We start from the raw sequence: 68,409 nt of genomic DNA on the forward strand, positions 1-68,409 counted from the left end.
CTTTAAATCTTCATATTGTGTCAGCTTTCCCAGTTGCTTCTCTTCCATCCTGCTGTCACCTGGGATTGCAACACTTATGATCCATACTTTATTTCTTAACACGATCGTGAGGTCAAAACGAGTAGGGTAACGCTCCCCACGGCCCTTCCTCCCTCTTCCTCCGCAGGACATGGCGGGTGTCCTGAAGCCGCAGGCGGCCACGCTGCTGGTGGGGGCCCTGCGGGAGCGCTTCCCCAACTTGCCGCTCCACATCCACACTCACGACACCTCCGGGGCCGGAGTGGCCTCCATGCTGGCCTGCGCCGCCGCCGGGGCCGACATCGTGGACGTCGCTGTGGATGCCATGTCGGGGATGACCTCCCAGCCCAGTATGGGCGCCATGGTGGCTTGCACCCGTGGGACGCAGCACGACACAGGTGACTGGGTGGGGGGGGGGGGATGTGTCAATGATATCAATCAATCAATCAGTGTGTCTATGGGGTGTGTCTCCCCATCGGCTCACAGGACCCTCCCCTAATTCCCTCCCCGCCAGGCATCCAGATGGAGCGGGTCTTTGATTACAGCGACTACTGGGAGATGGCCCGGGGCCTCTACGCCGCCTTCGACTGCACGGCCACCATGAAGTCCGGCAACGCCGACGTCTACGAGAACGAGATCCCCGGCGGGCAGTACACCAACCTGCACTTCCAGGCCCACAGCATGGGGCTGGGCAGCAAGTTCAAGCAGGTCAAGAAGGCCTACGTGGAGGCCAACAAGCTCCTGGGGGACCTCATCAAGGTGGGCCGTTATTACGACCGTAACCATTTCACAACGTTGCTCCCAGCAACTACTCACTTCAGCCTCCAGCTCTTGATGCCACTTCCCCAAGTGCTCTGAGCCTTCCTTTGCCTTTGGCTCGTCCTCCCTGCTGCTCCCTACTGACCACTCCCCCAATTCTCTTCCTACAGGTGACCCCCTCCTCGAAGATTGTGGGCGACTTGGCCCAGTTCATGGTCCAGAACAACTTGAGCCGGGAGGAAGTGGAGGCCCAGGCGGATGAGCTCTCCTTCCCGGTTTCTGTGGTGGAGTTCCTGCAGGGATACATTGGCATCCCCCACGGAGGGTTCCCGGAGCCTTTCCGCTCCAAGGTGGGCTCTGCATGGGTGGAGGGGCCGAGGGAGGGAGGGGGGAGGGAGGAGGAGCCTGGCACTGACCCCTTCGGACCCCTTCCATCCATCCATCCATCCATCAATCCGTCCTTTGTCCCGCCTCCCAGCAGCCTCAGGAAGTAGGGACACAGAGTTAGTGCAGGATAATAATATAATAATACCTCATCCATACCTCACAACCTCTGAGGATGCCTGCCATAGATGTGGGCGAAACATTAGGAGAGAATACTTCTGGAACATGGCCAGACAGCCATGATCCCGGCCATGAAAGCCTTCAACAACACATAATAATACTTAATTTTTCTATACCGCCACCCCCGAAGGGACTCAGGGCGGCTAACATGGGGCTGAGCCCAAAACGTAACAGAGTAAAACAATTAATCAGGAGCTCCAGGAAGCAGACCCGGAGGAAACAGTCCAACAAAGGCAAAGAATACAAAGAGACCAGAGTTCTTTTTTTCCCAAGGGTCAAAACCAAGCAATATCATCAACTCAAGTCGTTACCAAGGTCCAATTGGATAGTTCACTGACAGAGATTTGGGCTGTAAAAATTTCACTTCGGCTTCCAGCTCTTTATGCCACTTTCCCCAAGGGTTCTGGGCCCATCAGTTACATCTCCTCAGCCAGCAGTTCTCAATTGCAGCTATTATTATTATTATTATTATTATTATTATTATTATTATTATTATTATTATTATATTTAAAATATTATTTATTTATTTATTTCAATTATTTATACCCCGCCCTTCTCACCCGAGGAGACTCAGGGCGGCTTACAAGTGGCAATTGATGCCGTTACACTGATATACAATAAACTAAAACGATTAAAACAGTTAAAACAGTCATAAAATAGAATATACAAGTTTAAAACAATGCAAAGTGCTTATGCCATTCATCCACCAAATATGCTACAAGGTGTCAAAGACCTGTCCACATAATCTCAAACTGTAGTCCAATCACCAAGGTCCAAATCAGCAGAGAATCTCAGCAGAGATTTCACGACGTTGCTCCCAGCAAACTGCTAGCTCCAGCCTCCAGCTATTTATGCCACTTCCCCAGGTGCGTTCACCTGTTGCATAGAGAACAGCAGCCCCTCCTTCCTCCAGATTGACAGGCCCTTGGCCCTGCCCCCCTCCCTCCTCGCATGCATGGAGGGCCAACTGGGGCCCCCGTTGCTGCCGTTGGATTTATTCTATATATTACCAAAGTTAAGGCCGGCATCTGGAGCCATTTCACGATGTTGCTTCCAGCAACGACACCTCCAGCTTCCAGCTCTTTATGCCACTTTGCCCACCAGTTAGATCTCTTCCGCTGGATGCCACGAGTCCTTAACTGCAGCCTTAAGAGCTGGAATACTTGAGCCACCAAAGTCAGATATTTGGGCAGTAGCAATTCCACGACGTTGCTCACAGCAACTGCCCACCCCAGTTTCCAGCTCTTACTCACCTGTTGCCTAGAGAAGAGCAGCCCCTCCCTCCTCCTGATTGACAGGTCCTGTTGCCCCGCCCCGCCTCCCCTTCCCAGGTGCTGAAGGACCTCCCGCGGGTGGAGGGCCGTCCGGGGGCCTCGCTGCCGCCGCTGGACTTTGCTGCCTTGGAGCGCGAGCTGTGCGAGCGGCACAAGGAGGAGGAGATCACCCCCGAGGACGTGGTCTCGGCCGCCATGTATCCCAAGGTCTTCCACGAGTTCAAGGACTTCACCGCCAACTTCGGCCCCGTCGAGTGCCTCAACACCCGCCTCTTCCTGCAGGGGCCCAACATCGCGGAGGAGTTCGAGGTGAGACCCCGACCAAAGCGGGAAAAGCAGTCAAAGCCCATTCGGCAGATCGGGAGCCCTTGAGCCCAACAGCCGAGCAAGTCAACTTAAACTCATGATACCAAAAATTGTGTTACGTAATGTCATGATATTATTATAATATTCATTATGATGATATTATTATTATTATTATATCGTGTGACGTATTGTTAAAGGAGAAGAGTCAAGCAAGTTACAAACGACTTGATTGAAAGAATGCCATTTCTTGATATTATTGACTAATATTATCAACTATTAGAATACCTTTATTTTATATTGTATTTTGGTTTTATCTTGTTATATTGTGAATAGTATGTATGTTGTTTTTATCTGATTATGCTGCCCCATGTAAGTCGCCTCGAGTCCCCATGGGGAGATGGTGGCAGGGTATAAAGTTTTATTATTATTATTATTTTATTATGACACAGCAAACAAGATAGATATGCTGGATCATAATAAAATAATAAATCCAGCATATCTATCTTGTTTGCTGTTAATAATAATAATAGCAAACAAGATAGATATGCTGGATTTATTATTATTATTATGACCCAGCAAACAGATATGCTGGATTTCGTTTCACAAAACCACAAGTCGAACACTTCCCAAGTGTCTAGGACTGTGGGATGTATTTTCGGATGATGCTGCAGATCCCGGTCGGGTGGCCTTTTGTAGTTGGCAGATGGTGATTTTGTCAATGTCTATTGTTTCCAAATGCCGGCTGAGATCTTTTGATACGGCACCCAGTGTGCCCATCACCACCGGGACCACCAGCACTGGTTTCTTCCAGAGTCTTTGCAGTTCAATCTTGAGGTCCTGAGAGCAGCTGAGTTTTTCCTGTTGTTTTTCGTCAATGCAACTGTCACCTGGGATGTTGTTGTTATTATTTCTAGAGAGGAAAGTGAGGTCCTATCTAGAGAGAGAGGGGGGGGGATCTCAGTTCTGCCTCTGTGTCTCCTCGCTGAGGACTCTCAACCTCGCCTGTCGAGTCCTTCCCCTGAGGCTCCGTGTGTTGCAGGTGGAGCTGGAGCGCGGGAAGACCCTGCACATCAAGGCGCTGGCGCTGGGCGACCTGAACCGGGCCGGGCAGCGCGAGGTCTTCTTTGAGCTCAACGGGCAGCTGCGCTCCATCCTGGTCAAGGACACCCAGGCCATGAAGGTAGGTACCCTTGGCGACCCCTCCGGCCAGGGCGGGGGTCAAGCGCTGCCTCCCCCCACTCACCGCCCCGCTCTCCTTCCTTCCTTCCTTCCTTCCTTCCTCTGCAGGAGATGCACTTCCACCCCAAAGCGCTGAAGGACGTGAAGGGCCAGGTGGGGGCCCCGATGCCGGGCAAGGTGGTGGAGGTGCGTGTGGCGGAGGGGGCGGCCGTGGAGAAGGGCCAGCCGCTCTGCGTCCTGAGCGCCATGAAGATGGAGACCGTGGTCAACTCCCCCCTCAGCGGGACCGTCAAGAAGATCCACATCAAGGTCGATGCCAGCCTGGAGGGGGACGACCTCCTCATGGAGATCGAGTAGCCCGGCCGGGGGCCACTCCACCCCAACTGCTTCCTTCCTCGCGGGGTGCCTGGGGGGGGGCCACTTCACCCCTCCCCGTTCCATTGGGACAGAGGGCCGCTTCACCCCTCCTTCCCACAGGGCGGAAAGGGAGCACCTGAAAGGCCACTTCACCCCATCCTTCTCCCCATAGGGCTGAAGAACTTCACCCTGCTCCTTCCCCATGGGGATGAAAGGGAGTAGCTCACAGGCCACTCCACCCCATGGGGGTAGAAAGGGAGGAGCCAAAGGGCCACCTCACCCCTCCTCCCCACGGGGCGGAAAGGGAGCACTCGAAGGGCCACTTCATCCCATCCTTCTCCCCATAGGGTGAAAGGTCAATTCATCCACCAGACTTCCCCCATGGGCTGAAGGACTTCACCCTGTTCCCCATGGGGACGAAAGGGAGTAGCTCACAGGCCACTCCACCCCCATGGGGGTAGAAAGGGAGGAGCCAAAGGGCCACCTCACCCCTCCTCCCCATGGGCTGACAGGTTGCTTCACCCCCTCCCTCCCCACGGGGCAGAAAGGAATAGCTGAAGGGCCACTTCACCCCCCGTGACGGGAGGGAGGGTGTTGCCGTGGCAGCCTCCCTTCCTGGGACCAATGTTGCAAGTGCTTCCTTCCTTCCTTCCTCTTGCGCTTCGCTTTCCCTTCCCGGTCAGGAATTCCAGGCTTTGCACAACCTTCTTTCTGTTGGAGGAAAGAGGCTTTTCCCCTTCCTTCCCCCAGTTCAAGTTGCCAAATGTCTCATTTGTAGCGAAGGAAGAGGCCTCTGTGGAGGCTGCAAAAGGAAAGCAAGTGAGCAAGTGCACACCCCTTTCAAGTGCCGTTTACAGGTTGTTTGCCGACTTCTCGGCGAGGGAGCAAAACTGAAACCCGCCCGTTTCCCCTGCTGCAAAATGAGCCCGGAAGGAGGGAGGGAGGAGGACTCTCTACGGAGACTTTCATGGACAATAATCAAAACCAGAACACGCCAGGGGAGGGGAGGCACCGCAGCCCCCTCCTCCCTCTCGGCCGCCTTCCATTTACGCTGAATGTACAGACGGGGTTCTTTCCCATAAAGGAATCCCTGACAAACACTCCAGCTGCTGCTTCTCTCTCTCTCTCTCTCTTTGGGGCCCGGAGGAGGGGGCTGTTGGCTGGGAGGGAGAAGACCGGGGGGGACTCAAACCTTTTAAGTGGGGGGCTGACTCACCGTCCCTCAGACTAGGACGAAATAGTCCAAAATTAGGATTGTTGTTGTTGTTGTGTGCCTTCAAGTCATTTCAGACTTAGGTCAACTCTAACATAAGATCATAGGTAAACAAAGAGACCTCCAAAGAACATCGAGGTGGACTCACAAGACTATCGGTAAAGAAAGGGACCCTCAAAGGCCATCCAGGTGATCTCATCAGGCCATCAGAAGACCATAGATAAAAAAGGGACCCTCAAAGATCACCTAGATTGTCTCATAGGACTACAGGTAAGGAAAGAGACCTCCAAAGGCCATCTAGGTAAGGAAAAGGACCTCCAAAAGCCATCTAGATGGTCTCACAAGGCCGTAGCTAAGCAAAGAGACCTTCAAAGACCATCTAAACAATCTCCTAAGACCATAGGTAAGCAAAGAGGCCCCCAAAGACCAGGTAGACTGAGGTCAACCTTAAGTCTAAAGTTTAGGACAGTCAATGACCTAGGAGAGCCAGATCCAGCCCATGGGCCTGTTTGGGGACCCCTGGATTAGGTAGTGTTGTTCCTGCATAATGGAAAAAGAAGGGCTGGCAGAGGTCCCCTCCAACTCTAGGAGTATAATAATAATATATTATTATCAGTATTGCTTTTAATATAACAGCAGTTCCATCTTCCTCCTTGACAGGTCCCTTCCAACTCCAAGTCTAATAATAATAGAAATGGCCGGGGTGGTCTCTGGAGGTCCCTTCTAATTCTATAATAATATTGACGATGATAATAACAACAACAATAACAACAATATAGTATACCTGTCTTCCTGCCTGGCAGAAGGGTGGGTGGCTTCTGCTGGTTCCTTTTAACTCTTTGAGTCTAATAATAATAATCTTAATAATTATTATTGTTCATGTGGCGATTACTACGGCAAGAGTCGTATTTGAAAAGTCTTTATATGAAAACCCGATACAGAAGTTTGTCCAGACGGAAACCCTGGACCAGAACCGGGAATTGGCATTTTCCTTTTTGGCGCATCCGAGTCGCTCTCTTCTCGACAATCACGATTCCAGATTCTGCAAAAGCTTTCCTTTTGCAGGAATAAAAAAAAAAAAAAGACAAGCCCAAAATGCCTTTCCAGCACCTGCACTTGGCAAATTGGGTGAGAAGACAGGCAGCTTGGTTTTGGGAAAAGGCGTTTGTTTCTCCAGAGAAAAGCTCTTGGGTCCCAGCCGTGAAGGTTGGCTTCGTCCTTCATCGGGACTGGAAGCGGGTCTCAAAGGGGGTCCCTCCTTCGCCCATTCCAGGCACTTCCTGTCATTGCTTCCCATTCAGGGCAGGAAGGAAGGGAGGAAGAAGGGAAGGAGGGAAGGGCAGGAAGGAAGGAGGGAAAGGAAAGAAAGGAAGGAGGGAAGAAAGGAAGGAAAGAAGGAAGAGAAGGAAAGGGAGGGAGGGATGGAGGAAGGAAAGAGGGAAGGGAAGGAAGACTGCAGGAAAGAAGGGAGGGAGGGAAGGAAGGAAGAAGGGAAGGAAGGAAGGAAGGAAGGAAGGAAGGAAGGAAGGAGGAGGGAAGGAAGGAAAGAAGGGAAGTAAATGAAGGAAGGGAAGTGGGAAGGAATGAGGTGGAAGGGAAAGGAAGGGATGGAAGAAAGAAAGGAGAAGGGAAGGGAATGAAGGAGAAAAGAAAGAAGGAAGGGAAGAATGAGGGAAGGAGAAAGGAATGAGGGAGAAAAGAAGGAGGAAGGAAAGGAGAGAAAGAAAAGTGGGAAAGAATGAAGGAGAAGAGCAAACGAAGGGAGGGGGAAAGGCAAGGCTGCTGCCCGGAGGGTCTCCAAGCAGGAAGGCCTCTCCCTCCGTCCCTCCCTCCGTCCCTCCCTGGGCTGGAGCCAAGGCGGCCTGCAGAATATTCCCAAGCGAGTGGGGCAAGTGCTCAGAAGACGTATGGTTGGGCGGCCTTGAGGGAGGGCATGGCCTCCTCCACGTTCTGGTCCAGGCGCCGGTAGCCCTGCCCCTTCGAGCCCTGGAGGCCCTCCTGCCACCGCCAGCCCTGCACCAGCACCAAGATCTGCAGCAAGAGGAGAGAGAGCAGGAGGAGCACAATGTATCAATAATAATAATAATAATAACCATTCAGGTATTACCTGCCTCTACTTTTGGCTTGGAGTAGGCCAAGATAATAATAATAATAATAATAATAATAATAATAATAATAATAATAATAATATACATCACACAGTCCTAGACACTTGGGAAGTGTTCAACTTGTGGTTTTGTGATACGAAATCCAGCATGTCTATCTTGTTTGCTGTGTTATACAATAATAGTAATAATAATAATAATAATAACGATGTATTATCTATACTTTTGGATTGAGGTGGGGCACATTAATAATAATAATGTATGTATTACCTGCCTCTCCTTTCAGCTTGAGGTGGAGCACAACATGAATAATAATAATAATAATAATAACAATAATATACATCACACAGTCCTAGACACTTGGGAAGTGTTCGACTTGTGGTTTTGTGATATGAAATCCAGCATGTCTATCTTGTTTGCTGTGTTATACAATAATAATAATAATAATAATAATAACAATAATGTATTATCTATACTTTTGGATTGAGGTGGGGCACATTAATAATAATAACTAATGTATTACCTGCCTCTCCTTTCAGCTTAAGGTGGAGCACAACATTAATAATAATAATAATAATAAAATAAATAATAATAATAATAATAATAATAATAATAATAATAATAAATCACGATCTGCCAACTGCAAAAGGCCACCATACTGGGATCTGCACGCATCATCCGAAAATACATCATACAGTCCTAGACACTTGGGAAGTGTCTGACTTGTGATTTTGTGAAACGAAACCCAGCATGTCCATCTTGTTTGCTGTGTCATACAATAATAATAATAATACATTATTATATATTATATATTATTATTATTATCTATACTTTTGGATTGAGGTGGGGCACATTAGTAATAATAATGTATGTATTACCTGCCTCTCCTTTCAGCTTAAGGTGGAGCACAACATGAATAATAATAATTTATAATAATAATAATAATTTGGATGCCTGTGATGTACATGATGTGAACTGACCTTGCGCTTGTTGTGGTACGCGACGTAGGCCACGGCCACCAGGAAGGCCACGGCCACCAAGTGGAGGAAGAAGTGCCCCCCGCCCTGCTGAGGAGGCGCCTCCGGATGCGGCAGCCACGCAGAGACCATCGTCCTCTCCACGGAAGAAGCGGCAGCAGCAGAGAGTGGCCCTTTGCCCTCCGAGCCCTGCGCCTTGGCCACTAAGTCTTCTTCCTCCCCTTCGTCATTGTCGTTGTCCTCCTCGTCGTCGTCGTCCTCTCCTCGGGGCCCCTCGGGCTCCTCAAAGGCGTCGTAGTCGTCGTCAGGGGTCCCGGCTTCCCTCGGAGACGGAGAGGCGGGAGGCAGACCCTGGCCCGGGCCCCCCTCAAGGGCAGCCCCCTCTGAAGCCTCCGCATCTGCCTCTGCTTTGGGGGAAGCGGTGCTCCCGTCCTTTGTGTGTTTCGTGGCAAAAGACGAGGAGGCAGTCGGAGCCGAAGGGGAGGAAGGCACTCGGTCCTGGTGGAGGCGGCCTGCAGCAAGACAGAAGAGGAGAACTTTGTATTGTCATTGTATTATGATTATACAGTAGAGTCTCACTTATCCAAGCCTTGCTTATCCAACGTTCTGGATTATCCAAGCCATTTTTGTAGTCAATGTTTTCAATATATCGTGATATTTTGGTGCTAAATTTGTAAATACAGTCATGACTACATAACATTACTGCGTATTGAACTACTTTTTCTGTCAAATTTGTTGTATAACATGATATCTTTGTGCTTAATTTGTAAAGTCATAACCTAATTTGATGTTTAATAGGCTTTTCCTTAATCTCTCCTTATTATCCAACATATTTGCTTATCCAACATTCTGCCGGCCCGTTTACGTTGGATAAGTGAGACTCTACTGTATTAGCATCAATTACATTACCAGGCCTGGGCCAGCTTGGGCCCTGCTTCCAGGTGTTTTGGACTACAACTCCCAGAATTCCTCACAGCCTCAGGCCCTTTCCTTTTCCCCCTCGGCCGCTTAAGCGGCCGAGGGGGAAAAGGAAGGGGCCTGAGGCTGTGAGGAATTCTGGGAGTTGTAGTCCAAAACACCTGAAACAGTTGGGTTCCCTCCGTCCCTCCTCACCGGCGTCCGCTTCCTCTTCCGCCTTTACCGGAAGAGAGGCGAGGAGTACGAGGAGGAGGCCTAGAGCGCCGCTCCGGAGCCCCGGAGGCCTTTCCCTCGCCATCCTCTCGCTTCCGCCGCGGCCTCTCTTCCGGGAAGGGCGCCCCGCCCCCCTGTGACGTCAGCGCGCAGTCACGTCAGCGCGCCAGGTCCGCTCTAGGCCTCTGGCTCTCTCCTGCCCCCCAGTGGCCGATCCTATAATCCCCAATGACATTAAGAAAACCCAATCAAAGGGTTGTTGTCTGTCTTTCGGGCTGTGTGGCCATGTTCCAGAAGCATTCTCTCCTGACGTTTCGCCCACATCCATGGCAGGCATCCTCAGAGGTTGTGAGGTGTGTTGTCGAAGGCTTTCATGGCCGGGATCACAGGGTTGTTGTATGTCTTTCGGGCTGTGTGGCCATGTTCCAGAAGCATTCTCTCCTGACGTTTCGCCCACATCTATGGCAGGCATCCTCAGAGGTTGTGAGGTATGGAGAAAACTAAGTAAAGAGGTTAATATATATCTGTGGGAAGTCTAGGGTGAGAGAGGTCAGTGTGAATGTTGTGTAGTTAATCACTTTAATTAGCATTGAAAAGCTTATCTGCTGTCTTCTTCCTGCCTCTGGGGCATCCTTTGTTTAGAGTCGTTAACTGCCCTTGGTTGATTCATGTCTGGAAATCCTCTGTTTTCAGAGTATTGCTTTTTATTTACTGTTCTGATTTTTGAGTTTTTTAATACTGGTAGCCAGATTTTGTTCATTTTCATGGTTTCTTCCTTTCTGTTGAAGTTGTCCATACCTCACAACCTCTGAGGATGCCTGCCATAGATGTGGGCGAAACGTCAGGAGAGAATGCTTCTGGAACATGGCCACACAGCCCGAAAGACATACAACAACCCTGTGATCCCGGCCATGAAAGCCTTCGACAACCCAATCAAAGTCTTCCCGACAGATGGCCATACAGCCTCTGCTTAAAAAATCTCCAGGCAAGGAGAATCCACCAGAATATTTTACTGCTCTGATAAACTTGAATCCAGATCCTGAAAAGATATTGTCTGGAGGAGGAGGAGGTTTATTTTATTTATTTATTTACTAGCTGTGCCACGCGTTGCTGTGGCGAAGTATGGTGGTATCGGTTAAAACTTGTTGTGGAATTTTTATTTGACGTTATTTGTATTTTTTTAAATTAATGTTATTGTCACTTATCTTTTTTATTTATTATATTTTATTATTTTGTATTATTTTTAGTCATTTTTATAGTATTTTATTGTATTAATTATTTTAGTGTTTTTTATAATTTTTTATTGTATTATTTGTATTTATTTTTTATCATTATTTTATTAACACTGGGCTGAGTGGGTTGCTAGGAGACCAAGTGGGTGGAGCTTAGCCTTGTAACTGGCAGCAATTGGATAAAAACTATTATTCCTCTCCCTCTAATTAGGAATTTATTTTTCTTTTCTTTTTGTTGTATCAACCTAGAGGCATGGATGAGGGGTTGTGATGTCAATTTTCGAGGTTGTGGGGTGTTTTGTTGTTTTGTCCGCTGCCCTGATGCCATCACTCTTTTATATATATAGATTTATATTAATTTATATTAATTTATATCCTGCCCTTCACACCCCGAAGGGGACTCAGAGTAGATTACAAATTAAATTTACATATAATATTACTAGCATAGCACACTACTGGCAATAAATTACTATATTGTACTATATCAGTATATTGTAATATTATTATTAATATTACATGGAATATATAATATATAATTAACATTATTATATTATTAGTATTATACTGTATTACAAAATAATATTATTAATATTATATTCATATACAATATATTATATATTATATATTATAAAGGCTTCCCCTGAAAGCCCTGCAGAATATTAATTACCATATATACTCAAAGATAAGCCGAGTTTTTCAACATACAATATATATTATTAGTATAGCACAATATAAGCATTACATATGCATTATATATCATTATATTGTACTATACAACTATATTGCAATATTATTAGTAATATTGCATGTAATATAAACATACAATTATAATAGCGTATTATTATTATTACATTGTATTACATCATAATACTATTAATATTATATGTATATACAATATATTACTGTATATACTCCAAGACAATCCGAGTTTTTTGGCCCTTTTTTTGAGCTGAAAAAGCCTTCCCTGGCTTATAATGGGGTCAAGGTCAAGGCTGGGCAACAGAACCTGGAGGCCATGGCTTGCAATAGATTACATTTAATATATAATATATAATTAATATTATTATATAGGATCTATTCCTCTCTTACCCTCCCTTATCAGTGTGTTTTCCAAAGCCTCCCTTTCTCTTAAACAAGGGAATGTTTTGAAAAGGGAAAGACGCCCTTGCAAGCCATGAAGAAGAAAAATATATATCCATCAATCTTATGAAATTTTATATTTCCCCTGAAATATTTGTCAAACTCTCCTACAGATATATAGGCATTAACCCCCTGCATGCATTTGCAATTCCTATGCAAGATAAACGGGCCGGCAGAACCTTGGATAAGCGAATATGTTGGATAATAAGGAGAGATTAAGGAAAAGCCTATTACACATCAAATTAGGTTATGATTTTACAAATTAAGCACCAAAACATCATGTTTAACAACAAATTGGACAGAAAAAGTAGTTCAATACACAGTAATGCTATGTAGTAATTACTGTATTTATGTATTTAGCACCAAAATATCACAATGTATTGAAAACACTGACTACAAAAATGCGTTGGATAATCCAGAACGTTGGATAAGCAAGGCTTGGATAAGTGAGACTCTACTGTATTATTAGTATTATACTGTATTACAAAATAATATTATTAATATTATATGCATATACAATATATTATAATATTATATATTATATATTATTAAGGCTTCCCCTGAAAGCCCTGCAGAATATTAATTACCATATACAGTAGAGTCTCACTCATCCAACATAAACGGGCCGGCAGAACGTTGGATAAGCGAATATGTTATCAGTTATGAGAAGGCACCTGTGAACATCCAAGTTTTCAGATGTATATGTAAGATACTTTTGCATTGTTTATCCCATATGATACCATAGGACTGGGCACCGATATAGTGAATGAAATATGTATATGATGCTCTAATATACATATTGTTTACATCATATGTTTTGAACCATTATTGTGCATTATATATCTTGTCACATTGTTTAGAATAATAATAATAATAATAATAATAATAATAATAATAATAATAATAATAATAATAATAATAAACAACTTTATGTTTATATCCCGCCCCATCTCCCCGAAGGGACTCAGGGCGGCTCACAACAGGGACAAACCCAACAACGACGCAATGTATTTGACAAAAACGTAAAACATTTAGACATCTGTGTTTATGTATTAGTATTTCAGACCCTAAACCTGGTGTCCACATCCCCTTGAGAGCAAACCAGTCCTGGCAGGCTCACAAAGGGAGTTAATCCCTAACGTGGTTGTGTGAATAATACACCCAAACACGTGGCAAAGGGTCACGAAGGACCACGTCTCTCCGTCTGAGGCTGACCTCTGGGCCCAGAGAGGCTCCCGGTGTTCACTTTCACCCCTTTTGCGCCCTTAATGCGGTCACACTTTAACCAATTGTGGACTTTATATACACCGGGAGCCCCATCCCGACCTCTTCTGGATCTTCTTACGGGACAGAGAAAAAGCCACACTGATGTTGAGCAAGATGGCCAAGCGATGATGTTCTGGTTTCACGGTGGACAACAAGACTCATGTTAGTGGCGAAACCATCATCATCATTATTGGTCTTTTCTTGATAGAGCTTGGTCTTTCTTGAAGGCCACGTCTTTCTTGAAGGCCACCATGAGCTTTGCAGAGCTTTTGGAGCACGTGGGGAGCATGGGGCGCTTCCAGGTGGTCTACGTGACGTTGTTGTCGCTCCCGGTGTTGCTGATGGCCAGCCACATGATGCTGCAGAACTTCACGGCGGCCCTGGGCGACCACCGCTGCGTGGTCCGCTACGAGGACGGCCCCGGGAACCGGAGCCTGGGAGAAGAGGAGCTCCTCGCCGTGGCCATCCCGCGGGACGAACGGAGACGCCCCGAGCAGTGTCGCCGCTTCGTCCGGCACCAGTGGTGGCTCCTGAACGCCAGCATCCTCAACGGGACCCACGGCGGGGCTCACAATGTGACCCACCTGGAAACGGAGCCGTGCCGAGACGGATGGGTTTACGACCGCAGCACCTTCTCCAATACCTTCGTCATGGAGGTGAGTGAGGCCACGCTTCTCCCGCCTCGTTTTGCCCACCTGATCCTGGATTTCGTGCCGCTTCCACTTACAGTAGAGTCTCACTTATCCAACATAAACGGGTCGGCAGAATGTTGGATAAGCGAATATGTTGGATAATAAGGAGGCATTAAGGAAAAGCCTATTACACATCAAATTAGGTTATGATTTTACAAATGAAGCACCAAAACATCATGTTAGACAACAAATTTGGCAGAAAAAGTAGTTCAATACGCAGTAATGCTATGTAGTAATTACTGTATTTATGAATTTAGCACCAAAATATCATGTTATATTGAAAACATTGACTACAAAAATGTGTTGGATAATCCAGAACGTTGGATAAGCGAGTGTTGAATAAGTGAGACTCTACTGTATTTTATTTACTTATTTACAGCATTTATATTCTGCCCTTCTCACCCCGAAGGGGACTCAGGGCGGATTACATTACACATATAGGCAAACATTCAATGCCTTTTAACATAGAACAAAGACAAGACAAACATAGGCTCCGAGCGGGCCTCGAACTCATGACCTCCTGGTCAGAGTGATTCATTGCAGTTAACTGTAGTTGGCTTGCTTTCCTGCCTGCGCCACAGCCCGGGCACTTCACTCTATGTCCACTTTAATGTGGCCTAGGGGATAAAAGCCTCGTGACTTGAAGGTTGGGTTGCTGACCTGAAGGCTGCCAGGTGCGAATCCCACCCGGGGAGAAGGTGGATGAGCTCCCTCTGTCAGCTCCAGCTCCAGGCAGGGATATGAGAGAAGCCTCCCACAAGGATAGTAAAAACATCAAAACATCTGGGCAATGTCCCCTGGGCAACATCCTTGCAGACGGCCAATTCTCTCACTCCAGAAGCAACTCCGGTTGCTCCTGACACGAAAAAAAAAAATGTACAGCCAGCCCCCAAGTTAGGAACAAGATAGGTTCTGTAGTTTTCCAGCCAAATATATGTGTGTAGGTATGTACCGTATATACTCAAGTATAAGCCAATCCGAATATAAGCCGAGGCACCTAATTTTACCACAAAAAAACTGGGAAAACATTGACTCCAGTATAAGCCGAGAGACCAATAAAATTACATTACCATATATACTTGAGTATAAGCCGGCCCGAGTATAAGCCGAGGCACCTAATTTTACCACAAAAAAACTGGGAAAACATTGACTCCAGTATAAGCCGAGGGTGGCAAATTTCAGAAATAAAAACAGATACCAGTAAAATTACATTAATTGAGGCATCGGTAGGTTAAATGTTTTTGAATATTTACATCAAGCTCAAATTGAAGATAAGACTGTCCAACTCTGATCAAATTCAAATGTGGGCAGACCAGGTATGCATGCAAGTTGGGTCCAGATCCATCACGTATGGCCAAACCCTTCTAGTCCATGGAGGTCTTCACAGTTGGACAACTTCTCTCCTCTCCATCCTTTTGCAGTGGGACCTTGTTTGCTCTTCAAGGACCTTGAAAGAAATGGCCCAGTCGATCTACATGGCTGGCGTCTTGGTTGGAGGCGTCATCTTTGGTGGCCTTTCAGACAAGTAAGTGGATACGGAGATCGACTGGTCTTTATGGCAACCCCAGGTGACCCTCTCTCAGGGTTTTCCGAGGCTGAGAGTGTTGATATTCGTTGTAATTGCGTTATTCTGTTTTGTTTTGGGCATCGCCCCATGTTAGCCGCCCCGAGTCCCTTCGGGTAGATGGTGGCAGGATGGAAAAATAAAGTATTATTATTATTATTTTATTATGACACAGCAAACTAGATAGATATGCTGGATTTCATACCACAAAATCACAAGTTGAACACTTTCCAAGTGTCTAGGACTGTGTGATGTATTATTATTATATTTTATTATGACACAGCAAACAAGATAGATGTGCTGGATTTCATACCACAAAATCACAAGTCGAACACTTCCCAAGTGTCTAGGACTGTGTGATTTATTATTATTATTATTATTATTATTATTATTATTATTATATTTTATTATGACACAGCAAACAAGATAGATGTGCTGAATTTCGTATCACAAAATCACAAGTCGAACACTTCCCAAGTGTCTAGGACTGTGCGATGTATTATTATTATTATTATTATTATTATTATTATTATTATTATTATTATTATTATATTTTATTATGACACAGCAAAGAAGATAGATGTGCTGGATTTCATACCACAAAATCACAAGTCGAACACTTCCCAAGTGTCTAGGACTGTGCGATGTATTATTATTATTATTATTATATTTATATTTTATTATGACACAGCAAACAAGATAGACGTGCTGGATTTCATACCACAAAATCACAAGTCGAACACTTCCCAAGTGTCTAGGACTGTGCGATGTATTATTATTATTATTATTATTATTATTATTATTATTATTATTATTATTATTATTATTATATTATGACACAGCAAACAAGATAGATATGCTGGATTCCCTTTGTTGGGAGGTGTTAGCTAGCTCTGTCTGGGATTTCATGGAAAACACACAAGTCAGTGATTCCGGCCATGAAGTCCTTCAACGACACAATCCTATGGATGTTTCTCCACGTCGAAAGGCTTTTGATCCTTTTCTCTTCCGCAGGTTTGGACGCCGGTTGATCCTGATCTGGTCTTACCTGCAGCTGGCCGTCTCTGGGACCGTGACCGCCTTCTCCCCCAATTTCAGTGTCTATTGCGTCTTCCGCTTCCTGACGGGGATGGCCTATTCGGGGGTGGTCCTCAACTGCGTCTCTATGAGTGAGCAGCCCCGGCCGTTCTCTTCCATGGGGGCTGGGGGTTTTTAGAGAGAGACTGCATGGCCATCTGTCGGGAATGGTTTGTCTTCCTGTCTGGCAGAAGGAGGTTGGACTGGTTGGACCTGGGGCTTTCACCCAGCTTTAGGATTCAATAAATAATCATCATCATCATCTTTTATAATAATATTGACAATGATGATGGAATATCCTTTTCTGGAGATCTTTAAACCGATGCTAGCTGGTCATCTGTCAGAAGTGGTTTGATGGTGTCTTCCCATCTGGCAGTAGGGGTTGAACTGGATGACCCTGGGGTTTTCTCCCAGTTATAGGATTCAATAATAATAATAATATTTGGAAACAATAGGCATTGACAAAATCACGATCTGCCAACTGCAAAAGGCCACCCTACTGGGATCTGCGCGCATCATCCGAAAATACATCACACAGTCCTAGACACTTGGGAAGTGTTCAACTTGTGGTTTTGTGATACGAAATCCAGCATATCTATCTCGTTTGCTGTGTCATAATAAAATAATAATAATAATAAATTACGATCTGCCAACTGCAAAAGGCCACCCTACTGGCATCTGCACGCATCATCCGAAAATACATCACACAGTCCTAGACACTTGGGAAGTGTTCGACTTGTGATTTTATGATACAAAATCCAGCATATCTATCTCGTTTGCTGTGTCATAATAAAATAATAATAATAATAATAATAATAATAATAATAATAATAATAATAATAATAATAATAATAAATTATGATCTGCCATCTGCAAAAGGTCACCCTACTGGGATCTGCACACATCATCCGAAAATACATCACACAGTCCTAGACACTTGGGAAGTGTTCAACTTGTGGTTTTGTGCTACGAAATCCAGCATGTCTATCTTGTTTGCTGTGTCATAATAAAATAATAATAATAATAATAATACATCACACAGTCCTAGACACTTGGGAAGTGTTCAACTTGTGGTTTTGTGCTACGAAATCCAGCATGTCTATCTTGTTTGCTGTGACATAATAAAATAATAATAATTTATAATAATATTAATGATGATGGAATATGTGGAGGTCTTCCAGCAGAGGCTGGATGACCATCTGTCAGGAGTGGTTTGATGGTATCTTCCTGCAAGGAAGAATGGGGTTGAACTGGATGGCCCTTGGGCTCTTTTCCAACTCTAGGATGCAATAATAATAATAATAATAATAATAATAATAATAATAATAATAATAATAATAATAATTATTATTATTATTATTATTTATAATAATGATGCTGAAGCTGATGGACTCTCCTTCTCCAGAGATCATTTAGCAGAGGCTGTATGGCCATCTGTCCAGAATGGTTTGATGGTGTCCTTTCTGGAAGAATGGGATTGATTGGATGGCTCTTGGGGTTTCTTCCAACTCTAGGAGTCAATCCTCCTTCTCCTTCTCATCTTTATTATTATTATTATTATTATTATTATTATTATTATTATTATTATTATTATTATTATCAAGATTGAATTTAAAAGACTCTGGCAGAAAACAGTGGAGGTGGTCCCGGTGGTGACGGGCACACTGGGTGCTGTGCCAAAAGATCTCAGCCAGCATTTGGAAACAATAGACATTGACAAAATCACGATCTGTCAACTGCAAAATCACGATTTGTCAACTGCTGGGATCTGCACGCTGGCCCTTGTAGTGTCTTCTGTGATTCCTGCCATAACCCAACGTGTGACTCCCAACAGGCGTGGAATGGACAGCGACCAGGACGCGGCCCATCCTGGGGGCCCTGACCGGCTACTCCTACACCACGGGGCAGATCCTCTTGGCGGGTCTGGCCTACCTCATTCCAGAATGGCGTCACTTGCAACTGGCCGTCTCTTTGCCGTATTTTCTCTTCTTCTTCTACTCCTGGTAAAGCCCTTGATGACCCAATTATCACATGACTTGTGCAAGGACACAGAGGGCAGGCTTGACGGCTGGCCATCTGTTGGGAGGGCTTGGATGGTGCCTTCCTGAATGGCAGAAGGGGGTTGGACTGGATGGCCCTCAGGGATCTCTTCCAACTCTAGGATTCTAGGGTTCTTTTCTCGCCCATTTGGCTCTTGCAGGTGGTTTGCCGAATCGGCCCGCTGGCTGGTGACCGCTTGCAAGCTAGACTGGGCCACCAAGGAGCTGAAGAGGGTGGCCCGGATCAACGGGAAGCCTGAAGTGGCCGACAAGCTGACCATTGAGGTGAGATTGGCTAGAGCCTCAACATTGACAAAATCTGGCTACCAGTATTAAAAAACTCAAAAATCAGAACACATATTTCATTCACTAAATCGGTGCCCAGTCCTATGGTATCATACCACGTTCTGGTTTGCTTTCAAGGGGATGTGGACACCAAGTTTAGGGTCTGAAATACAGTAGAGTCTCACTTATCCAAGCCTCGCTTATCCAAGCCTCTGGATTATCCAAGCCATTTTTGTAGTCAATGTTTTCAATATATCGTGATATTTTGGTGCTAAATTCGTAAATACAATAATTACTACATAGCATTACTGCATCTTGAACTACTTTTTCTGTCAAATTTGTTGTATAACATGATGTTTTGGTGCTTAATTTGTAAAATCATAACCTAATTTGATGTTTAATAGGCTTTTCCTTAATCCATCCTTATTATCCAAGATATTCGCTTATCCAAGCTTTTGCCGGCCCGTTTAGCTTGGATAAGTGAGACTCTACTGTACTAATAGATAAACACAGGTATCTATTCTAAACAATGCGACAAGATATATAAAAGCACAAAAGATATGATGTAAACAATATGTATATTAGAGCATCATATACATATTTCATTCACATATTTCATTCACTAAATCGGTGCCCAGTCCTATGGTATCATACCACGTTCTGGTTTGCTCTCAAGGGAATGTGGACACCAAGTTTAGGGTCTGAAATACTAATAGATACACACAAATGTCTATTCTAAACAATGTGACAAGATATATAACGCACAATAATGGTTCAAAACATATGATGTAAACAATATGTATATTAGAGCATCATATACGTATTTCATTCACTATATCGGTGCCCAGTCCTATGGTATCATATGGGATAAACAATGCAAAAGTATCTTACATCTAAGATGAAAATGAACAAAATCTGGCTACCAGTATTAAAAAACTCAAAAATCAGAACAGTAGATGGGAAGCAACACTCTGAGGGCAGAGGAGCTCCAGGGACGGCTAATGACTCTGAACAAAGGATGCCCCCAGGCAAGAGACAAACCTTTCCAATGCTAATTAGGGTGATTAGGGTGATAGCCACAGAGTTCACCCCAGTTTAAGGTTCTCCCCATGATCTTATAGCACCTTAACTTCCTTCATGTTTACAAATTTCACTCAATGCACTTTGCCAAGTCCATTTTATGATTTTATTGCTGTGTTTTATCATGTGTTTTATAATGATTGTGATTTTATTTTATGCCTTTTAATTTTATTTGTGTGTGTTTTTTGTATTTGATACCACTGTGTGCTTGTTTTATATCTGTGAGCCACCCCAAGTCCCTCTGGGGAGATGGTGGCGGGGTATAAAAATAAAATAATAATAATAATAATAATAATAATAATAATAATAATTATAACTACAACATTCACGTGACTTCCAACTGAACTCTTCTCACACCCTGGACTTCACACAGATATATATTTTTTCCTTCCTTGCCTAGTTTCTCCATGCCTCACAACCTCTGAGGAGGCCTGACATAGATGTGGGCGAAACGTCAGGAGAGAATGCTTCTAGAACATGGCCATACAGCCCGGAATATATACAACAACCTATTGACATCAGGCATGGGCAATCTCTGGCCATCCTGGTGTTTTGGGCTTCAGTTCCCACAATGTTTAACAGAGGAGGGAGGGAGGGAGGGAGGGAGGGAGGGAGGGAGGGAGGGAGGGAGGGAGGAAGGAAGGAAGGAAGGAAGGAAGGAAGGAAGGAAGGAAGGAAGGAAGGAAGGAAGGAAGGAAAGCTAAATCTCCGCTTGCCATAATTTTTTCTGCTTCCCACTCTCTCCAGTTCTTGAGGTCTCACATGAAAGAAGAAATGGCTTCTTTGAAAGCAAGCCATTCCATTTTGGACCTGGTGCGGACGCGCACCATGCGCCGCATTTCCTGCTGCTTATCCTTTGTGTGGTGAGTTACGGAGTATTATTTATTTAATACATTTATATCCCGCCCTTCTCACCCCGAAGGGGACTCAGAGCGGCTTACAAATTAAATTTACATACAATATTATATTATTAGCTTAGCACAATACTGGCAATAAATTACTATATTGTACTATATCAATATATTGTAATATTATTATTAATATTACATGTAATCTATATATATAAATGAATGATGGCATCACGGCGACCCACAAAACAAAAAAACTACAGGCCGCCCAACCTCGAAATTTGACAACACAACCCATCATCCACGCCTCTAGGTTGATACAACAAAAAGAAAAGAAAAATAAAGTCCTAATTAGAGGGAAAGAAATAATTGTTTTTATCCAATTACTGCCAGTTTAGAGGGTTAATCTCTGCCCACTTGGGCTCCTAGCAACCAACTCAGCCCAGGGACAGGCAGACTCAGGCCTCACTTAGGTCTCTTCCACAGATTATCTAATTTGCACTGGATTATATGGCAGTGTAGACTCAAGGCCCTTCCACACAGCTATATAACCCATTTAGAATCTTATATTATCTGCTTTGAACTGGATTATCTTGACTCCACACTGCCATATAATCCACTTCAGTGTGCATACTAAACATAAAGACAACCATACAACAGACATTTAATACCACCACTACCTCAACAATTTCTCACCAACACCATCAGACAATGCCATAGCAACGCGTGGCCGGGCACAGCTAGTAATAATAATAATAATAATAATACAGTAGAGTCTCACTTATCCAACATAAACGGGCCAGCAGAATGTTGGACAAGCGAATATGTTGGATATGTGGGATTTCATCTGTATGTGGGTCCAGTTTCTAACGCTGCCCTGATGGAGTCATGCCAGAAGACCCAGAAGGTCTTGGAAAGAAGTTCTAGGTCTCCCAATGCAAATGCTTCTTCTAGCCCTCCTCCGCTTCCCTCCCAGGTTCTCCACCAGCTTCGCTTACTACGGACTGGTCATGGACCTGCAGAACTTTGGTACTAACATCTACTTGACCCTCCTCATTTTTGGAGCCGTGGACTTCCCCGCCAAATTGGTCTCGGTGTTCGGCATCAGTTACGTCGGGCGCCGGCCGACCCAAGCGGCTTGCCTGATCTTGGCTGGACTCACCATCTTGGCCAATATCTTCATCCCTCAAGGTGAGGTGGCCCCTTCTGTGCTGGCAGGAGGCACCCGTGACCATGAGTAAAACCCACTGGGAAGAGGTTATGGGTGGGACAAGCCATGCGGGAGAGGAAGGACAGGCATTCGAGATCAAGGTCTTCAGGACCTTGGACAGGTCACTTAAGACACCAGAGCCCATTCACAGCCAGGACTCGAATGCGTCCAGTTATTCTAGCATTTTATTATATTTATATTTAAATATATATATTGGGCCACTTCTAGCAGCAGAGGGTCACTTCACCCAGAAACAGCCTTGGTAGTATAAAAATACGTCCGTATGTCTGTCCATCTATCTATCCATCCATCTATCTATCTACCTACCTATCTATAAACTGGACCACGTCACCTAACAACAGAGGGTCACTTCACCCAGAAACAGCCTTGGTAGTATAAAATACGTACATCTGTCTGTCTGTCTGTCTGTCTATCTATCTATCTATCTATCTATAAATAAATTGGACCACTTCACCTAGCAAAAGAGGGTCACTTCACCCAGGAACAGCTTTGGTAGTACAAAAATACATCTGTCTGTCTGTCCATCTATCCATCTATTTATCTATCTGTCTGTCTGTCTGTCCGTCCGTCCGTCTATAAATTGAACCACTTCACCTAGTAACAGAGGGTCACTTCACCCAGAAACAGCCTTGGTAGTACAAAAATACATCCGTCTATCTATCTATCTATCTATCTATCTATCTATCTATCTATCTATCTACCTACCTACCTACCTACATACCTACCTATCTATCTATCTATCTATCTATCTATCTATCTATCTATAAATTGGACCACTTCACCTAGCAACAGAGGGTCACTTAATAATAATAATAACAATAACAATAATAATAATAATAATAAGAAGAAGAAGAAGAAGAAGTATATTTATGTCCTGCCTCCATCTTCCCCGAATGGGACTCGGGGCGGCTTACAGCAAAATCAAATACAAAGCAATAATAAAATATGAAAAATCAAAGAACAAAAACCAAAACAAAATACACACACAAAATATACACTTCACCCAGAAACAGCCTTGATAGTATAAAAATACGTCCGTCCAACTGTCCATCTATCTATCTATCTATCTATCTATCTATCTATCTATCTATCTATCTATCTATCTCTCTATCTATCTATCTAGCCATCTATCTATCTATAAATTGAACCACTTCACCTAGCAACAGAGGGTCACTTCACCCAGAAACAGCCTTGGTAGTACAAAAATACATCCGTCTGTCTGTCTGTCTGTCTGTCTATCTATCTATCTATCTATCTATCCATCCATCCATCCATCTATAAATTGGACCACTTCACCTAGCAACAGAGGGTCACTTTACCTAGAAACAGCCTTGGTAGTACAAAAAGACATCTATCTATCTATCTATCTATCTATCTATCTATCTATCTATCTATCTGTGAGATGATGATGATGATGATTATTATTTCAGAGATGCCAACCGTGAGGACTGCCCTTGCCGTCTTTGGGAAAGGCTGCTTGTCTGCCTCATTCAACTGCGTCTACTTATACACCGGAGAACTTTACCCAACGGTGCTCAGGTGAGGCTGGGAAAAGAGTTGTAGTTCTGTGAGGCATTTAGTGCGATCCAGTGCCATCGCAAACTACAAATCCCATTGGTGCAAAACTGCGTTGATTCTACAGCGTAGACACACCCCTGGAGGATGAGGAGGAGGAGGAGGAGGATAGAAATCTGCAATGCCATACTTGGTGCCGCCACAAACTACAAATCCCAGGATCCCGGGGCAGTTCAAATGGTGCCAAATTGCATCGATTCTAGTGTAGACGCACCCCTGGAGAAGGACAGAAATCTCACTCTGCAATGCTATATTTTGATAGGTAATAACGGCACAAAACCACTCTTTTGCTTGGACTTCCAGGCAGACCGGCATGGGACTGGGCAACACGATGGCCCGCCTGGGGGGAATGGTAGCCCCCTTGGTGAAGTTGTCCGGCGAGTTCATCCCTTTCCTGCCCCCCTTGATCTACGGAGCGGCCCCCATTGTCTCTGGGGTCGCCGCAGCCTTCCTACCAGAGACACGCAACGTCCCTCTGCCGGAAACAATAGAAGAGGTGGAGAGCAAGTGAGTATATAAAGGGAGACGAGATTGCCACTCTTGAGTCTCAAAATTTATTTTATTTATTTATTACTGACATTGATATCCCGCCCTTCCCACCCCAAAGGGGACTCAGGGTGGCTCACAAGTCATATGTACGTACAATATATTATATAATTCGCATAGCACAATATAAACATTAAATATTACTATATTGTATTATTATTATTATTATTATTATTATTAGCGACATTTATATCCTGCCCTTCTCACCCCGAAGGGGACTCAGGGCAGCTCACAAGTCATATGTACATACAATATATTATATTATTCGTATAGCACAATATAAGCGTTATATATTACTATATTGTACTATAACCCTATATTGTAATATTATTAGTAATATTACATGTAATATAAATATACCATTATCAGAGTGTATTATTATTATTATTATTATTATGGGCCCCTGATGGCACAGTGGGGTTGACCTGATGACCGGTGGGGTTGGGGGGAACGGACCTTCCTTTCTGGGAATTGTAGTTCACCCACAACCAGGGAAACTGTGACCTCCACCAATGATGGACCTGGTCCAATTGGCATACAGAACTCCCAAGCTAACTCAATGTACTGGAGAGGTTTGAGGGGACTGATTCACCATTGTGGGAGTTGTAGTTTACCCTACAGTCAGCCAGAGAGTACACTGAACTCCAATTTGCCCAACATAATGAACGTTAAGTACTGATGGATTTCTTGGGGTTGACCTGGCATGGTGTGAGTTGTAGTTAATCCACAACCTTATGCATTTTGTACAATTTAAAAACTGACCTTTTCAAATTAAGTGCGCAACGCTGGGTACCAAAGCTTATACACACATACACACATATACATATACATATACAGTAGAGTCTCACTTATCCAACATAAATGGGCGGCAGAATGTTGGATAAGCGAATATGTTGGATAATAAGGAGGCATTAAGGAAAAGCCTATTAAACATCAAATTAGGTTATGATTTTACAAATGAAGCACAAAAACATCATGTTAGACAACAAATTTGGCAGAAAAAGTAGTTCAGTACGCAGTAATGCTATGTAGTAATTACTGTATTTATGAATTTAGCACCAAAATATCACAATATATTGAAAACATTGACTACAAAAATGTGTTGGATAATCCAGAACGTTGGATAAGCGAGTGTTGGATAAGTGAGACTCTACTGTACATATGCAAATGTTTATGTTGAATGGATGCTTTCTCCTTTTCAGATCCCTGCAGCAGAAGGACAAGACGCAGCAAGAACCTCTCAACCATCAAATGCAGGCTCTGCTCCAGTCCACTAAACCCGAAACATAACAAATTCGCCATCGAAAGGCAGAAGTAGCAAGCTGATATACCACGCTAATGAGCCAAAGTTTTGAGTCCAGGGCTTTAGGCGCTACCAGCTGAAAGATATGGATGGATTACTGTGGATTTAACTGGGAGAGGAAAAGCATCAACACAGATGGATGCTAATCAGAGGACAATGATATTTGCTGTCTCTGTGCCCTTGGGCTTTACAAACTTTGCCTGGAAGGGATGGTTGCATTCAAATAATAATAATAATAATAATAATAATAATAATAATAATAATAATAATAATAATAATAATAAGGCCACCTTATTGGGATCTGCACGCATTATTTGCCGATACATTACACAGCCCTAGACACTTGGAAAGTGTCCGACGTGTGATCCAATACAACATCTAGCAGAGTGTCTGCTGTGGACTCATCTTGTTGTTTTTCAAATAATAATATCAATAATAATAATAATAATAATAATAATAATAATAATAATAATAATAATAATAGACACTTGGGAAGAGTCTGGCGTGTGATCCAATACAACAGCCAGCAGAGTGTCTGCTGTGGACTCAAGACCTGGCTCTTTACTAGAGCTTTTAATCTATGTTAATTTTATTAATATTTGTATGTATGTATTTTTATCCTTTACAGTTTTATCTTGTAAATCGCCTAGAGCATCATGGATGGAGGGCGATTAATAAGTAATTAAATGATGATGATGATGATGATGATCTTGTTGTGCTTCAAATAATAATAATAATAATAACAACAACTACTACTGCTACTACTTTATTCTTGCATCCTGCTCTGTCTCCCTGAAGGGACTCGGGGCGGCTCACATGGGGACCAAGCCCAGTAATATATATACATATATATATATACACACACACACACACACACACCGTGTGTGTGTGTGTGTGTGTGTGTATGTATGTATGTATGTATGTATGTGTGTGTGTGTGTGTGTGTGTGTGTGTGTGTATATATATATATATATATATATATATATATATATATATATACACACGTTTGTAGGACTGAGTAAACAACAAAACCACCAAACCAAATCACACCAAATTTGGCCACAATACACCAACACATCCAAGGTATGTCCTTCATTCAACCCGCCCCCCCCCCCCAAAAAAAAACCAAAAACAGATTGGCTTAGGTATAACACAGCCAGGCATTGAAGCTGCAAGGCTATTCAGTGCAATTTAACCAGACCAACAAAGGATTAACCTTGGTAGAAAGTGGCCAGGCTTTGAAACAGCAATACAACTCTGTACTATTGAAGCTGGCCAATTAAAGATTCCCCTAGGCAGCAAGCAGCTAGGCTTTGAAGCAGCAAGGCTATTCATTGCAGCTCTCGCAGCCCAGAAAACCATTCCCCTAGAACGCAAGCCTTCCAAGCAGCAAGCCTATTCCGTTGCATTCTAACTCACCAAACAAGGATTCCCAGAAGAAGAAAACGGCCAGGCTTTGAGGCTGCAAGGCTATTCACTGCTCTTCCAACAAAGGATTCCCATAAGCCACAGCAACGCGTGGCCGGGCACAATAAAATACATCAACATAGGTACAGACTCTACTGTACTTGCCATTGCCTTTTAGCTATTAAAGACTATTACCATGAGATGTATTACGTACCAAGTAGCTCTTTCTCGGGAGGTTTTCAAGCTGTGGCTGGATGGCCATCTGTCGGGAGGGCTTTGAAGGTGTCTTCGTGCCTGGCAGAAGAGGGTTGGCCTGGATAGCCCTGAAGGCCTCTTCCAGTTCACTTTTTCTAAGTGTTGGCAGAACATGAAGACGAGACTAAAACACAAAAATAAACACCAAAAAGTTCATCATCTATTAAACTTACTATCGGATGGTTATAGCCCTTGTTAGTCTACTCCCTTTCAATGATATTTTTTAGTCACACCCCTACCTTTAATGACACTTTTCTAATTACAGTAGAGTCTCACTTATCCAAGCTAAACGGGCCGGCAGAACGTTGGATAAGGGAATATGTTGGATAATAAGGAGAGATTAAGGAGAAGCCTATTAGACATCAAATTAGGTTATGATTTTACAAATTAAGCACCAAAACAACACATTTAATAATAATAATAATAATAATAATAATAATAATAATAATAATAATAAAACTTTATTTATATCCCGCCACCATCTCCCCACGGGGACTCGGGGCGGCTTACATGGGGCAGTGGCCCAAACAACATAAGAACAAAATATAAGCAACACAATAAATCACAATATAAAAAGATAAAACAATAATACAATATATCAATATAAACAACAATACAAGATAAAAATTTCATTTACATTTGACAGAAAAGGTAGTTCAATACGCAGTAATGCAATGTAGTAATTACTATATTTACGAATTTAGCACCAAAATATCATGATGTATTGAAAACATGGACTACAAAAATGCGTTGGATAATCCAGAACATTGGATAAGCGGATGTTGGATAAGTGGGACTCTAGTGTAATTGACAAATTGATGTTGCTATTAGAACAATGGAATACAACGGATGTGACAAAGCAATCATGAAGAAGAGATTGCCTCTGAACATGTGCAGAGAGCAACATTCCGTTGTCCATCAGCAACCCCAATGGAGAAATTCCAGACTCATGAAGGGAAGCAAGAGGGAGTCACCCATGTACATCATCCAATTTGGAAGGGAAACGGCTGATTCTTCATTTTCCACATTTCAACATCTCGGCCGCTGATCCATAAAGGATGCATGCGGCCCCGTTGCGCATGAAGGGCTGAGTGGAGACGGAGCCAAAGGGTTACATACATGCGCTGCCATCTGCCCAGGCCCGGCTATTGGACAACTGAACTTTGCCTGCGGTTGTTGGGAAGAGAAATGATCAACCAGTTCTCAGAAAAATTCCCGAAAGCTTCGAAAGTTTGGATGTGGAACAAAGCTGATTCATAGTTGTACCAGCACTTTGTGAAGCAACAACTCCCATGATTCCAGAGCATTGAGCCATGAAAGTGGTGTCACTCCACATTCATTCCACAGTGTAGATACGCCCAAGGACAATGGGAGTTAGACCCATGGGTGTTTTCCTCTGTCAAAGGTCAGAGGAGTTTATCGTCTGGGACAGGCATAGACAAACTTCGGTCCTCCAGGTAACAGGCTCTGGCCCCTTCCTTTCCCCCCTCAGCCACTTTAAGCACCGTTTCTTACCAAACTAGAACTCCCAGGCTCCCATAACACTGAGCCATGGCAGTTCAACTGGTGTCAAACTGCATGCATTCTATATATGGATGCATCCTTGTTTGCAGCCAACTGAGACAATAATAATAATAATAATAATAATAATAATAATAATAATAATAATATGATGGGCACACTGGGTGCCACGCCAAAAGATCTCAGCCGGCATTTGGAAACAATAGACATTGACAAAATCACGATCTGTCAACTGCAAAAGGCCACCCGACTGGGATCTGCGGCATCATCCAAAAATACATCACACAGTCCTAGACACTTGGGAAGAGTTCGACTTGTGATTTTGTGAAACGAAATCCAGCATATCTGTCATGTTTGCTGTGTCATATAATAATAATAATAATAATAATAATAATAATAATAATAATAATAATAATATGCATCATCCGAAAATACATCACACAGTCCTAGACACTTGGGAAGTGTTCGACTTGTGATTTTGTGATAGAAAATCCAGCATATCTATCTTGTTTGCTGTGTCATATAATAATAATAATAATAATAATAATAATAATAATAATAATAATAATAATAATACGCATCATCCGAAAATACATCACACAGTCCTAGACACTTGGGAAGTGTTCGACTTGTGATTTTGTGATACGAAATCCAGCATGTCTATCTTGTTTGCTGTGTCGTATTATAATAATAATAATAATAATAATAATAATAATACGCATCATCCAAAAATACATCACACAGTCCTAGACACTTGGGAAGTGTTCGACTTGTGATTTTGTGATAGAAAATCCAGCATATCTATCTTGTTTGCTGTGTCATACAATAAAATAATAATAATTATTATTATTATTTTATTTTTATACCCCGCCTCTATGTGCCCAAAGGGGACTCAGGGCGACTTACATGGGGCCAAGCCCGAATAAAAACAATAGCAATATAAAACACAACAATAGACATGCACAATTATAAAAATTTAAACATTACCCAATAAAAACAAATGACAAGAACTAATAAGAACATGGATTAAAATGGAGAGGTTGTAAAAGTAGACTGGGTAAGGTGCACCCTATAAATATTGTAAACACGAGGTGACTGATAAAGTGCTGCAAATTCTTGGAAGTGCAGATTGGGATGGGAGTAGTAGACCCTGAGATCAGTTCTATTGTGTTTTAGCGTATTGTTATTGCTTGTGGTTTATACTGTTTTAATTGTTATTAATTTGCCTTTTGTTTTGTATTGTTATATTGTGTGTTGAGGCCTTGGCCTTTGTAAGCCGCATCGAGTCCTTCGGGAGATGCTAGCGGGGTACAAATAAAGTTTAATAATAAAAATAATAATAATAATCAGGTGATTTGCCCACTGAGACCACTGATTTGGTGCCGAGAATAAACAAAGTTTATTACTATTCATTGGGAAGGAAGAGATGTCATTTCACTTAGACTGAAAATGTTCCCAAACTGGTCCAATTTGTGGCGCAAGGCAAGGTTCAATGGTTCTGCTTTCCTGCCCCTTTCCCCACATCCTCTGAGCATCTTTTGATGACATTCCAACCACCACCGCCCCCCAGAAGGCATGGCTCTTTAGGTAACAATTAAACTTGTTTAGAAGCATTATATAAAGTTGTCGTGCCAAACGGGAAGGGCCTCAAACCAAGGGCAGCAGAAGTAGTGAGTGAAGTGAAGGAGACCAAGACTTTGGGTGAGAAGAGGACATCAGGAGCAAAGCCTAGGAAGGGCAACGTGATTGTCCAAGTTGTTCACCATGACATTTGCGGATATTCTGGATAACTTAGGGGGCATGGGCCGCTTCCAGAGGCTCATGGTGGCCTTCCTCGCCCTCCCCTTGACCATGTTGGCCAGCCATAACCTTCTCCAGAACTTCACGGCAGGGATCCCTGTGCATCACTGCCAGGTCCGCATCATGGCCAACTACACACGCCATGCCAACAACGTCACCAAGGAAATGGGTGCCGAAGGACTTCTGCGAATCTCCATCCCGATGGGCAAGGACCAGAAAGCGGAGAAGTGTCGTCGGTTCGTCACGACTCAATGGCGGCTTCTCGACCCCAACGCAACGCTACCCAACGACACCATGGTGGACACCGAGCCATGCGCCGATGGGTGGACCTATGACCGGAGCATGTTTCCCAGCACCATTGTCAGTGAGGTGAGCTGAGGATTTATTTTATTTATTTAGTTACAGTATTTATATTCCGCCCTTCTTTCTCACCCCGAAGGGAACTTAGGGCGGATCACATTATATACATATAGGGCAATGATGGGCAACCTTTTGCGCTTGGTGTGACAAAATTCACTAAAAAACCTAGCATGATTTGGGTGGTGTGTCAGTTCAAGAAAAAAAACCATAATTTCGCAATGTGTATAGTTTAAATAACAAAAATATATAATTGTAATATATAACTGTATTTAATAAACTATTTATTACCATTATTTCCACGCACAACAATCAATGGTACCTCTTGCAGTTTCCACGCTGATTTCTCTCTATTCTAGTTTCAATGTAGTCATGAATAATGAATAATATAATAATAATATAATAGTAATAAAATGATAATATATAAATGTAATGTGCATAATTCCCATGGAGTAAACAACAAAACCACTGGACCAAATCACACCACATTTCACCACAAAAGACATAGTCATCCAATCAATCTGCATGTGGCAGCAAAAATGGCTAGGTGTGCCAGTGCTGACACACGTGTCATAGGTTGGCCATCACTGATATAGGGCAAACATTCAATGCCCATATAAACATAGAACCGAGACAGAGACAGACACAGAGGCAATTTAACCTTCTCCTGAGGGGATGTTCGATTCTGGCCACAGGGGGGAGCAGCTGCTTCATCATCCACTGTGACGGCACTTCCTCATTCCAACATCGTAAATGAGTTACATTTGCCTCCCCACTTTATAAGTGGTACCTTATTTCCTACTTGATAGATGCAACTATCTTTCGGGTTAGCAGGAGCTATTTGTTATTTTTTAATTGATGGGTGCTCACCTCGAGCTGGCCTCGAACTCATGACCTCATGGTCAGAGTGATTTATTGCAGCAGGCTGCTCACCAGCCTGCGCCACAGCCCGGATTCTAACCTGCAAGCTATAAGATGTTACCCAAGCAGCTAGAGCAGTGGCTCCCAACTTTTTTTTTTTTAACCAGGGACCACTTGACCACTTTAACCAGGGATCACTCTCCAACATCAGTACCAAAAGGGCTACGAATCAGTTTTTGGTCAGTTTTAGATTCAATTTGGTTATTTGGGATGCTGGTTCAGAAAACTGCATTGGATAGACCACATCAGCTCTAGTTTCTGATACAGAACCTATGCCATCCTGTAGTTGCCATCTGCTCGCTCATAAAAACCATTCTTAATAACAACAACAACAACAACAACAACAACAACAACAGGGGTTATTTGGGGTGCTGATTCAGGAAATTGCACTGGATAGACCACATCAGCTCTAGTTTCGGATACAGATTAATTAATTATTTTAATGTATTTTATAATTCTCTTTCAACGTTGACTTGAATTGTACACTGTTTTTAATGCATCAAATAGTTTGGACTGTCATTGGACAACTCTATTATTGTGGACTTTGTTTTGAGTTCACAGAGCATCAAACTGAGGGATTCGTATGCTTAAGCATGCCAACTGCACAACCTGGCAAATCAATTTAATAATAGGTGCGCCTATGCTGTAGAATGAATGCCGTTCGACACCAGGTTAACTGCCATGGCTCAATGTTGTACTTTTTTACAAAGTAGACTTGCAATCAACAAATCCCACAAGACCATAGCATTAATCCAGTTAGAGTAGTGTCAATCTGCAATTATTCTTTAGTAAAGAATGGATGCACACGATAAGGTTTTTCTGAAATTTGCCAGGCTGCATACAATCATAGAATTCTAGAGTTGGAAGGAACCATCCAGACCAACCTAATGAAAGGCAGGAAGGCATAATTAGAGCCCTCCCGACAGATGGCCATTTAGCTCCTGTACATCCTTTGACCTTCCTATTTCTCGGCAGTGGGATTTAGTGTGTGATGCCCGGACCCTGCGGCAAATGGCTCAGTCCCTCTACATGGCCGGAGTGCTGATCGGATCCTTGATCATTGGTTTCCTCTCAGACAGGTGAGATAATAATAATAATAGTAATAATAATAGTAATAATAATAATAGTAATAATACTAAATATCTGCTTGGAGTCTTTCGGGAGAGATAAACCAGGGTATAAATAATAATAATAATAATAATAATAATAATAATAATAATAATAATAATAGATACATAGCTGCTTGGAGTCTCCTTCGGGATAGATAAAGCAGGCTTTTCCTTAATCCTTCCTTATTAATAAATAATAATAAAACTTTATACCGCCAATTTCTGGGCCTGAATATATTGCACAAGATTTCCCTAGCCTAAAATGATACATTTTAATATTTATTTGTTTATTTATTTATTTTTCAAACTTATATGCCGCCACTCCCCTAGGGCTCGGAGCGGCTTACAAGCTCGGAGCGGCTTATACTTTGCTTAATAATGTGTTATTATGTTGTTATGTAATGTTTGTGTTGTTTTTATGATTGGAAACCGCCCTGAGTCCCATCCGGGAGATAGGGCGGTATATAAATAAAGTTTTATTATATTATTATTATTATTATTATTATTATTATTATTATTATTATTATTTATATACCGCCCTATCTCCCGGATGGGACTCAGGGTGGTTTCCAATCATAAAAACAACACAAATATTACATAACAACATAATAACACATTATTAAACAAAGTAAAATAATACAATTATAGCAATAAATAACATATGACCCAATCAAGGGGATGGGAACCATAAACCCAATATATTAAAATGTATCATTTTCGGCTAGATAAATCTTGGGCAATACATTCAATATAAATGGCTTCAATGGGGCGCATGTGGCCCCTGGGCCTTAGTTTGGGGAGGTTTTAAATTATTTTAAATTATTTTATTGATTATTTGACACACACAATCCAATGTACAATAAGAAAATATACACTCGAAAACAATGGGACGTGTCCAGATCCATACTCAAATGGCAACCTGAACCGAATAAATAAGTACAGTAGAGTCTCACTTATCCAAGCCTCTGGATAATCCAAGCCATTTTTGTAGTCAATGTTTTCAATATATCGTGATATTTTGGTGCTAAATTCGTAAATACAGTAATTACTACATAACATTACTGCGTATTGAACTACTTTTTCTGTCAAATATGTTATATAACATGATGTTTTGGTGCTTAATTTGTCAAATCATCACCTAATTTGATGTTTAATAGGCTTCTCCTTAATCTCTCCTTATTATCCAACATATTCGCTTATCCACTGTTCTGCCGACCCATTTATGTTGGATAAGCGAGACTCTACTGTATATTAAAGTGTATCATTTTAGGCTAAATAAATCTTGTGCAATACATTCAATATAAATGGCTTCAATGGGCTGCATGTGGCCCCTGGGCCTTAGTTTGGGGAAGTTTTAAATTATTTTAAATTATTTTATTGATTATTTGACACACACAATCCAATGTACAATAAGAAAATATACATTCAAAAACAATGAGACGTGTCCAGATCCGTACTCAAATGGCAACCTGAACCGAATAAATAAGTACAGTAGAGTCTCACTTATCCAAGCCTCTGGATTATCCAAGCCATTTTTGTAGTCAATGTTTTCAATATATTGTGATATTTTGGTGCTAAATTCGTAAATACAGTACAGTAGAATCTCACTTATCCAACATAAATGGGCCGGCAGAACGTTGGATAAGCAAATATGTTGGATAATACGGAGAGATTAAGGAAAAGCTTATTAAACATCAAATTAGGTTATGATTTTACAAATTAAGCACCAAAACATCATGTTATACAACAAATTTGACAGAAAAAGTAGTTCAATAGGCAGTAATGCTATGTAGTAATTACTGTATTTATGAATTTAGCACCAAAATATCACAATGTATTGAAAACATTGACTACAAAATTGCGCTGGATAATCTAGAACGTTGGATAAGCGAATGTTGGATAAGTGAGACTCTACTGTAAGTATAACATACTCTACCATCCCAAAACTCCAAAACATTTTCCAAAGCAAAACCACCAGCCACTTTTCCACATCATATGCAGAAATCTTAATGTAATTTTTAAAAATTTAAAAAGGACTTTTCTTTCAAACAGACTTACCTCAGACTGACGTTCACCTCACACTGACTGAGGAGTTCCCTCACTGAGGCAAAAGACTACGACCACACAGGCTTCGGCCTAGTCAGTCTCCTCAAAGCGAGGCTGGCTTTGGCCTACTACTTCCAACAGGCTTCGGCCTACACTTTTGTCATCAAAATACCCAGTTAATATGTAATATTTCTTATAATTAAAATAGTTTTTTAAACAATAAAAGCCACCTTAGACAACTGGGGGGAAGTATGAGAGCGAAGGAAGGATGGGGCTTTTTTGTTTATATTATTTATATTGTTGATATTGTTCTTGTTGTGTGTGTCTACAACTGACACATCTACTTCCTTTTTTAAAAATAGTTTTTATTGAATTTAAATTTTTTTCCCCTTCCAGTTAAGGGCATAATAACAATATTCTAACTTTTTCTTTATTCATCCAATCCTTTACCGGTGTCCAATAATAATAGGGTGAAATAATAAATGTAATAATACCGATAATAATAGAGAAGAATATTAACTAATATTAAACTAATAAATGCAATAATAATAAGATCAGAGTGAAATAATAAATGTTATAATAATAATAATAATAATAATAATAATACAGGAAAATAATACAGGAAAATAATACAAGTAATAATAGAGTAAAATAATAAATGCAATAATAATAAGATCAGAGTGAAATAATAAATGTAATAATAATAATAATAAATACAGGAAAATAATACAAGTAATAATAAATAGAGTAGAATAATAAATGCAATAATAATAATAAGATCAGAGTGAAATAATAAATGTAATAATAATAATAATAATAATAATAATAATAATAATAATAAATACAGGAAAATAATACAAGTAATAATAGAGTAAAATAATAAATGCAATAATAATAAGATCAGAGTGAAATAATAAATGTAATAATAATAATAATAATAAATACAGGAAAATAATACAAGTAATAATAAATAGAGTAAAATAATAAATGCAATAATAATAATAATATCAGAGTGAAATTATAAATGTATTATTAATAATAATAAAAATAGAGTAAAATAAATGTCATAGTAGCAACAATAATAGAGAAAAATAATAAATGTAACAATACCAATAATAATATGGAAAAATAATAAATGTACCATATATTCTCGAGTATAAGCTGACCCAAATATAAGCCAACCAGGACCCTCACCCGAGGCTTATACTCGAGTATATACAGTAAATGTGCTTATGTATCCTTTTAATAATAATAGAGTAAAATAATACATGTAATAATAATAATAATAAATACAGGGAAAATAATACATGTAATAGTAAATAGAGTAAAATAATAAATGCAATAAGAATAATAATAAGATCAGAGTGAAATAATAAATGTATTATTAATAATAATAAACATAGAGTAAAATAAATGTCATAGTAGCAACAATAACAGAGAAAAATAATAAATGCAATAATAATAATAATAATAAGATCAGAGTGAAATAACATGTATTATTAATAATAATAAACATAGAGTAAAATAAATGTAATAGTAGCAACAATAATAGAGAAAAATAATAAATGCAATAATAATAATAATAAGATCAGAGTGAAATAATAGAGTAAAATAATAAAAAACTAGGCTTGTACTCGTGTATATACAGTAATAATGATTAACTGAGTAAAAGAATAAATGTAACAATACCAATAATAATAGAGAAAAATAATAAATGTAATAATAATAGAGTAAAATAATAAATGTAATAATAATAGAGGAAAATAATAAATGTAATAATAATAATAGAGTAAAATAATAAATGCAATTATAATAGAGTAAAATAATAAGTGTAATAATAATAGAGGAAAATAATAAATGTAATAATGCAATAATAATAGAGCAAAATAATAAATGTAATAATAATAATAGAGTAAAATAATAAATGCAATAATAATAGAGTAAAATAATAAATGCAATAATAATAGAGTAAAATAATAAATGTAATAATAATAGAGGAACATAATAAATGTAATAATGCAATAATATTAGCGAAAAATAATAAATGTAATAATAATAGAGGAAAATAATAAATGTAATAATAGAGTAAAATAATAAATGTAAAAATAACAGAGTAAAATAATAAATGTAATAATACAAATAATAATGGAGTAAAATAATAAATGTAATAATAATAGAGGAAAATAATAAATGTAATAATAATAGAGGAAAATAATAAATGTAATAATAATAGAAAAAATAATAAATGTAATAATACCAATAATAATAGAGAAAAATAATAAATGTACCATATGTTCTCGAGTATAAGCTGACCCAAATATAAGCCAACCAGGACCCTCACCCGAGTACAAGCCGAGGGGGGATTTTTCAGTCTTAAAAAAAGGGCTGAAAAACTAGGCTTATACTCGAGTATATACAGTAATATTTTTGACATACGCAAAGAAGGGAACCTTGGGGCGAATAGGGACACCTTTGTGTTGCGCATTAAACATGTATGATCCCGTCTGCCGTGTAGGTTCGGGAGGAAGTCGCTCATCGTGTGGTGCTACCTGCAGATGGGGGTCGCGGGGGCCGGCACGGCTTTCGCCCCGAACTTCACCGCATACTGCGCCCTTCGCTTCCTGTGCGGAATGGCCATGTCGGGAATCTCGCTCAACTCCGTCTCGCTCTGTGAGTCAACATACCGTTTTCCTTGCTTCGGCAAAAGGATCCAGAACTCGGACTTCCTTTATATACATCAGCGATTCCCAAATTGGGTGCTACCGCCCCCTGGTGGGCGCAGCAGCGATCCAGGGGGGCGGTGATGGCCACAGGTGCATTTGGGGGCGGGGCCAGGGGAGGGGAGGGGCCTCGTCCCAAGTGCTGGAGACAGGGCTGAGCACCTAAGGCGCCTGTTAGGACACAGGGGGCGGAGCTAGGGAAGGAGGCGGGGCCTCCTTCCAAGAGCCTGAGACAGGGCTGAGCCTCTATATTTCTCCTGAGGAGCTTGTTGGGACACAGAGGGCGGAGCTAGGGAAGGGGGCGGGGCCTCCTTCCAAGAGCCCGAGACAGGGCTGAGCCTCTATACCTCCCCTTTCCAGGGGGCGCTGAGTCATATTTTTTCTGGAAAGTTTAGGAACCACTGATATACATATATATCAGTATATATCGAGTATATACAGTCCATGTTTTCTCTGTCTCATCCCAGGCATGGAATGGATCCCAACGAAATACCGTGCCATTGTCGGCACCATCAATGGCTACTGCTACACCACGGGGCAATTCATCCTGGCCGGCGTGGCCTACGTCATCCCCGACTGGCGGTGGCTGCAACTGGCCGTCTCCTTGCCGTTCTTCGTCTTTTTCCTCTACTCCTGGTAAGTCACCGCCTGGCAGAGCTTTCAAAGTGACGTTGGCATCATGGAGTCGGAAGAGACGAGTGGCCGTGTCTCTCTTTCCTTGCCTTTGGACTCCAGGCTGTTTGTGGAGTCCGCACGGTGGCTGGCCATTTCCGGGAAAGAGGAGCGGGCAGTGAAAGGCCTAAAGACCGCCGCCTGGGTCAACGGGAGGAAGCAGGAAGGAGACAAACTCAGCCTGGAGGTAGGAGGCTGTTAGGACACACAGGGGGCGGAGCTAGAGGAGTGGGCGTGGCTTCTTCCCTAGAGCCTGAGATAGGGCTGAGCATCTATATCTCTCCTGAGGTGCTTGTTGGGACACAGAGGGCGGAGCTATACGAGTGGGTGTGGCTTCTTCCCCAGAGCCTGAGACGGGGCTGAGCATCTATACCTCTCCTGAGGCTCTTGTTGGGACACAGAGGGCGGAGCTAGAGTAGTGGGCGTGGCTTCTTCCCAAGAGACTGAGATAGGGCTGAGCATCTATACTTCTTCTGTTGGGACACATAGGGCGGAGCTATACGAGTGGGCGTGGCTTCTTCCCAAGAGCCCGAGACAGGACTGAGCATCTATACCTCTCCTGAGGCGCTTTTTGGGACACAGAGGGTGGAGCTAGAGGAGTGGGTGTGGCTTCTTCCCTAGAGCCTGAGATAGGGCTGAGCATCTATATCTCTCCTGAGGCGCTTGTTGGGACACAGAGGGCGGAGCTATCCGAGTGGGTGTGGCTTCTTCCCAAGAGCCCGAGACAGGGCTGAGCATCTATACCTCTCCTGAGGCGCTTGTTGGGACACAGAGGGCGGAGCTAGAGGAGTGGGTGTGGCTTCTTCCCCAGAGCCCGAGACAGGGCTGAGCATCTATGCCTCTCCTGAGGCGCTTTTTGGGACACAGAGGGCGGAGCTAGAGGAGTGGGCGTGGCTTCTTCCCTAGAGCCTGAGATAGGGCTGAGCCTCTATATGCCTCTTGAGAGGCCTTTTAGGACTGAAGGGCGGGGCTAGGGGCGGGGCTAGGGGTGGGGCCTCTTCCCAAGAGTCTCTGTAGACCTCCCCTGAGGCACTCGTTAGAACACAGGGGCGGGGTATAGAGGCCCCGCCCCCTCCTCTAGCCCCGCCCCCTGTGTCCAGGACAGGGATAGAAGCTCAGCCCTGACTCAGAGCTCGTAACTCCGTCCAGATCAGTCCTGGCTGCCCCTTTGTGCCTAGAAAGGCATTTGACAGTGACTTCCTCTGAGGCCGATGCAACACCACCTCAGCTTGGACCCAGTTTTGCTTTGTTCTCTCCCAGGTCCTGAAGTCCAGCATGCAGAAGGAGATGTCCTCCAACAAGTCCAGTCACACTATGGCTGACCTGGTGCGGACACCCGCTGTCCGCAAAATCTCCTGCGGGGTGTCCTTTCTCTGGTAAGTCATCCCCATGGTTGTTAGAACACGGGGGCTGGGTATAGAGGCCCCGCCCCCTCCTCTAGCCATGCCCTCTGTGTCCTGGCAGGTACCACAGGACAGGGATAGATGCTCAGCCCTGCCTCAGAGCTTTAGTCCTAAAAGGCCTCTCAGGAGAAATATAGAGGCTCAGCCCTGTCTCAGGCTCTTGGAAGGAGGCCCCGCCCCCTTCCCTAGCCCCGCCCTTTAGTCCTAAAAGGCCTCTCAGGAGAAATATAGAGGCTCAGCCCTGTCTCAGGCTCTTGGAAGGAGGCCCCGCCCCCTTCCCTAGCCCCGCCCTTTAGTCCTAAAAGGCCTCTCAGAAGAGATATAGGGGCTCAGCCCTGTCTCAGGCTCTTGGAAGGAGGCCCCGCCCCCTTCCCTAGCCCCGCCCTTTAGTCCTAAAAGGCCTCTCAGGAGAAATATAGAGGCTCAGCCCTGTCTCAGGCTCTTGGAAGGAGGCCCCGCCCCCTTCCCTAGCCCCGCCCTTTAGTCCTAAAAGGCCTCTCAGGAGAAATATAGAGGCTCAGCCCTTTCTCAGGCTCTTGGAAGGAGGCCCCGCCCCCTTCCCTAGCTCCGCAAGGCAGGGCTTGATGGCGGGGGCCCCCATTCCAACCCATTCCAACCCACCCTCTCCCACTCCAGGTTTGCGACCAGCTTCTCTTACTACGGCCTGGCCATGGACCTGCAGAACTTTGGCTTCGACATCTACCTGACCCAGCTGGCGTTTGGGGCTGTCGACATCCCAGCCAAGTTCATTTCGGTGATGACCATCACTTTTGTGGGCCGGCGGTTCTCCCAGTCCGCTTCTCTGATCCTGGCCGGGTTGTGCATCTTGGCCAACATTTTCGTGCCGCAAGGTGAGGAGGGTCCCATTGGGGGGTGTAATGAAGTACGAATTTTTGGTTTACAGATGTTATGTTTAATTGTGTGTTTGTGTTTTAAAAGGGTAAGTATTACAGTTATTGCATCTCAGCACTCAGAGGCTGGTTGCCATGGAGAAGTGGGCGGAGTTTAAAAAAGGGACTCAGTCTGTGCTCTGATGAGGCACAGGGAAGATTGAAGAGTGGTTTCTTTTTTCCTTCCCCAGACCTGAGCAACCTACGCATGGCCTTTGCGGTGACCGGGAAAGGCTCCTTGGCCGCCTCCTTCAACTGCGCCTATATTTTCTCCGGTGAACTTTTCCCAACGGTGATCAGGTAAGTCAAGGAAGGTGGCCTCACCTTGTGCTCACTGGCAAAACAATACAGGCCGTGGGGGAGAGGTCAGCTATGGGGAGAAAAACTGAATTTATTGTCAACAACTGAAGCTACGGCTAATTGACTGCATTGACATCCTGAGGAGTCCTATAGAACTGCTCCAAGATTACAGAGACTTTGATTTGTTTTGACTCCAAGCCAGGTTTGAGCCAAATTATTTATTTATTTATTTATTTACATCATTTATATTCCACCCTTCTTTCTCACCCCAAAGGGGACTCAGGGCGGATCACATTACACATATTAGGCAAACATTCAATGCCTTTTTAACACAGGACAAACAAACATAGCTCCGAGCGGGCCTCGAACTTATGACCTCCTGGTCAGTGACTCATTGCTCTCCTGTCTGCGCCATAGACCCGGGCCAATTTGATTTGTACACTGATATATTTAGTTTTTACAGCATATTACATGCCATTTTGGAGAGACTGAATGTACACATACTGTGTCGCTAACAAACTTTAGTTGGAGTCTTGTTGATGTATGTCTGATATATGTTTTATACTGAAAACTGCTCTGTGTAGCATTTAAATCTGGATGATTGCAGTCTATAAATCTTTGTAAGTTACGACTGTCTCCCACTACAGCTGACAGAATTTGGTCATCAGTTGTATTATTATTTGCATTATTGTTAACATTATTATGTATATGATGCTCTAATATACATATTGTGTTCTATGCTTTGAACCTTTATCGTGGTGCATATTTTTCAGATATTGTTTAGAATAGACAGCTGTGTTTAGTGATGATTAGCTATGGGGAGAAGCCCGAGACCTCTCAGGGAAGGTCTGACTCGGCCGTGTCTCCTTCCAGGCAGTCGGGGATGGGCCTGGGGGGCACGATGGCCCGCGTGGGCAGCATGATTGCCCCTCTGGTCAAGATGACCGGGGAATTTTACCCGCCGTTGCCCCTCATCATCTACGGAGCCGCGCCGATCATTTCGGGCACCGTCACCTGCTTCCTTCCGGAGACTCGGAACGTCCCTTTGCCGGAGACCATCGAACAAGTGGAGAGACAGTGAGTGACAATACAGTCCTCTTTCTAGAGCAGGGGTCCCCAAACCAGGGCCCGGGGGCCGGATGCAGCCCTCCAAGGTCATCAACCTGGCCCCCGCCCTCAGTTTTATAATATAATATTTTATATCAGTTTTAATAATATAATATATTGTATATACATATAATATTGATAATAATATTATAATGTTATACAATATAATACTAATAGTAATACCATATACTAATATTAATTATATGTTATATATTACATATTATATAATAGTATAGTGGTATAATTCAATATAGTAATACAGTAGAGTCTCACTTATCCAACACTCGCTTATCCAACGTTCTGGATTATCCAACGCATTTTTGTAGACAATGTTTTCAATACATCGTGATATTTTGGTGCTAAATTTGTAAATACAGTAATTACTACATAGCATTACGGAGTACTGAACTACTTTTTCTGTCCAATTTGTTGTATAACATGATGTTTTGGTGCTTCATTTGTAAAATCATAACCTAATTTGAAGTTTAATAGGCTTTTCCTTAATCTCTCCTTATTATCCAACATATTCGCTTATCCAACATTCTGCCGGCCCGTTTATGTTGGATAAGTGAGACTCTACTGTATATATATATATATATATAGCTAGCTAATATTGTGTTATGCTAATAATATAATATATTGTATGTACATACAGCTGCTTTGAGTCCCCTTCGGAATGGGATATAAATGTAGTAAATAAATGCAGCAAATAAATAATTAATTTTAGACTTGGGCTCAGCCAAAGTCTGAAATGACTTGAAGGCACACAACAACAACAACAATCCTAATTAACTTGACTATCTCATTGGCCAGTAGCAAGCCCACACTTTCCATTGAAATCCTGATAGGTTTATGTTGGTTAAAATTGTTATCATTTTAAAATATTGTATTGTTTTTGTTGTTGTTGTTGTTGTTGTTGCACTACAAATAAGACATTTGCAGTATGCATAGGAATTTGTTTTGTTTTTTTCAAATGATAATCCGGCCCCTCAACAGTCTGAAGGGTTGTGGACCGGCCCTCGGCTTCAAAAGTTTGAGGACCCCTGCACTATAGCATTATTATTATTATTATTATTATTATTATTATTATTATTATTATTATTATTAAGATGGCCCTTGTGGTCTTGTCCAATTCTATGATATTATTATTATTATTAGGATGGCCCTTGTGGTTTCTTCCAACTCTGATTATGTTGTTGTTGTTGTTGTTGGGATGGCTGTTGTGGTCTTATCCAGCTCTATGATATTATTATAATTATTATTAAGCTGGCCCTTGTGGTCTTGTCCAATTCTATGATATAATAATAATAATAATAATAATAATAATAATAATAATAATAATAATAACAACTTTATTCTTATACTCCGCCCCATCTCCCTAAAGGGACTCGGGGCGGCTTACATGGGGCCATGCCCAACAACAACAATAAAACAACAACAGCAAAACAATAAAACAAATATCTCAACAATAAAACATCAGCATCAATAAAACAGTCATAAAAGTCAATATATAATATAAAATATTAAAAACAGAAGTCGAATGCGCGGATCTGGGCCAAAGTGCAGAATATTTCAGAATCGGGGAGAGGTAGTTTCGCAGCTAAGATAGTCAATAAAGTGCTTAAATAATTCTGAGAAGGCATCCTTTGATTTCAACATACTGGCCAATGGGGATTCCTTCCATAATGACGATTGCTCTTGAATGATTCTTTTCCAGGTCGAGGCCCAGTCGAGAGGACGAGCAGCAGATGAAGGTGCTCCTTGACCCCCCAAAGCCGGACCCCAGCCCAAAAAACAGCTGAAACACAGGCGGAAACACAGCTTTTGGGGTCCCTTCGAACTCGGCCCATTCACTGAACTCCCTTCAGGCTTAATCAGCTCCTTCTCCAAAGTCACAAACAGGATGTCACTCCAAAAGAAGACCACTGATTGTGCTGCTTCGCCGGAAACTTGCCAATACTAATTTATTTCAATTAGCAGAGGAAATCTTAGAGGGAGGCCAAGGAATTGCTGAAGTTGGCAAAAAGTTATATGCACATTTGTTATTATTCTATGGCCATGCTGTTTACAACCCATTGTATGTTTTTGTTGTACTTTGCCAATAAAGTTTAACGTTCTATGGAATCTATATATATAAAAGGGTAGTGACGTTTCGGCCTAGGACAAAACAACAAAACTACACATCCCAGAAACACTAAACTTGGCAGCACAACCCCTCATCCATGCCTCTACGTTCATACAACAAAAAGAAAAGAAAAATAAAGTCCTAATTAGAGGGAGAGGAATAATTGTTTTTATCCAATTGCTGCCAGTTAGAAGGCTAATCTCTGCCCACTTGGTCTCCTAGAAACCCACTCAGGGGACAGGCAGAGTTAGGCCTCACTTAGGCCTCTTTCACACTGCCTATAAAATACAGATTATCAGATTTGAACTGGATTATCTGGACTCCACACTGCCATATAATCCACTTCAGTGTGCATTTTATACAGCTGTGAAGAAAGGGCCTCATATAATCCAGTTCTAAGCACATAATATAAGATTATAAATATAATATGTAATAATTACTGTGATATAATAATACAGAACAATATAATCTCTAAAATCAGGATAGTAAATAAAGAGCAACACTCTAAAAGCATAAGCCACAGCAACGCGTGGCCGGGCAAAGCTAGTCTATATATATAAAAGGATAATGGTGTCGCGCCACCGGGCAAAACAACAAAACTAAAGGCCCTCCAACGTAGAAAATTGACAACACAACCCCTCATCCACGTCTCTACGTTCTTATGCTCAACAAAGGATTCTCTCCCCCCTCTCAAACAGGGAAACACCCACTCTTTGAAGGTCCAAACCCATTCGGTACTCATCACTCTTTCATCTCAAAACACAAAATAAAGAGCAACACTCTGAAAACAAAGGAATTCCATCCAGGAAACAATCAGGCCCACCTAACACCTCCCAACAAAGGACCCCCCCCCCCCCCCCCTAAGACATGGAACCACCTAAAAAAAGCCGGGCACAGCTAGTATCTTAATAAATGCATTAGACTACGAGGCACTTGGTGGTTTCTGTTTCAACAGACATGAAGGCTGCCATATTATTTTAATGAATTGGTTCGTTTTGAAGATGCCACTGGTCCCTTTGCGGTGGAGAATTAATCATGCAACTAACAGAGATACAGTAGAGTCTCATTTATCCAAGCTTTCAACTTCATACGGTAAATGTTTTCTCCTATACTTTGTTCATTTTTAATTCCAAAACGTAACCTACTTTCTGGATAGCCTTCGTATAAGTGAGGGCAGGTTTGGGCACCAAAAATATGGATTTCCCCCATTATATTAATGCATTTATAATTATATTGTTATTATTATTATTATTATTATTATTATTATTATTATTATTATTTCCCCCAATCTAACCATGTATTTATTATATTTAATACCAGCAATCTATATCGCTACAAAATAATATATACAGTAGAGTCTCACTTATCCAACACTCGCTTATCCAACGTTCTGGATTATCCAACACATTTTTGTAGTCAATGTTTTCAATATATTGTGATATTTTGGTGCTAAATTCGTAAATACAGTAATTACAGTAGAGTCTCACTTATCCAAGCCTCGCTTATCCAACGTTCTGGATTATCCAACACATTTTTGTAGTCAATGTTTTCAATATATCGTGATATTTTGGTGCTAAATTCGTAAATACAGTAATTACAGTAGAGGCTCACTTATCCAAGCCTCGCTTATCCAACGTTCTGGATTATCCAAGGCATTTTTGTAGTCAATGTTTTCAATATATCGTGATATTTTGGTGCTAAATTCATAAATACAGCAATTACAACATAACATTACTGTGAATTGAACTACTTTTTCTGTCAAATTTGTTGTCTAACATGATGTTTTGGTGCTTGATTTGTAAAATCATAACCTAATTTGATGTGTAATAGGCTTTTCCTTAATCCCTCCGTATTATCCAACATTTTCGCTTATCCAATGTTCTGCCGGCCCGTTTATTTTGGATAAATGAGACTCTACTGTATATAAACTGCACTTGTCTAGTTTCCACCAACCTCACAACCTGCCATAGATGTGGGTGAAACATCAGGAGAGAATGCTTCGGGAACACGGCAATTCAGGCCAGAAAACTCAGCAACACAGTGATTCCAGCCATGAAAGCCTTTGACAAGATGGAAAAAAAACCATTGAGAATTAATTCAGGACAATTGGGGGGAAAGAAACCTCTTTCTAAACATCGCAAAAAATCATCCCCACCACCAACTTTGTTGAAACACTTACAGTAGAGTCTCGCTTATCCAACATTCTGGATTATCCAAGCCATTTTTGTAGTCAATGTTTTCAATACATAGTGATACTTTGGTGCTAAATTCGTAAATACAGTAATTACAACATAACATTACTGTGTATTGAACTACTTTTTCTATCAAATTTGTTGTCTAACATGATGTTTTGGTGCTTGATTTGTAAAATCATAACCTAATTTGATGTGTAATAGGCTTTTCCTTAATGCCTCCTTATTATCCAAGATATTCGCTTATCCAAGCTTCTGCTGGCCCCTTAAGCTTGGATAAGTGAGACTCTACTGTACTTTTTCAGTCAAATTTGTTGTATAACATGATGTTTTGGTGCTTAATTTGTAAAACCATAACCTAATTTGATGTTTAATAGGCTTTTCCTTAATCCCTCCTTATTATCCAAGATATTCGCTTATCCAAGTTTCTGTCGGCCCATTTAGCTTGGATAAGTGAGACTCTACTGTACTTTTTCTATCAAATTTGTTGTATAACATGATGTTTTGGTGCTTGATTTGTAAAATCATAACCTAATTTAATGTGTAATAGGCTTTTCCTTAATGCCTCCAAGATATTCGCTTATCCAAGGTTCTGCCGGCCCATTTAGCTTGGATAAGTGAGACTCTACTATACTTCCAAATAGTTTCAAGGGGGAAAGTTCACCTTTCAGGTCTGAGTGGTTGCTGTGTCAACCTCCCCTAAATTCTTTGGGAATTAATAATCCTGCCTCGGTGGAGACGGGCCTCTCATTAGACCGGATAAGCAGGGGCTTAATCGGGAGCCCAACAACGACAACACACCGGAGAACGTTTTTGCGTCTCTTGATCGTGGTTGCGTATTTTGTCCCTTGGGAGTCGGAATGCCGCGAAGACTCACATCTCTAGCCGCAAAGCCAAAGGGCAAAGCCGAGGAGCGACAACTCATCCTGTTTGTCCATCGGCAGGAGAAGATCTCACGCTGGGACTCTTAACCGTTTCGGACAAACAAAAGCAAGCCCGAAACGGCAGCAACTTCTTCCTAGTTTCTTCTCAGCGCTGTCTCGGGATGGCTTTTGCGGAACTTTTGGACCGCGTGGGCAGCACGGGCCGCTTCCAGGTGCTCAACGTGGTGCTGCTGTGCTTCCCGACCCTCTTCATGGCCACTCACAACTTGCTGCAGAATTTCACGGCGGCCGTGCCGGGACATCACTGCCGCGTCTCCGCCAACCTCACCTGTGGCGACAACGGCACCGGGAGCCTGGACTGTCGGCATCTCTTCATCCCGACGGACGGGCAGCGGACGCTGCAGAAATGTCGCCGCTTCGTCACCCTCCCGCGGCCGGCCCCGGGTTCCAATTCCACCGAACTGGGAGGAATGGAGTCCCGGGAGGAGCCGTGTCTGGACGGATGGGTCTACGAGGAGGAGGAGTTTGCCTCCACCGTCGTCACGGAGGTAAGAAGGGTCCATGCCCGGGTCGAGGTGGCAAGTGGGGCGTCGGGTTGAGCCTGGGACTCTGGTTTGGCTGGTGGGACTCCTACGAGGAAGACACCATCTGATCCCTCCCGACAGATGGCCATCTAGCCTCTGCTTAAAGACTCCACTGGACCCTCAGTCCTAGCTGGAAGGGACCCCAAGGGCCATCCAGTCCAACCCCATTTTGCTAGGCAGTAAGACACCACTTGATCCTTCCCAACAGATGGCCATCTAGCCTCAGCTGAAAGACTCCACTGGACTCTCAGTCCCAGTTGGAAGAGACCCCAAGGGCCATCCCTATTCTGCAATGTGGGAAGACACCACTTGATCCCTCCCGACAGATGGCCATCTAGCCTCAGCTTAAAGATTCCATTGGACTCTCAGTCCTAGCTGGAAGAGACCCCAAGGGCCATCCAGTCCAACCCCATTTTGCCAGGTGGCAAGACACCATCCAATCCTTCCTGACAGATGAGCCATTCAGTCTCTGTGTTGTCGAAGGCTTTCATGGCCGGGATCACAGGGATCATCCTCACAACCTCTGAGGATGCCTGCCATAGATGTGGGCGAAACGTCAGGTGAGAATGCTTCTATATTATACCGCACAACCTCTGAGGATGCCTGCCCTAGATGTGGGCGAAACGTCAGGTGAGAATGCTTCTATATTATACCGCACAACCTCTGAGGATGCCTGCCATAGATGTGGGCGAAACGTCAGGTGAGAATGCTTCCATATTATACCGCACAACCTCTGAGGATGCCTGCCATAGATGTGGGCGAAACGTCAGGTGAGAATGCTTCTATATTATACCGCACAACCTCTGAGGATGCCTGCCCTAGATGTGGGCGAAACGTCAGGTGAGAATGCTTCTATATTATACCGCACAACCTCTGAGGATGCCTGCCATAGATGTGGGCGAAACGTCAGGTGAGAATGCTTCTATATTATACCGCACAACCTCTGAGGATGCCTGCCATAGATGTGGGCGAAACGTCAGGAGAGAATGCTGCTTCTGGAACATATTAACATATATACTGTAATATTACTGTATATCTATATATATAAAAGAGTGATGGCATCACGGCGACCGACAAAACAACAAAACTACAGGCCCCCCAACCTCGAAATTTGACAACACAACCCATCATCCACGCCTCTAGGTTGATACAACAAAAAAGAAAAGAAAAATTAAGTCCTAATTAGAGAGAGAGGAATAATAGGTTTTATCCAATTGCAGCCAGTTTGAAGGCTAAGCTCCACCCACTTGGTCTCCTAGCAACTCACTCAGCCCAGGGGACAGGCAGAGTTAGGCCTCACTTAGGCCTCTTCCCCACTGCCTATAAAATACAGATGATCAGATTTGAACTGGATTATATGGCAGTGTAGACTCAAGGCCCTTCCACGCAGCTATATAACCCATTTATAATCTTATATTATCTGCTTTGAACTGGATTATCTTGACTCCACACTGCCATATAATCCACTTCAGGGTGCATTTTATACAGCTGTGTAGAAGGGGCCTCATACTTCGCCACAGCAACGCGTGGCCGGGCACAGCTAGTAATAATAATAATAATAATAATAATAATAATAATAATGTTTATTTATATCCCGCCTCTATCTCCCCCGAAGGGGACTCGGGGCAGCTTACAGCAAAATCAAATACAAAGCAATAATAAAATATGAAACATCAAAAAACAATAACAAAATGTATACACAATCTTGCCAAAATGCCAACCATTCCGGGTCCAATGTGAAACGGGCATCACTCCAGGAGAGGAGAACAATGGTGGGCATTCAATGGCTTGAAGAGTATTATACCCGCAAGAGCAGGATGCGTTGAATGACAAAACCGGCCGTGGGGCCTTCGGATGTCTAGTTTCCCTGGGCCAGGTCCCCACTCACTGAAGTCTCCTTTTTTCTCTCTTCTTTCTTTCTCCTTTCCTCCCTCTTTTCCTTCTTTCCCCTTTTTCCTCTGGGAAGCCTGGCTTGTTAGAGGTACTTTGGAAAACTATGTCTCTCGTGTATATAATTTGCCCTAAATGCTCCATGTTTTTTCCTATGTGTTCCTATTTTGCCTCTATGTTGTGTTAACCTAATGTTTTATGCTCCTGAGATCCCCATTCCCCGTGTTCCTGAACCCAAAGATGTCTTGCATCCCACACAATTGCTTAGCCTGGGAGAAAGAAACCAAGCTGGGAATTTCCTCATCAATTTCCAGCCTCACCCATCTCCTGGACTTTACCTGGACATTGCAACACAATAGCTTACTCGGGGAAGAACCAATTTCACCACCTACGCCTTTGATGAATGGGACCTCTCGCATCGGAAGGAAATCTGCATTTCTACAGCCAAACCCATCCTCTGTCATTTTTGCATGATTGTATTAATATATGATGTTTTGTTTCTCTGGGGTCTGGAACCACTAGGCCATAAGACAATAGTCTTCCTCCCCTCCTTCCGGAAGAACCTGAAAACCTGGCTTTTCCGGAAAGCCTTTGATGAGTGAATTCTGTTGGTTCAAGTTGTCTGCCTACGTAATAATAGACCCACTGATTCGCCTTCTTATTGTCATTATTGTCATTTCTAGTACTGTAATGACTATGTCAATGACGTAACTACCTCCCCCCGATTTGACACATTCGCCCTTTGGCCTAGACTTGTGTTTTATATCTGTTTTTAACGCTTTTTCCTGCAATATTGTTTTTATGATGGTTTTACTGATATTGTTGATTTATTGTTGTAAATTTATGTGTTTTGATTTGTTTTTATATTGTGATGTTGGGCAAGGCCCCATGTGAGCCGCCCCGAGTCCCTACGGGGAGATGGGGCGGGATACAAGAATAAAATTATTATTATTATTATTATTATTATTATTATTATTATTATTATTATTATTCCTGGGTAGGGCCAGAAAATGCCCTCAATCAGTTATTTTTCCTGTTCATTAAAAGGAACCCCATTCATCGACACTTAATCATCCCTTGTCCCAGCCCATGCTGGCATGTGAGCCAAGTCCCTCTCTGTGATTGGTCAGAATTAGAAGCTTGGCTGCAGCCTATGCCAGCTTGTGTATAAAAAGGGCTGTGAAACTGTATTCTGGATGCCATCTACTTTGTGAATGAATCACTAGCTGGCATCTTATCTGCAGATAATAACTGAAAATCACCTTCTCTCCTTGCTTGCTGGCTGATTTCAATTGGGCCTAATCTGAATGCTCGCCAAAGCAGGGACTCACTAAAGTGGGCAGCTCAGGCGAATCACTTGCCTGGGTTTCTGCCGACAGGCTTCTCCCTGGTCTCACTGCCAGGGGTGGCCTCCAGAAATGGGGCCAACATCAGCATAGAATCATATCATAGGTAGTAGAGTTGGAAGAGACCTCATGGGCCATCCAGTCCAACCCCCTCCGTTTGGAAGTCTATTTCAGGAGGATCTGTGGATACGGAGGTTGCGTTGTGTACCGTTGACCGCACTCATTGACCACAACGTTGCTTCTCCCTCCTGCAGTGGGACCTGGTGTGCGACTTCCGAAACCTGCAGCAAATGGCCCAGTCGATCTACATGGCCGGCGTTTTAGCGGGCGCCGTGGTGTTCGGTGGCCTCTCGGACAAGTAAGGCAACTACAAATCCCACCTCAGTGGCCCTTTGACAGTGGACGTGAGGTCACCCAAGGTCTCTGCTGCCTCCCTGTCAATGTAGGTTCGGCCGGAAAGCCCTGCTCCTCTGGTCCTGCTTCCAGATGGCCGTCTCGGGGTCCTGCGCGGCCTTTGCCCCCACTTTCACCGCCTACTGCGCCTTCCGCTTCCTCTCCGGGATGGCGCTCTCGGGCGTCGGACTCAACTGCTCCTCTCTCTGTGAGTTCCCTTCCAGCCGCCCTTTGCTCTTGCAAAGCCTCTGAGCATGTGCAAAGAGTGTCTGCTTCTCTTCCAGCGGTGGAGTGGACCCCCATGCAGCACCGGGCGACGGTCAGCATGGCCACCGGGTACAGCTACAGCGCTGGGCAGTTTGTCCTGGCCGGAGTGGCCTTTGCCATCCGGGACTGGCGCTGGCTCCAGCTGGCGCTCTCCTTCCCGTACTTTGTCTTCTTCCTCTACGGATGGTGAGTAGGTTCTTCCTTGTGTCTCCCAAACTAAGGCTCAAGGTTCTTTCTCTGGCTCCGGCCGTTCCGGCACAGGAGGCAATCAGACAGAAATCCAGTCAAAGCAGTTTATTTTCACCATAGCTATGAAAAAGGCAAAATAGCGTACACATTCAAAAGGTTTGTACTTGCAAATGGCTGCGTTTAGAAGTAAACAAAGAATATATATCTTGGCTTATCTAAACTTGACCAGTTACTGAGGATCTTCTTCACCTCCACACCTCTTTGACACAAATTGGTGTCTGTGATCTCACTTGTTTACTCAAACTAGCTTCTGTGTCGCAGTAAACAAAGAATATATATCTAGGCTTATCTAAACTTGACCAGTTACTGAGGGCCTTCTTCACCTCCACACCTCTTTGGCACAAAGTGGTGTCTGTGATCTCACTTGTTTACTCAAACTAGCTTCTGTGTCGCAGTAAACAAAGAATATATATCTTGGCTTATCTAAATTTGACCAGTTACTGAGGGTCTTCTTCACCTTCACACCTCTTTGGCACAAAAGTGGTGTCTGTGATCTCACTTGTTTACTCAAACTAGCTTCTGTGTCGCAGTAAACAAAGAATATATATCTTGGCTTATCCAAACTTGACCAGTTACTGAGGATCTTCTTCACCTCCACACCTCTTTGGCACAAAGTGGTGTCTGTGATCTCACTTGTTTACTCAAACTAGCTTCTCTGTCGCAGTAAACAAAGAATATATATCTTGGCTTATCTAAACTTGACCAGTTACTGAGGATCTTCTTTACCTCCACACCTCTTTGGCACAAAGTGGTGTCTGTGATCTCACTTGTTTAGCTTCTGTGTCGCAGTTAACAAAGAATATATATCTTGGCTTATCTAAATTTGACCAGTTACTGAGGATCTTCTTCACCTCCACACCTCTTTGGCACAAAGTGGTGTCTGTGATCTCACTTGTTTACTCAAACTAGCTTCTGTGTCGCAGTAAACAAAGAATATATATCTTGGCTTATCTAAACTTGACCAATTACTGAGGGTCTTCTTCACCTCCACACCTCTTTGGCACAAAGTGGTGTCTGTGATCTCACCTGTTTAGCTTCTGTGTTGCAGTTAACAAAGAATATATATCTTGGCTTATCTAAATTTGACCAGTTACTGAGGGTCTTCTTCACCTCCGCACCTCTTTGGCACAAAAGTGGTGTCTGTGATCTCACTTGTTTACCCGAGACACCAAGGGCCTTCTGTCAAACACAAAGATACTATCAAAGCCCACCCCACAGATGGCCATCCAGAGAAGGAGACTCCACTGGAATCCCAGGCGGCAAATTCTATGATGGAACAGCTCTTACCATCCCAAAGATCCCATCTCTTGTCTCCGTCTTGTTTTCTCTCCCGAAGGTGGTTTGTAGAGTCTGCCCGGTGGTACGCAACTGCGGGAAAACTGGAGAAGGCGCTCAAGGAGTTGCAGAAAGTGGCACGGATCAACGGACGGAAAGAACAAGGAGAGAAGCTGAGCCTAGAGGTGATTTTATTTATTTATCATGTCAGAAGCGAATTGAAAACACAGTTATAATGTATAGAAAAACCACAAAGTTAAAAGCTTGGCATTATGCTAAGTGTCCTTTGACCAGAATCTGGCCACTTCGGGTGCCTCTGGTGTGGAGGAATTTTCTCATCCAGTCTCAGCCATGGATTGAGGTTCCGGGCTCTCGCCTGCCACTTTTGGACTCTCGCTTGCTGAGGTGTTCCTTTTGCAGGTCTTGAAAGCCAGCTTACAGAAAGATACCGTCTCTGCCAAATCCAGCTTCACCGTAGCTGACCTGGTGCGCACACCGGGACTGCGCCGCATCACATGCTGCCTTTGTTTTGTATGGTAAGCTGGGGCAGATCCAGTCTATATATATGAAAATGTATTGTTTGTTTTTACTATGGAGTAAACAACAAAACCACTGAACCCAATCACACCAAATTTGGCCACAAAAGACATAGTCGTCTAAAATACGTCTTTCAATCAAAAAAACTTAGAAAAAATAGTCCAATCTATCTATATAAAAATGTAATGTTCGTTTTTACTATGGAGTAAACAACAAAACCACTGGACCCAACCACACCAAATTTGGCCACAAAAGACATAGTCATCCAATCTATGTCTTTCAATCAAAAAACCTAGAAAATTACAGTCCAAATTTCAATAATGTGCATTTTTACTATGGTGTAAACAACAAAACCACTGGACCCAATCACACCAAATTTGGCCACCAAAGACATAGTCGTCCAAAATACGTCTTTCAATCAAAAAACCTTAGAAAAAAGTAGTCCAATGTATCTATATAAAAATGTAATGTTTGTTTTTACTATGGAGTAAACAACAAAACCAGTGAACCCAATCACACCAAATTTGGCCACAAAAGACATAGTCGTCCAAAATACGTCTTTCAATCAAAAAACCCAAGAATAGTCCAAATTACAGAGGATGAGGAAGAGCCTTTCTCCCCCTAACTGCCAGTCAGAAAGGTAAGCTCTGTGTAGACCCAGTTCAGTGTAGATAAAACTACGGGACATGATATGATCAGTGTAGAACTTGGACCCATAATTCCTTGACAATACAGTCAGTTCCTTTTCGTTTCCCGACATCAGGTTCTCCACCAGCTTCGCTTATTACGGCTTGGCGATGGACTTGCAGAACTTTGGCGTCAGCATCTACCTGATCCAGGTGATCTTCGGGGCGGTGGACATCCCGGCCAAACTCGTTGCTTTCCTTCTCATCTGCTCTTTCGGGCGTCGGATCACTCAAGCGCTGAGCCTCATCTTGGCCGGGCTGTCCATTGTGGGAAACCTCTTTGTTCCTCAAGGTAAGGCCGGAGATCCGGGAGAGGTAGCAAAACATCTCACGTCTTCACCTGGTTTTGTTCTAAGATACATCCATTTTAGAGATGTTTATATTGGAAAAAAGTACCATACATACTCGAAGATAAGCCAAGTTTTTCAGCCCTCCCTCGGCTTATAATGGGGTCAAGGTCAAGGCCGGGCAACAGAACCTGGAAGCAATGGCTTGCAATAGATAATAATAATAATAATAATAAACTTTATTTTTATATCCCGCCCCATCTCCCCGAAGGGACTCGGGGCGGCTCACAACAGGGACAAGCCCGAAAACAACAACACAAGATATTTGACCAAAAACATTCCAACAATTCACAAAATAAATAATAGACAATACATTAAAATCCAAGCAATAAAATCAGAGAATTTAAAAACAAACCAGCGGGGACAGGTCTCATAAAGTGCTGAAATGAAATATTCCTCTCTTACTCTCCCTTATCACTGTGTTTTCTTTTGCAAAGCCTCCCTCGCTCTTAAACAAAGGAATGTTTTGAAAATGGAAAGAGGCCCTTGCAAGTCAGGAAGAAGAAAAATATATATCCATTAATCTTATAAAAACATTTTTCCATGAAATATTTGTCAAATTCTGCTACAGATATATAGGCATTAACCCTGGCATGCATTTGCAATCCCTATGTACCTTTATATCTCTATCTATCTATCTATCTATCTATCTATCTATCTATCTATCTATCTATCTATGTATCAACCTACTGATGCCTCAATTAATGTAATTTTATTGGTACTGTATCTACATTAATTTTATATATGAATTTTCCCCTCATATGTTTGCAGGTCTTTGCAAATCCTATATGCATATAGATCCATGTACCTGTATATCTATATCCATATATATACATTATTTAACCTACTGATGCCTCGATTAATGTAATATTATTGGTATCTATTTTTATTTCAAAATTGACCCGTAGCTGCTGCATTTCCCACCCTCATCTTATACTTATACAATAAGTTATCCCAGTTTTTTGTGGTAAAATTAGGTGCTTCGGCTTATATCAAAGTCAGCTTATATTCGAGTATATACGGTAAGTCTCAGAATTGAAGAAATACAGACTTGCCAGGGATAAACAGGTGGCCCAGTGGGAAGCCCACAGGAAGTCCTGCTGTGCCCTTGCAACTGGCTTGTTGTTGTTGTTGTTGTTGTTGTTGTTGTTGTTGTGTGCCTTCATGGTTTTTCTTCTGGGGTTGAGAGAATGTGACTCGACAAAGGTCGACTTCCATGGCCGAGTGGGGATTTGAACCCGGGTCCCCAGAGTCCGATGCTGGACTCTGCCAAAGTTCTTCTCCTCCCCAGATATGCCGCTCCTTCGCACCGTCTTGGCTGTTTTCGGGAAGGGGTGCCTGGCGGCGTCCTTCAATTGCGTGTTTTTGTACACCGGAGAACTCTACCCCACTGTGATCAGGTAGGTTTCCATCTTGGATTTGCCAGAAAAGCCTTGAGACAGGGCTGAGCCTCTATATCTCCCCTGAGACGCTTGTTAGAATTGTTAATGTGGGATTTGTGTATTGGTAGTATTTAAATGAAATTTGTGTCTTGCCTGTCTTGCATACTGATTGCATCATCCAGAGCAGGGGTCCCCAAACTAAGGCCCGGGGGCCGGATGCGGCCCTCCAAGGTCATTTACCTGGCCCCTGCCCTCAGTTTTATAATATAATATTTTTATATCAGTTTTAGTAATATAATATATTGTATATACATATAATATTGATAATAATCCTATGTTATACAATATAATACTAATAGTAATACCATATAATAATATTAATTATATGTTATATATTACATATTATATAATAGTATAGTGGTATAGTTCAATATAGTAATGTATAATGCTAATATTGGGTTATGCAAATAATATAATGCATTGTATGTACATACAGCTGCTCTGAGTCCCCTTCGGGGTGAGAAGGGTGGGATATAAATGTAGTAAATAAATGCAGTAAATAAATAATTAATTTTAGACTTAGGCTCGGCCAGTCTGACATGACTTGAAGGCACACAACAACAACAACAATCCTAATTAACTTGACTATCTCATTGGCCAGTAGCAGGCCCACAGTTTCCATTGAAATCCTAATAGGTTTATGTTGGTTAAAATTGTTTTCATTTTTAAATATTGTATTGTTCTTTCATTGTTGTTGTTGCTGTTGTTGCACTACAAATAAGACATGTGCAGTATGCATAGGAATTTGTTTGTAATTTTTTTCCAAATGATAATTCGGCCCCTCAACAGTCTGAAAGATTGTGGACCGGCCCTCTGCTTAAAAAGTTTGGGGACCCCTGATCCAGAGCGTAACATAGTTTGGAAAGAGTTAATTACTGAGAAGCTGTGTTGTCCTTGATGTGTGGCTGGAACTGGGGAGTGTCCAGACACAAGTGTGTGTGCATTACTGATTGCATCAGTTCAGTTCTGGGTTGAGTTGAGTGCTGTCTAGAGTGAGAGTCCTGTGTTTGTCTGCAAGTCTGTTTGTCTTTATTACTGCTTTCAGTAAAACTTGTACAGTAGAGTCTCACTTATCCAACACTTGCTTATCCAACGGTCTGGATCAGAGGTCCCCAAACTTTTTAAACAGGGGGCCAGTTCACAATCCTTTGGACTGTTGGAGGGCCAGACTATAGTTGGCCACCGAGCAATAATTAATAATAATGATAATAATTAATAATAGTAACAGCAATAATAATAAAAAGAGGGTTGGAAGAGACCCTTTGGGCCATTGAGTCCAATCCCCTTCTGCCTTTGTGCACCAAAAACACAAGCAAAGCACCCCTGACAGATGGCCACCCAGCCTCAATGTTAATAATAATAATAATAATAATAATAATAATAATAATAATAATAATAATAATAGCAATAATAATAATAGGGGTTGTAAGAGAAAACGAGACCCCTTGGGTCATTTAGCCCAACCCCCTTATGCCCTTGTGCCATCGGGGCCGGATAAATGGCTTCGAAGGGCCGCATCCGGCCCCCGGGCCTTAGTTTGGGGACCCCTGGTCTGGATTATCCAACACATTTTTGCAGTCAATGTTTTCAATACATCATGATATTTTGGTTCTAAATTCATAAATACAGTAAATTACTACATAGCATTACTGCGTATTGAACTACTTTTTCTGTCAAGTTTGTTGTCTAACATGACGTTTTGGTGCTTCATTTGTAAAATCATAACCTAATTTGATGTTTAATAGGCTTTTCCTTAATGCCTCCTTATTATCCAAGATATTCACTTATCCAACATTCTACCGGCCCATTTATGTTGGATAAGTGAAACTCTACTGTATATAGTTTTACCATCGTCTCTGATGTCTCTTCGTTCTACGTTCCACTGATTCCATCCAACTACTGCTGCGCTGCAAATTACTCTGACAAATTGGTTATGGGCCCAGCACGCTTCCGAACATGGGGGCGGGGTATGGAGGTTCAGCCCCGTCAGGCACTTGGGAAGAGGCTCCGCCCCCTTCCTCTAGCCCCGCCCCCTGTGTCCTGGCAGGCGCCGCAGGACAGGGATAGAAGCTCAGCCCTGACTCAGAGCTCGTAACTCCGCCCATCCCAGTCCTGGCCGCCCATTTGTGGCCCCGCCCACCTCCCCTTGCAGACCTGCATCTTGGACTAGGGTAGAGGCTCAGCCCCGCCCTCTCGAGCAGGAGCCACGCCCACCCCTCTAAGCCACGCCTCCTTTCCAGGGGGCACTGAGTCATATTTTTTCTGGAAAGGGGTGATAAATGCCAAATAATTTTGGGAACGACTGGTCTACATTGCAGAATTAATGCACTTTGACGTCACCTGAACTGCAGTGGCTCGATGCTACGAAGTCCTGTGGGGTTGTCGTTCTGCCTCTCAGCAAACAATAACTCCAACGTTTTCACAGCAGTGAAAGTGGTGCCAAACTGTGTCAATTCCGCAGTGCAGATGACAACTATTCCGTCTGTTGCACGGCAGGTCGACCGGGATGGGCTTTGGCAACACGATGGCACGGATTGGTGGGATCGTGGCTCCCTTGGTGAGGATGGTCAGCGAGTCTTCCCCAACCCTGCCTTTGGTCATCTATGGGGCGGCCCCCATCGTCTCTGGCATCGCGGCCTGCTTCCTTCCCGAGACCTTAAACGTGCCGCTTCCTGACACCATCAACGATGTCGAAAGCCCGTAAGTACGACTGAGTTGGGATTAAGCCAGGGGTCCCCAACCAAGGCCACTGACCTGGCCCCTGTCCTAAACTTTAGACTTAGGATTGACCTCAGTCTACCTGGTCTTTGGAGGTCTCTTTCCTTACCTATGGTCTTAGGAGATCATCTAGATGGCTTTTGGAGGTCTCTTTGCTTACCTATGGTCTTATGAAAGCATCTAGATGGGCTTTGGAGGTCTCTTTCCTTACCGATGGTCTTATGAGACCATCTAGATGGTTTTTGAGGGTCCCTTTCCTTACCTATGGTCTTCTGATGGCCTGATGAGATCATCAGGATAGCCTTTGAGGATTCCTTTCCTTACCGATGGTCTTATGAAACCATCTAGATTGTCTTTGGAGGTCTCTTTGCTTACCCATGGTCTTATGAGACCATCTAGATGTTCTTTGAGGGTCCCTTTCCTTATCTATGGCCTTCTGATGGCCTGATGAAATCATCTAGATGGCCTTTGAGGGTCCCTTTCCTTACCGATGGTCTTATGAGACCATCTAGGTGTTCTTTGGAGGTCTCCTTGCTTACCTATGGTCTTATAAAACCATCTAGATGTTCTTTGAGGGTCCCTTTCTTTGTCTATGGTCTTCTGATGACCTGATGAGATCATCCGGAAGGCCTTTGAAGGTCTCTTTGTTTATCTACAGCCTTATGAGACCATCTAGATGTTCTTTGGAGGTCTCTTTGTTTACCTATGGTCTTATGTTCGGGTTGACCCAAGTCTGAAACGACTTGAAGGCACACAACAACAACAATCCTAACTTTGGACTATTTCATCCTGGTTCAGCCCCCCAGCCCTTAAAAAGTGTGAGGAGCCCTGGATGAAGCAGTGCCAATGTCCAGCTCTGGATCCCTCAATTCAAGGTGGACATTGACAAACAGGAAGGTGACCAAAGGGGTCAAAGGTCTGGAAGCCAAACCCTGTGAGGAGCTGGGTCTGTTTACCTTGGAGACGAGGACACGAGAGCCATGTATAAATATTTAAAAAGAGGCCACGTCAAGGAGGACCACAACATATGTCCTTTCTTCTTCCGTGTTTTGCAACAAGACCTTTTCTAAGCAAATAAGTGTTATCTTTATCTAGAGACGCGGAGAGACGGAAAGAAGCCGAAGCCTCCCAGCAAGACGGCATCGTCCTGAAGGAGAGAGGAACGAAGGAAATCTAGAAAATGTAGAGAAAAAAGACTTGGATGAACCCAAGTGGAGCTGAGGATCGGGACCGTCCCTTTCTCGAAAGAGCTTTTCACCTGCAATGTATCGTGCAATAAAAACTGTGACATATGACATTGACATATCGGCTTATACTCGTATATATGGTAATTTTATTTTTGAAATTGACCTGTAGCTGCTGCATTTCCCACCCTCGTCTTATACTCGAGTCAATAAGTTTTCCCAGTTTTTTGGTGGTAAAATTAGGTGCCCTGGCTTATATTCAGGTCGGCTTATACTCGAGTATATACGGTACTTGGCTCCTTGTAGGACTTGGCTTCCATTCGGGTCGGCTTATACTCGAGTATATACAGTACTTGGCTTCCATTCGGGTCGGCTTATACTCAAGTATATACGGTACTTGGCTCCTTGTAGGACTCGGCTTCCATTTGGGTCGGCTTATACTCGAGTATATACGGTACTTGGTTCCTTGTAGGACTTGGCTTTCATTCAGGTCAGCTGATACTCGAGTATATACAGTACTTGGCTCCTTGAACGACTCGGCTTCCATGCAGGTTGGCTTATACTCGGGTATATATGGTACTTGGCTCCTTGTAGGACTCGGCTTCCATTCGGGTCAGCTTATACTCGAGTATATACGGTACTTGGCTCCTTGTAGGACTCGGCATCCATTCGGGTCGGCTTATACTCGAGTATCTACGGTACTTGGCTCCTTGTAGGACTCGGCATCCATTCGGGTCGGCTTATACTCGAGTAAATACGGTACTTGGCTCCTTGTAGGACTCGGCATCCATTCGGGTCGGCTTATACTCGAGTATCTACGGTACTTGGCTCCTTGTAGGACTCGGCTTATATTCGGGTCGGCTTATACTCGAGTAAATACAGTACTTGGCTCCTTGTAGGACTGGGCTTCCATTCGGGCCAGCTTATACTCGAGTATATATAGTACTTGGCTCCTTGTAGGACTCGGCTTCCATGCAGATTGGCTTATACTCGGGTATATATGGTACTTGGCTCCCTGTAGGACTCGGGTTCCATTCGGGTTGGCTTATACTCGAGTATATACAGTACTTGGCTCCTTGTAGGACTCGGCTTCCACCCCTTTCCCTCATCCATGGTCCACATGTGCCTAGGTTTACATTGGCAAATCATTGGCGACTATGCAGATGTCATGAGCCCACCCGGCGCTTGGCCGCGGCCGCTCTCTCGTCGGTTCTTGACGGCATTGTCCGGCCTCTGGCCTTGCACCAGGCGCTCCTTCCGGTGTCCAGCCGGCCGGCCTTTTAAGAGTACGAGCACATCGCCGGCCGGGCACCGCCGTGGGCTCTGTCGCCAAGAGAACGGCAATCCTGGCTCCTCTGGGCACCCTGCCCCACATTTGCTGAATGCCGGCATTTTCTCGCCCTTTGAGCTAATCTTCCCAAGCCTCATGAGAACTTTGACCCAAGTAAAGTGCTTAGGCCTTGCATAATCCCGCCGAGGGAGGGAGGGGGGAGCGAGCCCCTCCTCGGGCCACCCGACCCCATGGGCTCCCCGAGTACACCCACTTATGGGGACGGATAAACACCCCACGGCAGAGCAACGCACCGGCTGGCCGGGGTGACTCGAGTTCGCACCACAGGTTCCTCCCATGCGCTGCTTATTATCCCCGGCAGCGCTTTCAGCCTCGGCCAAGAAAGGGGGGACGCCGTGGACTTTCCGTCCAAGATCCTGACCCTGAATTAGTCGTGTCCGAGTGAGCGAGCGAGCGAGCGAGGGTGGGCCGGGCCGGCTATGAGCAGGGAAGGAGAAGGCTCTGCAGACCCGTCTGGTCCCCGTCCCGGCACCCCCGAGCCCCGGCCATGACGTTCGCCGAACTCCTGGACCGGATCGGGGGCATGGGCCGCTTCCAGGTGGTCCACGTGGCCTTGCTGGTGACCCCCGTCCTCCTCACCGCCAGCCACAACCTCCTGCAGAACTTCTCGGCCGCCGTGCCGGAGCATCACTGCCGGGTCCGGCTGGTGGGCAACGGCACCGAGTGGCACTCCAACCGGACTCAGGCCACGGAGGAGGACCTCCTGTGGGCCGCCATCCCCAAGGACGCCAGCGGGAAGCCCGAGAAGTGCCGGCGGTTTGTGCGTCCCCGGTGGCACCTCCCCAATGCCAGTGCGGACGGCGGGAACGGGACCGAGTGGGAGACCGAGCCCTGCCACGACGGGTGGGTCTACGACCAAAGCGTCTTCACCAACACCATCATCATGGAGGTGAGTGGGCAGAGGGGCCAAAGGGCAAGCGAGGGGTCCGGTCACAAGGATAATAGACTCCTAGAGCTGAACGGGACCCCCAGGGCCACCCACCCCAACACTTACCCTGCGAGGCAGGGAGACACAATCAAATGTCCACAACCACATGGACATCTATATATAGAAAAAGGTAATGAGCATAATGAGGACCGAGTTAACAACAAAACCGCTGGGCCAAAATCACACCAAATTTGGCCACAATACTCATCACTTTCCAAGGAGGGACCATTAAAAAAAGATATACAATATATATATATATATAAATGTAATGTGCATCATTAGGACTGAGTTAACAATAAAACCGCTGGGCCAAAATCACACCAAATTTGGCCATAATATTCATCACTTTCCAAGGAGGGACCATCTATATATATAAAAGAGTGATGGAATCCTGGCGACCGACAAAACAACAAAACTAAACACCCCACAACCTTGAAAATTGACAGCACAACCCCTCATCCATGCCTCTAGGTTGATGCGACAAAAAGTAAAGAAAAATAAAGTCCTAATTAGAGGGAGAGCAATAATTGTTTTTATCCAATTGCTGCCAGTTAGAAGGCTAAGCTCTGCCCACTTGGTCTCCTAGCAACTCACTCAGCCCAGGGGACAGGCAGAGTTAGGCCTCACTTAGGCCTCTTCCACACTGCCTATAAAAAGACACCACCAGACAATGCCACAGCAACGCATGGCCGGGCACAGCTAGTGTGTGTGTGTGTGTACATATATATATACACACACACACACACACACAATCTATATCTATATCTATATCTATATCTATATCTATATAAATCTATATCTATAAAAGAGTGATGGCATCATGGCGACCCACAAAACAACAAAACGACAGGCCCCCCAACCTCGAAATTTGACAACACAACCCATCATCCACGCCTCTAGGTTGAGACAACAAAAAGAAAAGAAAAATAAAGTCCTAATTAGAGAGAGAGGAATAATTGCTTTTATCCAATTGCTGCCAGTGAGAAGGCTAAGCTCCTCCCACTTGGTCTCCTAGCAACCCAATAAAAATAATAAAAAACACTAAAAATTAATACAATAAAATACTATAATAACAGAAAATAACTAAAAATAATACAAGAAAATAATAAAATATAATAAATAAAAATATAACTTACAATAAAATTAATAAAAAATTGCAAATAACATCAAATAAAAATTACACAACAATTTTTAACCAATACCACCACCACTTTGCCACAGCAACGCGTGGCCGGGCACACACACACACACACACACACATACATACAATCTATATATATAAAAATATAATGTGCATAATTTGGACCGAGTTAACAACAAAACTGCTGGGCCAAATCACACCAAATTTGGCCACAATACTCATCATAAAATCTATATATATATAAAAATGTAATGTGCATAATTAGGACTGAGTTAACAACAAAACCGCTGGGCCAAAATCACACCAAATTTGGCCACAATACTCATCACTTTCCAAGGAGGGACCATAAAAAAAGATTTTATATATATATATATATATATATATATATATATATATATATATATATATGTAATGAGCATAATCAGGACTGAGTTAACAACAAAACCGCTGGGCCAAAATCACACCAAATTTGGCCACAATGTTAATCACTTTCCAAGGAGGGACCATTAAAAAAAGATATACAATATATATATATACTACCTGTGCCCGGCCACGCGTTGCTGTGGCAAAGTGGTGGTGGTATTGGTTAAAAATTGTTGTGTAATTTTTATTTGACATTATTTGCAATTGTTTATTAATTTTATTGTAAGTTATATTGTTATTTATTATATTTTATTATTTTCTTGTATTATTTTAGTTATTTTCTGTTATTATAGTATTTTATTGTATTAATTTTTAGTGTTTTTTATTTTTTTTATTGGGTTGCTAGGAGACCAAGTTGGAGGAGCTTAGCCTTCTAAGTGGCAGCAATTGGATAAAAGCAATTATTCCTCTCACTCAAATTAGGACTTTCTTTTTCTTTTCTTTTTGTTGTATCAACCTAGAGGCGTGGATGATGGGTTGTGTTGTTAAATTTTGAGGTTGGGGGGCCTGTAGTTTTGTTGTTTTGTGGGTCGCTGTGATGCCATCACTCTTTTATATATATAGATATAAATGTAATGTGCATCATTAGGACTGAGTTAACAATAAAACCGCTGGGCCAAAATCACACCAAATTTGGCCATAATATTCATCACTTTCCAAGGAGGGACCATCTATATATATAAAAGAGTGATGGAATCCTGGCGACCGACAAAACAACAAAACTAAACACCCCACAACCTCGAAAATTGACAGCACAACCCCTCATCCATGCCTCTAGGTTGATGCAACAAAAAGTAAAGAAAAATAAAGTCCTAATTAGAGGGAGAGCAATAATTGTTTTTATCCGATTGCTGCCAGTTAGAAGGCTAAGCTCTGCCCACTTGGTCTCCTAGCAACTCACTCAGCCCAGGGGACAGGCAGAGTTAGGCCTCACTTAGGCCTCTTCCACACTGCCTATAAAATACAGACACCACCAGACAACGCCACAGCAACGCATGGCCGGGCACAGCTAGTGTGTGTGTGTGTGTGTGTGTGTGTATATATATATATATACATATATATACACACATATATATATATACACACACACTATATATATATATAAATATATATATAAATGTGCATCATGAGGACTAAGTAAACAACAAAACCTCTGGGCCAAATCACGCCAAATTTCGCCACAATGCTCATCACTTTCCAAGGAGTGACCTTGCAGCTCCAAAGCCTGGCTGCATCATACCTAGGGGACTCCACTTTTACCCAACTTGAATACTATTGAATAGCCTTGCAGCTTCAAAGCCTGTCTGCTTCCTACCTAGGAGATTCCATTGTTGGCCAACTTGAATAGCATTGAATACCCTTACAGCATCAAAGCCTAGCTGTGTCATCCCTAGGGGACTCCATTGTTGGCTGACTTGAATCCCATTGAACAGCCTTGCAGCTCCAAAGCCTGGCTGCTTCCTACCTAGGAGATTCCATTGTTGGCCAACTTGAATAGCATTGAATACCCTTACAGCATCAAAGCCTGGCTGTGTCATCCCTAGGGGACTCCATTGTTGGCTGACTTGAATCCCATTGAACAGCCTTGCAGCTCCAAAGCCTGTCTGCTTCCTACCTAGGAGATTCCATTGTTGGCCAACTTGAATAGCATTGAATAGGCTTGCAGCTCCAAAGCCTGGCTGCTTCATACCTAGGGGACTCCATTGTTACTCAACTCAACTTGAATACCATTGAATAGGCTTGCAGCTTCAAAGCCTGGCTGTGTCATAACTAGGGGACTCCATTGTTGGCCGACTTGAATACCATTGAATAGGCTTGCAGCTTCAAAGCCTGGCTGCTTCCTACCTAGGGGACTCCATTTTTACCCAACTTGAATACCATTGAATACCCTTACAGCATCAAAGCCTGGCTGTGTCATCCCTAGGGGACTCCATTGTTGGCTGACTTGAATCCCATTGAACAGCCTTGCAGCTCCCAAGCCTGGCTGCTTCCTACCTACCTACGTCTTGAATGCCACGAAGAAACCCCCACTTAAGCCTACGCCACAGCAACGCGTGGCCGGGCACAGCTAGTGATATAGTGGAACTTTATTTCTGGAGAGCGCTCTCTCCCACAAGGGGCTCAGGAATACCCAGCCCAGCCTCCTTCGGCCAGGCAGAAAGGCACCATCCAACCCCTCCCAACAGATGGCCGGCCAGCCTCTGCTTAAAGAAAAGGAGGCTCCGCTGGGCTCCATCCCACCTGTGAAGGTGTCTTTCTCCCGGCAGATGACCCGCCTGCTTCCCTCCTTCTTCTCCTGCAGTGGGACCTGGTGTGCAACCTGCGGACCCGGCGCCAGGCGGCCCAGTCCATCTACATGGGGGGAGTGCTGGTGGGGGCCCTCGTCTTTGGGAGCCTCGCCGACAGGTGGGTCCTCTCACTCTCACCCCACCCAGGACGGGCAGCCCCCATCTAGAGCGAGATCTCTCTCTCTCTCTCTCTATCATCCCTATCTCTATCAACTCTCTATCTCATCTCTGTCTCTCTATCTCTCTATCATCTCTCTCTCTCTCTCTCTCTCATCTCTATCTCTCTAATCTATTTATCTCTATCTCTCTCTATCATCTCTATCTCTATCAACTCTCTCTCTATCTCATCTCTGTCTATCTCTATCTCTCTCTCTATCATCTCTACCTCTATCTCTATATATCATCTCTCTCTCTCATCTCTATCTATCTATCTCACTATCTCTCTTATCTATTTATCTCTATCTCTATCATCTCTATCTTTATCTCTCTATCTCTCATCTCTATATCTCTCGATCACTATATCTCTCTCTCTCTATCATCTCTATCTCTATCAACTCTCTCCCTATCTCATCTCTCTCTCTATCTCTCTCTCTATCATCTCTATCTATCTATCTATCTATCTATCTATCTATCTATCTATCTCACTATCTCTCTTATCTATTTATCTCTATCTCTATCATCTCTATCTTTATCTCTCTATCTCTCATCTCTATATCTCTCGATCACTATATCTCTCTCTCTCTATCATCTCTATCTCTATCAACTCTCTCCCTATCTCATCTCTCTCTCTATCTCTCTCTCTATCATCTCTATCTATCTATCTATCTATCTATCTATCTATCTATCTATCTATCTCACTATCTCTCTTATCTATTTATCTCTATCTCTATCATCTCTATCTTTATCTCTCTATCTCTCATCTCTATATCTCTCGATCACTATATCTCTCTCTCTCTATCATCTCTATCTCTATCAACTCTCTCCCTATCTCATCTCTCTCTCTATCTCTCTCTCTATCATCTCTATCTATCTATCTATCTATCTATCTATCTATCTATCTATCTATCTCACTATCTCTCTTATCTATTTATCTCTATCTCTATCATCTCTATCTTTATCTCTCTATCTCTCATCTCTATATCTCTCGATCACTATATCTCTCTCTCTCTATCATCTCTATCTCTATCAACTCTCTCCCTATCTCATCTCTCTCTCTATCTCTCTCTCTATCATCTCTATCTATCTATCTATCTATCTATCTATCTATCTATCTATCTATCTATCTCACTATCTCTCTTATCTATTTATCTCTATCTCTATCTCTAATCTCTATCTTTATCTCTCTATCTCTCATCTCTATATCTCTCGATCACTATATCTCTCTCTCTCTATCATCTCTATCTCTATCAACTCTCTCCCTATCTCATCTCTCTCTCTATCTCTCTCTCTATCATCTCTATCTATCTATCTATCTATCTATCTATCTATCTATCTATCTCACTATCTCTCTTATCTATTTATCTCTATCTCTATCATCTCTATCTTTATCTCTCTATCTCTCATCTCTATATCTCTCGATCACTATATATATCTCTCTCTATCATCTCTATCTCTATCAACTCTCTCCCTATCTCATCTGTCTCTCTATCTCTCTATTTATCTCTCTCTCTATCATCTCTACCTCTATCTATCATCTCTATCTATCTATCTATCTATCTATCTATCTATCTATCTATCTCACTATCTCTCTTATCTATTTATCTCTATCTCTATCTCTAATCTCTATCTTTATCTCTCTATCTCTCATCTCTATATCTATCTATCACTATATCTCTATCATCTCTATCTCTCTATCACTATATCTCTCTCTATCTCTATCATCTCTATCTC

At 43.0% G+C, this 68,409-nt stretch overlaps 6 protein-coding genes across 11 annotated transcripts in view; 5 read left to right on the top strand and 1 right to left on the bottom strand.

Moving 5' to 3' along the window:
- pc (pyruvate carboxylase) overlaps positions 1–5,557 on the top strand; it is a 78,002-nt gene extending 72,445 nt beyond the window's left edge. For all 4 annotated transcript variants that reach the window (XM_062964824.1, XM_062964825.1, XM_062964826.1 and 1 more), the window contains 6 exons: positions 167–416; positions 533–777; positions 948–1,127; positions 2,673–2,924; positions 3,961–4,101; positions 4,209–5,557. In XM_062964824.1, coding sequence (XP_062820894.1) covers positions 167–416; positions 533–777; positions 948–1,127; positions 2,673–2,924; positions 3,961–4,101; positions 4,209–4,457 — 1,317 coding nt within the window. In that variant the 3' untranslated portion in view covers positions 4,458–5,557. The remainder of the gene's footprint in view (positions 1–166; positions 417–532; positions 778–947; positions 1,128–2,672; positions 2,925–3,960; positions 4,102–4,208) is intronic.
- A 1,016-nt stretch (positions 5,558–6,573) lies between these two features.
- Positions 6,574–10,022, bottom strand: cunh5orf15 (chromosome unknown C5orf15 homolog). The gene is made up of 3 exons (XM_062964839.1): positions 9,866–10,022; positions 8,756–9,264; positions 6,574–7,701 (listed from the first exon to the last, which is right to left on the bottom strand). Exons 1-3 carry the CDS (start codon positions 9,966–9,968, stop codon positions 7,567–7,569), a joined length of 747 nt encoding a protein of 248 aa, XP_062820909.1. The 5' UTR covers positions 9,969–10,022; the 3' UTR covers positions 6,574–7,566.
- Positions 10,023–13,164: 3,142 nt separating this feature from the next.
- LOC100557207 (solute carrier family 22 member 6-A) lies at positions 13,165–26,513 on the top strand. The gene is made up of 10 exons (XM_003230012.4): positions 13,165–14,177; positions 15,635–15,738; positions 16,792–16,946; positions 18,689–18,857; positions 19,055–19,178; positions 21,006–21,121; positions 22,083–22,297; positions 23,768–23,876; positions 24,216–24,419; positions 25,661–26,513. The coding sequence occupies exons 1-10, from the start codon at positions 13,773–13,775 to the stop codon at positions 25,746–25,748; spliced, it is 1,689 nt and encodes a 562-aa protein (XP_003230060.2). The 5' UTR covers positions 13,165–13,772; the 3' UTR covers positions 25,749–26,513.
- Positions 26,514–30,573: 4,060 nt separating this feature from the next.
- Positions 30,574–44,397, top strand: LOC100558245 (solute carrier family 22 member 6-A). Of its 2 annotated transcripts, XM_062964835.1 has the most exons (10): positions 30,574–31,113; positions 32,998–33,101; positions 37,693–37,847; positions 38,365–38,533; positions 38,633–38,756; positions 39,830–39,945; positions 40,609–40,823; positions 41,054–41,162; positions 42,036–42,239; positions 43,987–44,397. In XM_062964835.1, exons 1-10 carry the CDS (start codon positions 30,709–30,711, stop codon positions 44,069–44,071), a joined length of 1,686 nt encoding a protein of 561 aa, XP_062820905.1. In that variant the 5' UTR covers positions 30,574–30,708; the 3' UTR covers positions 44,072–44,397. The 2 variants fall into 2 exon arrangements, with proteins under 2 accessions (XP_062820905.1, XP_062820906.1); XM_062964836.1 differs by lacking the exon at positions 32,998–33,101 and having other exon boundaries at positions 30,798–31,113.
- Positions 44,398–47,285: 2,888 nt separating this feature from the next.
- On the top strand, positions 47,286–60,505 carry LOC100562194 (solute carrier family 22 member 6-A). Its single transcript, XM_003230405.4, has 10 exons — positions 47,286–48,018; positions 51,545–51,648; positions 51,737–51,891; positions 51,968–52,136; positions 53,536–53,659; positions 53,895–54,010; positions 54,775–54,989; positions 56,336–56,444; positions 58,983–59,186; positions 60,300–60,505. Exons 1-10 carry the CDS (start codon positions 47,632–47,634, stop codon positions 60,379–60,381), a joined length of 1,665 nt encoding a protein of 554 aa, XP_003230453.2. The 5' UTR covers positions 47,286–47,631; the 3' UTR covers positions 60,382–60,505.
- A 1,330-nt stretch (positions 60,506–61,835) lies between these two features.
- The window catches only part of LOC107983863 (solute carrier family 22 member 6-A-like), a 20,434-nt gene continuing 13,860 nt past the window's right edge, over positions 61,836–68,409 (top strand). The window contains exons 1-2 of one of the 2 annotated variants that reach the window (XM_062964841.1): positions 61,836–62,628; positions 66,534–66,637. In XM_062964841.1, coding sequence (XP_062820911.1) covers positions 62,227–62,628; positions 66,534–66,637 — 506 coding nt within the window. In that variant the 5' untranslated portion in view covers positions 61,836–62,226. The remainder of the gene's footprint in view (positions 62,629–66,533; positions 66,638–68,409) is intronic. The other variant, XM_062964840.1, reaches the window with a different exon arrangement.

Source organism: Anolis carolinensis, unplaced genomic scaffold, assembly GCF_035594765.1.
Source record: "Anolis carolinensis isolate JA03-04 unplaced genomic scaffold, rAnoCar3.1.pri scaffold_14, whole genome shotgun sequence".
Lineage (NCBI taxonomy): Eukaryota > Metazoa > Chordata > Lepidosauria > Squamata > Dactyloidae > Anolis > Anolis carolinensis.

What these genes read in the sequence shown, in the direction of transcription:
- LOC100562194 (XM_003230405.4), top strand. Translation starts at nt 47,632, where the DNA reads ATGGCTTTTGCGGAACTTTTGGACCGCGTGGGCAGCACGGGCCGCTTC. An exon ending in CCTCCACCGTCGTCACGGAG is followed by an intron (nt 48,019 to 51,544) that starts GTAAGAAGGGTC and finishes TCCCTCCTGCAG; the next exon opens with TGGGACCTGGTGTGCGACTT. An exon ending in AAACCTCTTTGTTCCTCAAG is followed by an intron (nt 54,990 to 56,335) that starts GTAAGGCCGGAG and finishes TCTCCTCCCCAG; the next exon opens with ATATGCCGCTCCTTCGCACC.
- LOC100557207 (XM_003230012.4), top strand. Translation starts at nt 13,773, where the DNA reads ATGAGCTTTGCAGAGCTTTTGGAGCACGTGGGGAGCATGGGGCGCTTC. An exon ending in CCAATACCTTCGTCATGGAG is followed by an intron (nt 14,178 to 15,634) that starts GTGAGTGAGGCC and finishes ATCCTTTTGCAG; the next exon opens with TGGGACCTTGTTTGCTCTTC. An exon ending in TTTGGTGGCCTTTCAGACAA is followed by an intron (nt 15,739 to 16,791) that starts GTAAGTGGATAC and finishes TCTCTTCCGCAG; the next exon opens with GTTTGGACGCCGGTTGATCC.
- LOC100558245 (XM_062964835.1), top strand. Translation starts at nt 30,709, where the DNA reads ATGACATTTGCGGATATTCTGGATAACTTAGGGGGCATGGGCCGCTTC. An exon ending in GTCTTTTTCCTCTACTCCTG is followed by an intron (nt 38,534 to 38,632) that starts GTAAGTCACCGC and finishes TTTGGACTCCAG; the next exon opens with GCTGTTTGTGGAGTCCGCAC. An exon ending in ATCGAACAAGTGGAGAGACA is followed by an intron (nt 42,240 to 43,986) that starts GTGAGTGACAAT and finishes ATTCTTTTCCAG; the next exon opens with GTCGAGGCCCAGTCGAGAGG.
- cunh5orf15 (XM_062964839.1), bottom strand. Translation starts at nt 9,968, where the DNA reads ATGGCGAGGGAAAGGCCTCCGGGGCTCCGGAGCGGCGCTCTAGGCCTC. An exon ending in GGAAGAGGAAGCGGACGCCG is followed by an intron (nt 9,265 to 9,865) that starts GTGAGGAGGGAC and finishes GTCTTGCTGCAG; the next exon opens with GCCGCCTCCACCAGGACCGA. An exon ending in CGTACCACAACAAGCGCAAG is followed by an intron (nt 7,702 to 8,755) that starts GTCAGTTCACAT and finishes CTCTTGCTGCAG; the next exon opens with ATCTTGGTGCTGGTGCAGGG.